The 72,089-nt window shown below is 41.4% G+C and overlaps 2 long non-coding RNA genes across 4 annotated transcripts; both read right to left on the bottom strand.

The window, feature by feature from the left end:
- Positions 1-2,076: 2,076 nt before the first annotated feature.
- Positions 2,077-10,279, bottom strand: LOC112206531 (uncharacterized). 2 transcript variants are annotated; one of them, XR_010154967.1, is made up of 3 exons: positions 9,885-10,279; positions 9,459-9,556; positions 2,077-2,336 (listed from the first exon to the last, which is right to left on the bottom strand). It is a non-coding gene; the product is annotated as an uncharacterized LOC112206531 (long non-coding RNA). The 2 variants fall into 2 exon arrangements; XR_002940935.3 differs by lacking the exon at positions 2,077-2,336 and adding an exon at positions 3,870-4,154.
- A 6,746-nt stretch (positions 10,280-17,025) lies between these two features.
- On the bottom strand, positions 17,026-41,775 carry LOC107971311 (uncharacterized). 2 transcript variants are annotated; one of them, XR_001714267.1, is made up of 3 exons: positions 41,504-41,775; positions 26,898-27,058; positions 17,026-17,375 (listed from the first exon to the last, which is right to left on the bottom strand). It is a non-coding gene; the product is annotated as an uncharacterized LOC107971311 (long non-coding RNA). The 2 variants fall into 2 exon arrangements; XR_001714266.2 differs by lacking the exon at positions 41,504-41,775 and adding an exon at positions 27,192-28,272.
- Positions 41,776-72,089: the final 30,314 nt, after the last annotated feature.

Below are 72,089 nucleotides of genomic sequence, written 5' to 3'. Positions count from 1 at the left end.
TTAATTAATTAATTAATTAATTTTGCTGGTGAAGTTGTGAGACCCCATTCACACTTCACCAGATTGTATCTTCACAACTATCTGACCTTATTGCTGCTCAAACTCTAGGTCCTAGGATATAATCCAAAGACAATGGGGGAGTGCCCCCTCATGATGTAAAGTGCCTGCTCAGCTGTAAACTGAATTCGAGGTAAATTCAAGGGACCCTGCATATTGGACAGCTAGTGTCTCTCCCTGGGTTTGCCGCAGGACAATGAAACACTGGGCGATGTTTGTTTTTCTTTTTTTATTTTTTATTTTTGGTATGGTGTCCTCCTCTTCTGCCTAGAAGAGTGGCTTTTCTTTGCCATGGGAGGTGATTTGGACACCAGTGGGTCTCAGACTGCCTCCAAATTCACTGCAGATTCATGATCCTCAACAAAATAAAGATCACGGAGCCCCAGAGCCCAAGCAGAGCCACAGAGAGTGGCCAGCAAAGGGTGGTAGGCTCAAACAAAAGTAAGCACTGTATTGCATTAGCCACATTTCTTTAAGCAGACTCCACTTACTAGTACACAGTCACAAACTCACACACACACACACACACACACAAATCCACAGTGCTACAAACTTATGCAGACATTCAACATTCACAACACTCCCACAGAAACAAACAGCATGGCAGGTCCTGAGGCTGCATGGCTCTACAGGAAGTTCCACCTGAGAGAGAGTAATCACGAGGAATACAGTTGGGCTATACGTACAAATCATAGTGTCACAAATTTCAAAAAGACTTACCCGTACAATGTCTAGCAGACCTGAGGAATTCTGTAGATTATTTTGGATCATTGTGATTTCACAGTTTATTCCTGGGTCTATACTTGATCTTTCTTCAGGCTGGCTCATGTCTGCCTTCTCCTAGGATCATGGGACTCTCCCAGGGATCCCACAGAGAAGACAGGTGAGAATCCAAAGCTGACGGACCTCCACGGAGTTCTTCTTTGCCAAGCCTCAAGGACTTGTCAGTTGGCAATGGTGACATTTATTGTGATGCTAGCCAAAGCTCACAATCAGGCCTGCTGCCCTGAGACTAGTGCATGGACATTCATGAAGCAGGCTCAAGCACCATGTTGCCAGAGCTTTCAGCTAGCCTAAGCAGAAAAAAAAAAAAAAAAAATACAGGTACAGCCGCCCTGGTATTGGGAAAAATGCTCCTTGTGAAAATCCACCTCAAAACACTAAACATCCCGATCTAAGGCCCCATTGGGCCATTTCCATGGTCGACTCCTGCTGGAGGAAAAGGCTTTTTGACATAGGGAGGTGGTTGCTGGAAACCGCTCTTCTGACTTTATTCTCAAAAGAGGCAGTGTGCCAGAATCTGGTCCCATGGGGATTGAAATATAGTCTGGTGTGTTGCTGAGGGTTCTTTGGGTGATAGAATTATACCTGAAAGTCCAGAGGGAGGTGTCAGTGAAGGATGACTGGTCTCTTGTCCTCAATACCTCCCTTCATTTTGGGCCTCACAGAGGCTCTCTGAAAATGGCAGGAGCAAAGACAAAGGCAAGTCCAAGGTGGAGCAGTGTTCTCACACTTTGGACTGGGCACGAAAGCAAAGAAAAACAAAGTCTCACCTGAGAGAATGAGCTCCCTTATTATGGAGTCCAAGCTATGTCCAATGATTGCTGTCAGGATCCAAAAGCTTCCTGCAAAGTGCAAACAACCCCAGACCCCACAACGAGACAATGACCCACAGTGTATATCGCGGCCAGGTTATCCAAAGTTCCTTTTGCCCTTTGTAATCCCTGCCAGCTAAATAATCTGTGGCAAGAGATAATCCCATCCTGCAACAGCACAATTAAAGAACCCATCCCCAATGAAAAGGCTGTGCAACTAAAATGAAGCAGAGGCTAAATTACCAGGCAAAAGTGAGACATGGCTGCCTACTTCTCATCCTACAGAAATCGTGCAGTCCTCTGATAGAAGTGGGAAAACAATAATATCCTTGTTGGCTGCTGTAAAGGGAATTCATACTTTTAAAAGTATTAAAGCTTCTCAGTCTTTAAAATCTGACAGGGTTTAGAAGGAAACACTCAAACGAAGGATTCTCATGAGTTTTAATCTCTTTGCACTGGGAAATGTTTAGAGTGGAAGTCGTTGAGCCAGACCCAGGAAACCTTAGGAGGACAAGGAACATGGAAATCTAGTAAGGAAGAGGCAAGTGTGGAAGCCATATCCCATCCAGCATCAATCCATTCCACTCCCACTTGGCTCACGGTATGAAAGCTCCCCAATCAGGAGTTTCCAGGATGGCCCCAGTTGGCACCCCAAGTGTTTCTTCCACGTTGGAATACTCCTCCCTGAAAAAAAAGCCATGATGGGAAATGCTTGTGCAATAAAGGGAATGCGGGGATGGAGTTGGGAAACTTTCTGTGTCATCTGACTTCATTTTATTTGAAAGTGAAGTTTTGAAAACCCATCCACTCCTCACCAAATTGCATCCTCACAGCTATCTGGCCTAACTGCTGCAAAAACTCTATGTCTCAGAATGAAATTCCATGACAATAGTGGAGTGTCTCCTCATAACATGAAGCCCCTGCTCACTTTGGAACCAAATTTCAGGCAAATTCAAGAGGTCCTGCAGACAGAACTGCTAGTGTCTCTCCCTAGGTTTGCCTTAGGACAATAAAACACTGGGAGATGTCTGTCTTTTTGTGCTGTGGTGTGCTTCTCTTCTTTCTGGAAGGGTGGCTTTTTTTTCAGGGAAGGTGATTTGGATGCTGGCGGGTCTCTGCCTACCTTCCAATTAACTGCAGATTTAAGATCCACAGAAAATTAAATTACATAAAGCCCAGCAGCCCAAGCAGAGCCACACAGACAAAGGCCATCAAAAGGTTGGGAGACTCAAAAAATGAAGCAGTGAAGGGTGTTATTCACATTGTTTAACCAGACTTAATTTACAGTCACGAACACAAACTTACACAAACAAAATGCCACACAGTCACACAAAGACATCCAACATTCACAACAGTCCTACAGAAACACACAGCCCAGAAGCTCCTCAGGCTCTTCGTTTCTGCAGGAAGCCCCACCTGGGAGAGAGCAACCCTGGGGAACAGAGGTAGGCTGTACCTAGAAATTACAGTGGGGCAAGTTTCAAAAAGACTCATGCCTACAATGTCTAGGCAGGCCTGAGGAATCCTGCAGATTCTTTCAAACCTTAGGGATTTTGCGGTTTATTGCTTTGCTGTGCTTGATATATTTTCAGGCTGTCTCAGGTTTGCCCTCTTCTTCAATCATGGGACTATATCATGGATCCCACAGAAGACAGGTGAGAGTCTGCTACTAACTCACTTCCACGGAAATCTCCTTCTTGGCCAAGCCGCCAGGACTTTTCCCCAGGAAATGGTGACATTCATTGTGATGCTAGCCAAAGCTCACACTGTGGCCTGGTGCCCTAAGACTACTACATGTGCACACAGGAGGCAGCCTGGCAGCCCCAATGTCAGAGCTCTCAGCATGCCTCACTAGAGGAAAATGATACAGGTAGAACCTACCTGGTTTCAGGAAAAAGGATACCTGTGAAAAGGCACTGCAGGACCCTAAAAGTCTAGATGTCAGAGCAACTTCAGGCCATCTCCGTGATCAGGGCACACTGAAGGAAGGTGCATTTTGAATCTGCGAGTTGGCTGTTGCAAACTTCTTTTCTGACTCCATTCCCAAAAGAGGCTATGTGCAATAATCAGGTCTCATGGGAATTGAAATATAGTCTGGTGTGTTGTGGAGGGTTCCAAGGTGACAGAATCCTAAATGAGACCCCAGAGGCACCTGTCAGCCACCTATTAATGGGCTCTTCACCTCATTGCCTCCCTTCATCCTGGACATCTCAGGGGCTATCTGGGAAAGGCAGGAACCACGACAAAGACAAGTCCAAGGTGGAGCAGTGTTCTCACACATCAGACTGGCCTCTCACTGGTGCAGATGAAGTTGAGTCATTGTCACAGAAACCATCTGTGTTGATGTCATGCCTAAAAATTGTGTCCAGTAGTGCTGTTGAGAGACACTTTGGATTCCACATCAGAGCAAAAGAAAATCAAGGCTCTCCTGAGATAACAAGCTGTCTTGTGCTGGAGTCCAAGCAATGTTCAATGATTCCTTTCAGAGGACCAAAAAGCCTCCTGCAAAGTATAAACAATTTCAGCCCTTAAAACAAGACAACAATCCACAACCTGGAGCACAGCCAGCCTACCTAAAATCTTTTTGGCTCTCTGAAATTGCTGGCAGCTAAACAATCTATGGCAAGAGGGAGTCTCATCCAGCAAGAGCCCAATGAAAGATTCCCTCCACAATGAAAATGCAGTGCAGATGAAACGGAAGAGATGCTAGAGTACAAGGAAACAGCCACACATGACAGCCTGCTTCTCATTCCAGAGGAATCATGCAGCCCTCTGATAGAAGTGGAAGAACAAGAGTTTCCTTGTTGGCAGTTGTAGTGGGAATTTATGGTTTTAAAAGTATCAAAGGTGCCCAGTCATTAAAACATGAAAATGTTTAGAAGGAAACTCTCACACAGTGGATTTTCATGAGTGTCATTCTCTGTGAACTGGGAAAAGTTTAGTATGGAAGTGGTTGAGCCAGGGTAGGTAAACCTAGGCTGATGAGGAACATGGAAGTCAAAAAAAGAAAAGGAACACTGGAGGCCACATCCAACCCAGAATCAATCCATTCCACTCCCATTTGGCTCTGGGTATAAAAGCCCCCAAATTGGGAGTTTGCCAGGATAGCCCTAATTTGCACACCAAATGTCCCTTGCACGTTGGAGTACTCCTACCTAAACACTGGGCCATAGTCTGGACTGTTTGTGCAATTAAAGGAATTGAAGGATCGAGTTGGAATAATCTTTGTCATTTGTCTTTATTTTTTTTGCTGGTGAAGTTTCAGAACTGAATTCAGCCCTCACCAAATTCTATCCTCACCCTATCTGAACTTAATGCTGCTCACACTCTATACACAAGGATGAAATCCTTAGACAATGGAGGAGTGCCCCCTCATGACATAAAGACCCTGCTCTCCTGGGAACCAAATTCAAGGTAAATACAATGGGACCTGGGGACAGGGCTGCTAGTGTCTCTCCCTAGTTTGGCCACAGGACAATGAAACACTGGGGGATATCTGTTCTTTGGTGTGATGTATTCCTCTTCTTTCTAGAAGAGTGGAATTGACTTGGAAGCCAGTGGGTCTTGGCCCACTTCCCAATTCACTGCAGATTCATGATCCTAAGAAAAATAAAGAACACAGAGCCCCACAACCCAAGCAGAGCCATACAGACAGCCACTGAAAGATTGTGGATCTCAAAAAAAAAAAAAAAAAGCACTGAAGTGCATTAACCACATTCCTTTAAGCAGCCTCCACTTACAGGAACACACACACAAAAAAAACGGAACACACAATGCCGCACCCACACTCTCACATCAAACATTCTCAACATTCTCAGGGAAACACTCAGCCCAGCAGCTCCTGAGACTGATTGATTCTGCAAGAAGTTTCTCCTGGGAGAGAGGAACCCTGGGGTTCCTCTGTAGGTAAGTCATGCTGTACCTAGGAATCACCATTGGGCAAGTTTCAAAAAAAGTCATCCCTACAATGTCTAGGCAGGGCTAGGAAATCCTGCAGATCTTTTTGGATCCTTAGAAATTTCACGGTTTATACCTGGGACTCTGCTTGATGTTTCTTCAGGCTGTCTCAGGTCTTCCCTGTCCTAGGAGCATGGGACTATTTCTTGGATCCCACAGAGAAGAAAAGTGGGAGTACATGGCCCACATACCTTCACGGAGGTCTCCTTTACTGCCAATCCACAGGAACTTGTCGCTAGGCAATGGTGACATTCATTGTGATGTTAGCCAGAGCTCCCAATCAGACCTTTTGCCCTGAGACTAGTGCATGAGCATTCGTGATGCAAGTTTCGGTGCCTGGCTGTCAAAGCTGTCAGTCTGCCTAAACAGAGAATAATGGTACAGGGAGAGCCCACCTGGGATCATGAAAAAGTCAGCCTTCAAAATCCCACTGTGGTACCTGAAAAGTGTCGACCTCAGGGCCCCTTCAGGCCCTCTCCATGGTCGGGTATCCCTGGAGGAGGTGGCATTTTGAGACTGTGAGGTTGCCTCAGGAAACTGCTCTTCTGACTCAATTCCCAAAAGAGGCTGTATGCAAGAATCGGGACCCATGTGCATTGGAATATAGTCTGGCGTGTTTCTGAGGTTTCTTTGGTTGGCAGCATCATACCTGACACCCCAGAGGCCAGTGTCATTGAATAATGACTAGGCTCTTGACCTCACTGCCTCTCTTCATTCTTGGCCTCAAAACGGCTCTCAGGGATTGACATGAACCACAACAATGGCAAATCCAAGATGGAGCAGTGTTCTCACACTTTGTATTGACCTCTCTTGGGTGCAGATGAGGTTAAGACCGTGTCTCAGAGGCCCTCTGTGGTGATGGCAAGCCTGATCAGGGTGTCCAGCAGTGTGGTTGAGGGGCTCTGTGGATTTTTCATGAAAGCAAAGAAAAATCAAGGCTCACCTGAGAGAACAAGGTACCTTGTGCTCAAGTCCAAGCAATGTCCAGTGATTCCTGTCAGTGAACCCAAAAGCCTCCTGCAAAGTCCCCAAAGTGAGACAACGACCCACAACCTGGAGCACAGCCAGCCTACCCAAGTCCCTTTTGCACTCTGAAATCTCTGGCAGATAAAAAATTTTGGTGAGAGGCATTACCTTCCAGTAATAGCCCAACGAAAGAGCCGCTCCACAATGAGAAGGATGTGCAGATGAAATAAAACTGAGGCTAGATTACCAGGCAAAATCTAGACTGAGCTACCTGCTTCTCATCCTACAGGAATCATGCAGGTCCTCCAATAGTAGTAGGAGAACAATAGTTTTAATATTAGTGACTGTAAAGGGAATTTAGTTTTAAATACATCAAAGCTGCCCAGTCATTAAAACGTGACAGTGTTTACCAGGAAACACTCATGCAAATGAAGGTCATTCCCGTGAACTGAGAAACATTTAATGTGTAAGTCATTGAGCCAGACCCAGGGATCCCTAGGCCAATGTGGAGCATGGAAGTCAGAAAAAGAAGAAGCAGGTCTGGAGGCCCACATCCTACCCAGCATCAATCTATTCCACTCCCATGTGACTTTGGGTATAAAAGGACTTGAATCAGGATTTTGCCAAAATGGCTTCAATATACATTCTGAATGTTCTTTGCATGTTGAAGTACTCCTACCTGAACACCAGGCCATGGTGTGGACTGCTTTTGCTATTAAAAGAATGAGGGGATGGAGTTGGAAGCACCTTCTGTGTCATCTGTCTCAATTTTTTACTGCAAGTGAAGTTCTGGAACCCCATCCATCCCTCACCAGATTGTATCCTCACCCCTATCTGAGCTTATTTCTGCTCACACTGTGTGTTCCAGAATGAAATCCCAAGATGATGTAGGTGTCCCTTCTCATGACATGAAGCAACTGCTCGGATGGAAACCAAATTCCAGGTAAATTTATAGGGACGTATGGACAGTACTGCTAGAGTCTCTCCCTGGGTTGGCCACATTATAATAAAACGCTGGGAGATGTCTGTTTGTGTGTGCGTGTGTTGTGTGCTCCTCTTCTTTCTAGATGATTGGCTTTTTTTCTGCAGGGAGAGGTGATCTGGAGGCCAGTGGGTCTGGGCCCACCTCCCAATTCACTGGGCGTTCATGATCCACCAAAAAAAAAAAAAAAAAAAAAGAAAGAAAGAAAGAAAGAAAGAATACAGGCCCCATAGTGAAATGACAGCCACACAGACCACCAAAAGATTGGAAGACAAAAAAAAAAAAAAACAGAAAAAACACTGAAGTTCGTTAGCCACGTTCTTTTAGGCAAGCTCCACTTACAGACACACACACACACACACACACACACGATGCTACACATACACCCAGACATCCAACACTGGCAACACTCCCACAGAAGTGCACAGCCTGGCAGATCCTGAGGCTGTATGGTTCTGTAGGAAGCCCAACCTGAAAGAGAGAAAACCCGGGGAACACAGGCAGGATGTTCCTACAATGTTTTGGAAGGCCTGAGGAATCCTCCAAATACTTTTGAATTCTTAGGGATTATGAGATTTATTACTGAGGCTGTGCTTGATGTTTCTTCAGTCTGGCTCAAATCTGCAGTATCCTAGGTTCATGGGACTATCCAGTGGATTTCACAGAGAAGACATGAGAAAGTCCAGCACTGATTCAACTCCGCGGAGTTCTCCTAGGCCAAGCCACAAGGATTATTCGCTAGGCAACAGGGACAATTATTTGGACTCTGGCTGGAGTTCACAATCAGGCCTGGTGGCCTGTGGCAAGCCCATGTGCATTTGTGAGGCAGACCTGGCTGTCAGAGCTGTCAGCCTGCCTAAGCAGAGAAAAATGGTAGAGGCAGATCCAGCTTGATATCAGGAAAAAGCTGTCTACAAAAATGCACTCTGAAATTTTAGAATTCTGGACCTCAAGGCCCCTTCAGGCTGTCTCTGTTGTCACATCATGATGGGAAAAAAAAGTGTTTCAAGACTGTGAAGTGATCGCTGAAAGTGGTCTTCTGACTCCATTCCTGAAAAAGTCTATATCCAATAATCTGGTCACATGGACATTGAAATATAGTCTGGTGTGTTATTGAGTGTTCTTTGGGTGATAGAATCATATGCGAGGCCCAAGAGGCAAGTGTCACTGAAAGATGGCTGGGCTCTTGACCTCACTGCCTCCCTTCATCCTGGGCCTTGCAGGGGCACTCTGGAAAAGGCAGGAACAATGACAAAAGCAAATCCAAAGTGGATCAGTCTTCTCAACCTCATACTGGCCACTCAGTTGTACAGATGAGATTGAGAGAGTTTCTCAGAGGCCATCTATTGCAATGGTAAGCCTGAAAATTGTGTCCAGTATTGCTGTTGAGGGGCACTGTGAATTCCCCATAAAAGCAAAGAAAAATCAAGGCTCATCTGAGAGAACGAGCTTCCTTGTGCTAGAGTCCAAGCAATGTTCAATGGTGCCTGTCAGAGGACCCAAATGCCTCCTGCAAAGTGCAAACAACCTCAGCCCTCACAATGAGACAACAACCCACAAGCTGGAGCCCAGCCAGTATACCCAAAGTCCCTTTTGCTCTCTGAAATCACTGGCACATAAATTATTTGTGGTAAGAAGCTGTCCCATCCAGCAACAGCCCAATGAAAGAGCCCCTCCACAATGAGAACGCCATGTAGATTAAATGAAACAGAGACTAGATTAACAGGCAAAAGCCAGACACAGCTACCTGCTTCTCATCCTAGAGAAATAATGCAGCCCTCTGATAGAAGCCAGAGAACAAAGATTTCCTTGTTGGTGACTGTAATGTGAATTTATGGTTTTCAATGCATGAAAGCTGTCCAGTCATTACAAAGTAACAGTGTTTAGAAAGAAATACTCACACAAGGGATTCCCATGAGGGTCTTTCACCATGACCTGGGAAACGTTTAGTGTGGAAGTCATTGAGCCAGACATAGGACACTCTAGGCTGATAAGGAACCTGGAAATCAAAAAAAGAAGAGGCAAGTGTGGAGGTCCACATCCCACACAGCATCAATCCATTCCACTCCCACTGGGCTCCTGGTATGAAACCCCTCCAATCGAGAGTTTTCCATAATTCCCCAATTTGCACTCCAGAACTTTTTGGACATTGGAGTACCCCCAAATGAACACTGGTTCATGCTGTGGACTGTTTATGCAAGTAAGGGAATTGGAAATGGAGTTGGAAGTACCTTCTGTCTTCACTTTTTTTTTTTTTTTTTTTTGGCAAGTGAAGTTGCGGGACCACATCCTCCCTTTACCAGATTGTATCCTCACCCCTATCTAACCTTATTGCTGTTCACACTCTATGTCCAAGAATAAAATCCAAAGATGATGGAGGAGTGGCCGCTCATGAGCTGAATTAGAGGTAAATTCAAGGGGCCTTGCTGAGAGAATTGCTAGTGTCTCCCCCTATTTTTCTGGAGGACAATGAAATATTAGGAGATACGTTTCGTGGTGTGGAGTACTCTTTCTTTCTAGAAGAGTTGATTTGGGCATCAGTGGGTCTCAGTCAGCCTCCAATTCAGTGCAGATTTATGATCCATGGAAAAATAAAGAACACGGGGACCTGCAGCCCAAGCAAAGCCACACAGACAGACCATCAAAAGGTTAGGAGACTCAAAAACAGAAGGACCAATGTGCATTAGCCACATTCCTTTAAGCAGATTCCATTTACAGACACAAACACCCAAAAACACACACAATACCATACAAACACTCAGACATCCAACATTTGCAACACTCCAACAGAAATACACAGGCCAGCAGATCTGAGGCTGCATGGTTCTGCAGGAAGCCACACCTGGAAGAGAGCATCCCTTGGGGAAAACAAGCGGGCTGTATCTAAAAATCATAGTGGGGCAAGTTTTAAAATTACTCACCGCTACAATGTCTAGGCAGGCCTAAGGAATTCTGCAGATCCTTTTGTATCCTTAAGGATTTCGTGGTTTATTTCTGGGGCTGTGCTTGATGTTTCTTCAGGCTGGCTCACATCTGCCTTCTCCTAGGATTATGGGACTATCCCATGAATCCTACTGAGAAGACAGGCGAGAGTCCACCGTTGATGCACATCCATGGAGGACTCCTTCTCCACCAAGCTGCAGAGACTTGTTGCTAGGCAATGGTGACATTCAGAGTGATTCTATCCAGAGCTCACAATCAGATTTGGTGCCCTGAGACTAGTGCATGCACATTCATGGGGCAGGCTGGGGCGCCTGGCTGTCAGAGATGTTAGCCTGCCTAAGCAGAGGAAAATGGCAAAGGCAGAGCCAACCTGGTATCTGGAAAAAGCCTTCCTGTGAAAACCCACCATGGCACTCTAGAAGTGTCAACCTCAGGGCCCTGTGGGGCTGTCTCTGTGGTCAGGTTCTGCTAGAGGAGGAGGTTTTTTGAAACTGTGAGGTAGTCACTGGAAACTGCTCTTCTGACTCTATTCCCGAAAGAAAATTTGTGTGTGTGAGCATTGGGTCCCACGGGTATTGGGATATAGCCTGGTGGGTTTTTGAGGGTTCTTTGGGTGATAGAATCATACCTGAGACCCCCAGAGGTGGGTGTCACTGAAAGATGGATGAGTTCTTGACCTCACTGCCTCCCTTCATTGAAGGCCTTTTGGTGACTCTGTGTAAAAGGCTGAAACCAAGACAAAGACAAGTCCAAGGTGGAGCAGTGTTTTCAAACCATGGACTTGCATCTCATGGGTCAGATGAGGTTGAGACAGTTTCCCAGATGCTGTCATTGACAATAGCAAGCCTGAAAAGAGCATCCAGTAGTGCTCTTGTGGGGCACTGTGGATTCCCCTTGAAAGCAAAAAACAAACAAACAAAACAAACAAACAAACAAAAACAAAATAAAACAAACAAAAAAATCCTCGAGGCACATCTGAGAGAACAAGCTGCCTTGTGCTGGAGGCCAAGCAATGTTCAATAACTTGTGTCAAAAGACCCAAAGGCCTCCTGCAAATTGCAATCAACCTCAACCTCCACAACGAGACAATGACCCACAACCTGGAACAATGCAGCAACATCCCAGTGAAGGAGCCCCTCGACAATGAGATGACCTTGCAGATTAAATGAAACAGGGGCTAGATTACCAGACAAAAGCAAGACATGGCAGCCTGCTTCTCAACTGACAGGAATCATGCAGCTCTCTAATAGGAGTTAAAGAACAAGAGTTTTATTGTTGGTGACTGTAATAGGAATTTATGATTTTAAAAGTATCAAAGCTGCCCAGTCATTAAAACGTGACAGTGTTTAGAAGGAAACACTTATGCAGTGGATTCCCATGATGGTCGTTCACTGTGAACTGGGAAAGTCTTAGAGTGGAAGTCATTGAGCCAGACCCAGGAAACCCTAGGCCAACGAGAAACATGGAAGTCAGGAAAAGAAGAGGAAAGTGTGGAGGCCACATGCCACCCACCATCAATGCTTTCCACTTTTATTTGGCTCCAGGTGTGAAAGCCCTCAAATTGGCAGCTTGCTAGGATGGCCTCAATTTTCACTCCAAATATTCCTTGCACCTTGTAGTACTTCCACCTTAACACCAGACCACGGTGTGGATTGCTTATGCAATTAAGGGAATGTGGGATGGGGTTCAATGCACGTTCTGTTTAATCTATCTTCATTACTTTTTAACAGGTGAAGTTGCAGGGCCCCAACCAACCCTCAACAAATTGTATCATCACCCCATCTGACCTTATTGCTGTTCACATTCCACATCCCAGGATGAAATCCCAAGATGATCAAGGACTGATCCCTCATGATGTGAAGCACCTGCTCAGCTGTGAATTGAATTTGAGGTAAATTCAAGTGGTCCTGTGGACAGGACTGATAGTGTCTCTTTCTGGGATGGCTGAAGGACAATAAAACACTGGAAGATATCTGTTTTTTGGTGTGGTGTTCTCGTCTTTCTATAAGAGTAGCTTTTTTTTGCAGGAGACAGTCATTTGGATGTTGGTGCATTTCAGCCCATCTCCCAATTCACTGAGGATTCATGATCCACAGAAAAATAAAGAGCATGGAGCCCCACAGCCAAAGCAGAGCCACACAGACAAGCCACCATAAGGTTGGGATACTCAAAAAAAGAAATGACAAGTTGCCTTAGCCATATTCCTTTAAGCAGACTCCACTTACTGGCACAGAAATACACACAGGCACAAACATAATGACACACACACACACGCAGACATCCAACACAAACAACACTCCCACAGAAACACATAGCCTGGCAGGTCCTGAGGCTGTGTGGTTCTGCATGAAGCTTCACCTGGGAGAGAGCAACCCTGGGGAACACAGGTGGGCAATATCAAGAAATCATAGTGGGGCAAGTTTCATAACGACACCCGTACAACGTCTAAGCAAGCCTCACAAATCTTGCAGATCTTTTTGGAACCTTAGGAATTTTCCAGCTTATTCCTGGGGCTCTACTTGAGGTTTTTTCAGGCTGGCTCACATCTGCCCTCTCATAGGGTCATGGGACATTCCCCTGGATCCCACAGAGAAAATAGATTACAGTCCACCAGTGACACACCTCCATGACAGTCTTGTTTATTCTCAAGCCCCAGGGACTTGTCATTAGGCAATGGTGACATTCATTGTGATGCTAGCCAGAGTTCAGACATGGTACTGTGAGACTAGAGCTTGCACATTTGCATGCAGGCTTCGGCGCCCAGCTGTCAGAGGTGTCAGCCTGCCTAAGCAGAGGCAAATGGTACAGGCAGAGCTGGCCCAGTATCGGGAGAAAGGCTACCTACACTACCCCACTGTGGGACCCTAAAAGTCTCCACATTATGGCCCCTCGGGCTGTCTTTGTGGTCGGTCACAACCCACTGGAGGAAGAGGGGTTTCAAGACTATGAGGTGGTCCCTGGAAACTGCTCTTCTGACTCCATTCCCAAAAGAGGCTGTGTGCACAAATTTGGTCCCATGTCGATTGGAATATAGTATGGGGAGTTGTGGAGGGTCTTTGGATGATAGAATCATACCTCAGACCCCAGAGGTTGGTGCCAATAAAAGATGTCTGGGCCATTAACCTCACTGATTCCCTTCATCCTGGGCCTTGCAGTGGTTCTCTAGGATATGCAGCAACCATGAGAAAGGTAAGCCAAAGGTGAAGATGTGTTCTAACACTCCAACTGGCCTCTCACGGGTGCAGATGATGTTGAGACAGTGTCTCAGAGGCTGTCTGTGGAGATTTCAACCCTGGAAAGGGTGTCCAGTAGTGTTAGTGATGGGCATTGTGGATCTATCATGAAAGCTAAGGAAAATCAAGGCTGGCATGAGAAAAAGAAAAGACTTATGCTGGAGTACAAGCAACATTCAAAGATTCTTGTTAGAGGACCAAAAAGCCTCCCGCAAAGTGCAAACAATCTCAGCCTCCATAATGAGACTGAGATCCACAACTTGAGATGTGGTCAGCCTACCCACAGTTTCTTGTGCTCCCTGAAATACCTGGTGGCAAATAAATTTGTAGGGAGAGGAAGCCCCATCCACAAAACAGCCCAATGAAAGACCCTCTTCACAATGAGAAAAGACATGTATATGCAATGAAACAGAGCCTTGGTTACCCAAAAGCCAGACATGGTTGCATATTTCTCACCATACAGGAGTCATGCCGCCCTCCAATAAAAGCTGAAGAGCAAGATTTTCCTTGTTGGTGGATGTAAGGAATTTATGGTTTTAAAATTATCATAGCTGCCCAGTCATTAAAATGTGACAGTGTTTGGAAGGAAACATTCATGGAATAGATTCCCTTGAGGGTCTTCTTCCATGAACTGGGAAATGTTAGCATGCAATTCGTTTAGCCATATCCAGGAAATCCTAGGCTGATAAGTTACAGGTAACTCAGGATACTAAGAGGCAAGTGTGGAGGCCACATCTCAACTTGTATCAATCTATATCACTCTCGTTTGGCTCCAGGTATGAAAGCGCTCAAATAGGGAGTTTGCCAGGATGGACCAAATTTACATCCCAAATGTTACTGGCACATTGATGAACTCGCATTGTAGCAGGAGGAGCTGTGGGCAAAGCCATTCAGACACTGCGTTTCAAAAGGAAGTGGCTGACTTCGTCAGGGAATGTCATCAGACTTGCATCTCAAAAATCAAGCTCTCTGAGAGAGAGAGAGACAGAGAGAGAGAGAGAGAGAGAGAGAGAGAGAGATCCCCGCCCCTTTTAAAGGCTTACATGTGGTACATGGCTGGGGTTGCATTCATTGATAATCAGGACAGAACAGAACAGAATAGAACAGAAAGTGTCACAGTAATTCCTCATACAATGTCTGGAATCTATAGATAATACAAGCGGTTAGTTCAGGGTTTGATTTTAAACTTGCAGGCCTGGGGTGTGGTGCCAGGCTGTCTGACTGTTGATCTCTTTTCTGCCTTTCTTTAGCTTTTGATTCCTCTTTATTTTTCTGAGGTACCAGACAGTAAGTGAGGTGATCCCCTTCCTTATTCCCCCCTTTGAAAATCTCACTTATTAGTAGGAGTTCTCACTCTTATCCTCACTACCTAGGTCTTCCTGGAAGACAGATCGATTGTGATTCATATAACATACTTGTTTTGAAGCATTTTTGTGGAGGAAGGCAGTAACAAACCATCTAGTTACTTGAAGGAACATGGGTAGCAATCAGGGGAGCAACAAGCAGGTTCCTATTACTATTGTTCCTATTATGGTAGTTTTAAATCTTCCTAGTGCTGGAAACCACTTTCAAAATACTGATCCAGGATCAAATCCATGCCAAACCTGTAAAGGTACATGTGCCAGTTTTGTCATATCCCTGACTATATTTTTTACCGCTTGCCCTTGATGATCTATATGCAGACAGCAATTGGTTAGGTTAAACGTTCCACAGATTCCTGCTTCAGCTGCTAGCAAGTAGTCTAGGGCTAATCTATTTCGATAGATAGCATTTTTTACCTGGATTTTCTGCCAGGCTAAAACAGTCAGAGCTCTGCCAGTTTTACTTGTGATTATTTCTGACAGCTTGTAAACAAATGATCTGGTTGAGCATGTAAATGGGGGTTTGTTCTCCCCACAAGCCATCTTGTGCTCAAGTGGCAGGCCCATAGTACTGTCTAATTATTTCAGGGGGCCACTTGTCATCTTTCCAATTACCTATAGGTATGCTTATCTTTTCCCAGGAAGCATAGATTGGGAAGCCCAGGAGTTCAGCTATTTTCATGGGCAGTAGGAAAAAGGATGGTGTAATGGTGCTGACAATACAACTACTCTCCCATTGTTCAGGTAACTTGGCACAGATTCCATTCCCAAAAATGATATATAGTCCAGTGGAGGCTTTCCAGTCCCGAAGAGAATGTGAGTGGGTCCACACTGCTTGCAAATTTGTAAATTTACTAAATGGATCTTTCTGTGTGGTTTGAACCCCACCCCGTGTCTGTTTTTGCTCTGCTTGGCTTTTGCTCAAGGCAATGGAGCCTTCCCACAAGAAGAGTGAAGTTCTGTCCTCCTCTAGCTATGCAGTATGGCTTAATAATTAAGGTTCTTAAAACCCAGAAGTTGCCAGTATGGGCCTTCTGTACTGGAATCTTATCAGGGACTGGATCAGTGGTCACTAATTATTGGGCTCCCCAAGGCCATTGATCTCCCTTAGTGGTACCCTCACATACATAACAGGAAGTAGCATTGAGGGAATGGGCTAAATTTTGTGCTAACTGCAGGAACAAATTATATGTCTTCCCTGGGTGCTCTGATACTGGCACATTTAATTCATCATAGAAGGTCTGAAACACTGGTTCAGGAGAGTGCCTTTTGAATTCTCCTCAGACCAAAATATTTACTTAAGGATCCAGACCAGATCTGCTGATCCCTAGAGTTACATTTTCTCCCTCTTTTCAATGGGGATTTGTTATTATTAGTTCTAAGGGGTTACAGTGGCCACTAAGTGTAAGAGGAATCATCCTTTCCTTCTGAAGCCAAACTAGAACTTTTTCATTCTTTTTCCAGGTAGCCCAAATGAAACAAGACCAAAAAGTACATGCTTTATCACATAGGCCTAACTCATAGCAAATATGCTTATTCTCCGCTGTATAACTTTTTTCTCAATATAGAGAGCCACATACTAATCCTTGCTGGTTACTCTTAATGGTGGCACAAGCATCAAAATTTAAGGTTATGTGTTTGGGGGTTCCCTTTTCTTCTGTTTTATTATTTCACTTGTATCACTTAGGAAAAGATCAGTTCTTAATCTTATTTCAAAGATTGTGATCATAGGAGTCTCAGATGTGTTATATCACATATCAGTTCTGTCATTTACTGAGCTGCACATTTTATACTGAGTGAAGTTATACAGGCAAGTTCCTTTTGAGCTCCCTAGGCATTCATAATAACTATAAAACAGAAAGATAGTTTTAACTTGTTGCCCTACCTCAGTAACCTGATGAATACACTGGGAACAGTCCTCCATGCAGGGAAAATCAGTCTTTATTATACAAGCCCAAATTTTAAGGAGAATAACTCCCACAACGAGTTTTCTAATGCTTCAGAAGTGTGTAGAACAGTCAGCTTCCTGTTGTCACTGGAGCAGGGATTGTCGTCTTTCTCAGTGTCATTTTGCAGGGGTTTTCAAGGCTTGCTCTCACCTCCCAGGTCTCAGCCACTGCAGTTTTTACACTATGGTGATGGATCCAGGCTGGGATTCCTTCTACATTCATGGCAGTCAGAGTGGTCAAAATGATGGTCAGGGGTCCTTTCCATTGTGGCCATAGTGGGGTTATGTTCCAGTCTTTGATGCAGTCTTGATCACCGGGGGCAAAGGGGTGAACTGGGGAGAATAATAGGGCATGGCTCATTTACCCAAGCAGAAATTGTTTGTGTAATTTTTCCTAGAGCCTGTAGCTTTTGCTGTAACTCAACTTCACCTCACTCTCAAGGAGTCCTGGGGGTCCCCATAATATGGGAGGGGTTCTACTATATAATATTTCCTAAGGGGAATATCCTGCTTTTTTAGAAGGGGTGCATCTTATTTAAACAATGCCTTAGAGAGGGGCTGTAACCATTTTCATCCTGTTTCCTGGCACACTTTCCCGAAACTACTTTTGATAGTCAGATTCATTTGCTCCACATTTCCATAATCTGAGGTCGGTAGGCTGCATGCAGTTTTCATGTGATCTCCAAAACCTTTGCTGTCTCCTGCACTAAGTCAGCCACAAATGCTGGCCCATTATCTGAGCTGATTCATGAGGGCAGTACAAATCTGGGAATAAGATCACAAAGAAGCACATGAGTTACTTCATGAGTTTGATCAGTTCATGCTGGATAAGCCTCTATCCACACAAAGTGGGTATGCAAAAAATCTGATAAATACATATTACCTCCACACTTTGGCATTTCTGTGAAGTCCACCTAGAGATCTTCAAAAGGGGTCTTCTCCATAAACTTGTATGCTGGACTGAACAGCTGGACCCTGCCTCGCCTTGTGCTGTCAGCAGGTAATACATCACTGTGCCACCGTTTTGGCAAGAGCTGGAAAATGCTACATTTAGGCGTACTGGTCTAACAACTTTTCAAGTGATTCCTGACCTAGATGGGCAGTTTCAGGCATAGCCAGTACAACTGTGGCTCCTAGCAGCTGTAGCAAGAGTATTTTTCCATCTGGTAGCTGAACTATCACTCTCTTGCTGTTTGCCCTCCTTCTGCCTGGTAGGGGGTGGAGGCTGCTTTTTTAGTCTCTGAGTCAGCTCTGGAGTTTCCTAAAGCCACCGTGGTAGAACCTCGCTGCAATGCATGACTGCCACTTTTTTGGGGTTCCATACTTCTTCTAATCATTGCAAGATTTCTTGCTGATATTTTTTTGTCCTTTCCTCCAGGGTTTATCAGGCCCTTTTCTTTATATAATGTTCCATGAACGTGGGTGGATAAGATGACATACAGAGAGTCAGTTTAAATTTTTACATTCTTACATCCACTGAGTTCTAAGGCCCGAATTAAAGCAATGACCTTGGTTTCTGGGCTGAAGTACCCTGGTAAAATGGTTTGGCCTCAATGACAGCATACAGGATTACCAATGCGTATCCTGCATACCTCTGTCCTTGTGGGTTTACAAAGCTGTTCCCATCCATGTACAACTCCCAGTCCACTGGTGCCCAAGGCTGGTCCCAGAGATCAGGTATGCTAGAGTAAACTGAGTCCAACACCTCTACACAGTTATGCTTAACAGGGCTTCCTGATACTGGGAGCAAGGTGGCAGAGTTCAGGTTGTTACAAACTTCAGTGGTTATGTGGGGATTTTCACAGAGCAAGCTTTGGTACTTCGTTAGTATAGCACTGGTTAGCCAATGATGTCCTTTGGTATTCATTAAAGTCATCGCATCATGGTGGGGGTCTTTATGTTCAGGTTTTGCCCAAGAGTTAGTTTATCTGCTTATCGTGCTGGCAGGGCAGTTGCTGCTAAGGCTCTCAAACATGGGGTCCAAGCTTTAGATACCCCATCTAGTTGCTTAAAGAGGTAGGCCAACAGCCTCAGCCAGAGCCCCATAGTCTGGGTCAAAAGCCCAAATGCCATTTTTTCTCTCTGACACATATAGTGTAAATGGCTTTGTCAGGTTAGGCAGACCCAAGACTGGGGCTGACATGAGTTTCTCTTTTAAGTCACAAAAGGCTTGCTGTTATTGGGATCCCCATTCAAAAGGTTCCTTTTCACCCCTCTTTTTAACCCCATACAGGGGCTTGGCAATATAGCTCCTAAGAAATGTCTCACCTTCCTTCTGATCTTAGGCTCTGATAGGCTGCAGAAGACCTGCTTTTTTTATGACCCCGAGCTGTGTTCCCTCTGTCAGATAGTGAATCCCAGGTAGCGTATCAGCTGTCTGCATATCTGAAATTTCTTCTTGGACAACTTACACCAAGAATCCTCTAGGTCTGAAGCAGGGCATCTGTCCCACTGGAGCACCCTACTGCCATGGGGTATCCCAGAAGAAGGTCATCAACATACTGGAGCAAAACACATCCTAGGTCTTTGGTGGGGAACTTTTTGAGGTCTTGAGGCAGTGCCTCCCTGAAGATGGTGGGGGAGTTCTTGAACCTTTGGGGAAAGCGGATCCAAGTGTGGTGAATGGTGACACATGACCCCAGATCTTCCCATTGAAACACAAACAGTTTCTGGCTCTCAGGAGATAGTCTGATGCTAACAAAAATGTCATTCTTGTCTGGGCAGGTGAACCAGTTTTCCTAAGCTGGCAGTAACCCCAACAATGTGTACAGGTTATCTACTATTGGGTTTAAAGTGACTGTAGCTTGATTGACTAAGTGCAAGTCCTATAGTGGCCTGTAGTCCTTGGTCCCTGGCTTGGGAACAGGCAAGAGGGGAGTATTCCATGAAGACTGACAAGGGAATATAATTTCAAAGGCTCTCAGACATTTAAGATGAACCTGGATATCTTCAAGAGCTTCTCTGGGGAATGAGCACAGCCTTTGCCTGACCAGCTGGGCCCCAGGCTTAACTTCTACGAGTGCAGGGGCTTGGTTGACTGCCAGCCCTGGAGGAATATCTTCTGCCCACACCCTTGGCCACTGCTTAGCCAGAGCTGGTTCTATCTCTTGGACTAGCTCAGTTATGAAAAGTCTCCATTTCTCCCCTCTGGGGAGCATAAGGGCTGTGAAGACTCACTTCACATCCCCCTATGGCACAAGTCTGGGGCAAGCAGAAAAATTGTTTTGCTGAGACTCCTGTGGCTCTGATTATATCAATAGTCTTTTTGGATAAGTGGGAGACCAGGATGGTCAATACTGAATGTTCAGCACCAGTATTGACAAGAAATACAATCTCTTTGCCCCCAACTGTCTTCCTGACCATGGACTCATTCAGTTCATCTGAACCCTGTCCCCCTCAGTCCAGGAACCCTTCTGCCAGATTAAACAAGGCCCTTTCATCCTTGCTTGAGACCTCTGGCTTGGAGCCATTTTGTTTCTCTTTTAACTGGAGACACTTGTCTTATCAATGCCCTATTTCTTCACAGCATGCACACTAGTTACACTGCAGGCATGGTCAGTCATACTGGATGTTTTTCCCAGGGCCACTCATTCTTTCACTCTTTGGAGGTACCCCTCTAATAGCTGCAGCTAGCAGGTTGGCCTATTGCCAGACTTGGCACTCATTTTCTTGCTGCATCCCTATTCACAAACAACTGATTGGCTATTTCCAACAACTGTGAAGTGTTCATACTCGCAAATCCAGCCTGTTTCTGAAGTTTTCTTCTAATGTCTTCTGTGCTTTGACTAACTAAAACCATGTTAATCATGTACTGATGTTCAGAACTTTCAGGATCACAGGGAGTATACATATGGTAGACCTCACATAGTCTTCCATAAAATTGTGCCAAACTCTCTTCTTTTTCTTCAATGACTTCAGAGACTTTGTTAACATTTGTGGCCTTCTGAGATCCCTTATTTAACCCTTCTAAGTGGGCTTCCCTATATTGCTTCAGACTTTCTATAACTTCTCCTTCATTTAGGTTCCACTGGGGATCCATTACGGGTAATTGGATCCTCACATACTCCTGGAGGTTTTGGTAATCAGAAGGAGCACGTTCCTCCAGCCACTTGGTTGGCTTCTGGAGCAACCTTCCCCTTCTATCTGTGTTAAAGAGATACATAAGCAGCTGGTGGCAGTGGCAATTGGCCCAAGTAGGGTTGTGGGTCTGGATAATAGTTTGAAGCAAGTCAATTAAAGTCTGAGGTTTTTAATATAAGATGGTGTATTTTTTTCCAAATTAGGAGATCAGAAGAAGTAAAGGGTTGATACACAAAGGCATGCATTTCCACCATATGCCTGTCATCGCCTACCCCAGTATACCACTGCTTCCTCAGGGGCATTTGTATCCCAGTCTTAGGTGGTAAGTGAGCCACCAAGGTTGGGGTTTCTCCCACAGCTTCACATCCTTACTTGCCTACTGTGGTTGGCCTAGGGGTGTGTGTGTCTTGCAGAGGCACAGGTACTGTGGGGACAGAATTGGAGAGTCTCTCTTCTTGGTAAGGGACAGGGGCATCACTGGTGTCATTTCCTGCCATGAGTCTTCTGATATTGGGTCAGACAGAAAATTAGGACATAGCTTCCCTCGATGGTTGGAGTGGAACTATTCCTTGGCTATTTGTCCCTTTGCCACTAATAATGTTGCTGCTGCCTGTCCTCTTAACTATTGTGGGAGTTCTAAAACCAGTTGTAACCAAGTGTCTATGTATAAGAACTGGTCTGGGTGCCCTGGATTACAGGATATCTTGTGCCATACCTTTGAAACAAGAGACCTATCTAGACTTCCTTCTGATGGCCTACCCACTTCTAATGTTGGCCAGTCTATCTCACACAAAGTTTTAAGTTTCCCTGGTGTCATAGTAACTCCACAGTCTCTTTTAAATCCCTTCTTGAAATTATTCTTCATAGTTCCTAGGGGGCTGGGTTACTTTGTGTCTGAACCATTTTTCCCCCAGAGAAGACAACACTGGCACTGCAAGAGGGAAAGGGTAAATGTCCCTCACTCATCTAATTCACACTAAATCAATTAATTCAAGCCAAGTAAAAATCAAAACCAAAGCCAAAGTGCTGATAAAGGCACACTGTGAGTGATCAGGCCACACTTCTGCTCAAACAGAGTTGGTAAGTTTCTAAGACTGGTCTTACTGTGTTCGAGATTTCCAGATTCCAAGTGCCAGTTCCTTCCTGGTGTTCAGCCACTCTGTCAATCCTCTGTGGTGGCCTGCTTTGCAATGCTCTGGTGAGGTGTTCCAACCAGGCAGTTGCCTACTCAGAAGCACTATCAGTATTTGCGTCACTCAAGCTGCATGGATTATCCTGCAGGGATGCTCTACAGGGCAAGCCTAAGCTACCTAAGGGGCTACCTAGGCCATCTACTAATCACCTCTCTTCCCAGTCAGGGAACCAAGAAATGTAGAAGGATGAGCCACAGACAAAACCATTCAGACACCAACCTAAAGAAGGAAGTGGCTTTATTTGGCAGGGAGTTTTGGCAGACTTGTGTCTCAAAAACCAAGCTCCCCAAGAGAGATTCCTGCACCTTTTAAAGGCTTATAACTCTAAATGGTTCATGTGAAAGGGTTGTGATCAATGAAGCAATCATGGGGTATGTGGCTGGGGCTTCAGGCATTGGTAATCAGGAAAGAAGAGAACAGAACAGAAGGTTTCACAATACTTCCTCATACAATGTCTGGAATCTATAGGTAATAGAAGCGGTTAAGTCAGGGGTTGATTTTTAACTACCATGCCTGGGGTGTGGCACCAGGCTGTCTGACTATTGATCTCATTTCTGCCTTTCTTTAGCTTTGGCTTCCTCTTTCTTTTTCTGAGTATTAGACAATAAGAGTGGTGGTCTCCTTCCTTACCACCTGAAAACTGGACCATAGTGTGGACTGTGTGTGCAATTTAGGGAATGTGGGGATGGAGTTGGAAGCACCTTCTGTGTCATCTGTCTTTATTTCTTTTGCAGGTGAAGTAGCAAGACCCCAGCCTTTCCTGACCTTATTGCTGCTCACAGCCTATGTCCCAGGATGAAATCTCAAGATGATGAAGAAGTGCCCCTTCACAACATGAAGCACATGCTCACCTGGGAACCAAATTCGAGGTAAATTAAAGGGAAACTGCAGACAGGATTTCTCATTTCTCCACCTTGTTTGACCACAATGCAATGAAATACTTGGAGATGTTTGTTTTTTGGTATGGTGTGCTACTCTTCTTGCTAGAAAACCAGCTTTTTTTTTGCAGAGGGAGGTGATTTGGATGATGTAGGGTCTCAGCCCCACTCCCAATTCACTGCAGATTCATGATTCACGGAAAAATAAAAGCACAGAGCCCTGCAGCCCAAGCACGGCCACACAGACAGGCGGTGTAGGAGACTCAAAAAAAAAAAAAAAAAGAAAGAAACAAAGAAAGAAAAAAAAGGAGAGCAGAATTGCGTTAGCCACATTCCTTTAAGCAGACTCCACTTCAAGGCACACACACACACAAACACACGATGCAACACACACATGTAGACATCCAACACTCACAACACTCCCACAGAGAAACAGCCTGGCAGCTCCCGAGGCTGCAGCGTTCTGCACAAACCTCACCTGGGAGAGGAGAGAGCAACCCCAGGGAATACAGGTGGACTGTACATAGAAATCACAGGCGGGTAACTTTCAAAAAGACTCACCCTTACAACGTATAGACAGCAATGAGGAATCATGCAGATTTTTTTGGATCCTTAAGAATTTTGCAGTTTGTTCCTGGGGCCCTGCTTGATGTTTTCTCGGGCTAGCTCATGTCTGCCCTCTCCTAGGTTCATGGGACTATCCTGTAGGTCCTACAAAAAAATAGGTGAGAGCCCACCTCTGAGGAACCTCCAATGAGGTCTCCTTCTCCACCAAGCTGCAGGGACTTGTGGCAAGGCAACGGTGACATTCATTGTGATGCTAGCCACAGCTCATAATCAGGCCATGTTCCTGAGCCTAGACCATGGGCATTCATGAGGCAGGCCCAGATGCCCAGCTCTCAGAGCTGTCAGCTTGCCTAAGCAGAGGAAAACAGTACAGGCAGAGCCAGCCTGGTATCAGGAAAAAGGCTGTCTGTGGAAACCCACTACAGGACCCTAAAAGTCTTGACCTCAGGGCCCCTTCAGGCCATCTCCATTTTCAGGTCCCCCTGGAGGAGGAGGGGCTTCAAGACTGTGAGGTGGTCCCTGGAAACTGCTCTTCTGACTTTATTTCCGAAAGAGGCTCTGTTCCAGAATCAGGTCCTATGAGGATTGGAATATAGTCTGGTGTGTGGTTGAAGGTTTCCTGTGTGATAGAATCATACAACTCAGAGGTGGGTGTCAGTGAAAGATGACTGGGCTCTTGATCTCACTGCCTCCCTTCATCCTGGCCCTCAGAGGAGCACTCTGGGAGAGGCGGGAACCCCAATAAAGGTAGGCAAGTCAAAAGTGGAGCAGTGCTCTCACATCTCAGACTGGCCTCTCACTGCTGCAGATGAGGTTGAGACAGTGTCCCAGAGGATATCTTTGGCTATGGCAAGCCTGAAAAGCATATCCAGTAGTTTTATTAAGGGGCACTGTGGATTCCTGAAGATGGCAAAAAGAAATCAAGGCTTGCCTGAAAGAATGAGCTGCCTTGTGCTTGAGTCCAAGCAATGTTCAGTGATACCTGTCAGAGGACCCAGAATCCTTCTGCAAGGTGCAAAGAACCTCAGACACCAGAATGAGACAGCGACCTGAAGCCTGGAGCACAGCCAGCCTACCTGAAGTCCTTTTTGCTATTTGAAATCCCTGCCAGCAAAATAATCTGTGGCAAGAGGCAGTCTATCCAGCAACAGCCCAATGAAAGAGCCCCTCCACGATGAGAAAGCTGCGTAGATGAAGTGAAAACAGAGTCTAGATTACCAGGCAAAGGCCAGACACAGCTGGCTGCTTTTCATCCTACAGGAATCATGCAGCCCTCCTATGTAAGTGGGAGAAGAATGGTTTCTTGTTGGTAGCTGTAACTGGAATTTATGGTTTTAAAAGTAACAAAGCTGCCCAGTCATTAAAACATGAAAGTGTTTACAAGGGAACATTCACGCAATAGATTCCAATGAGGGCCATTCACTATGAACTGGGAAATGTTTAGTAAAAAAGTCATTGAGCTAGACCCAGAGAAACCCTTGGCTGATGAGGAACATGGAAGTCAAGAAAACAAGAATCCTACAGATCCTTATGGATCTGGAGGCCACATCCCATTCAGCACCAATCCATACCACTCCCATTTGGCTCCAGGTATGAAAGCCCTCAAATTGGGGGTTTGCCAAAGTGGCCCCAACTTGCACTCCAAGTATTCCTTGAACTTTGGAGCACTTCCACCTGAACACCGAGCAATAGTTAGGACGGCTTGTGCAATTAAGGTAATGCAAGTATAATGTTGGAAGCACCCTAGGTCATCTGTAGTTACTTTTTTTTTTTGCAAGTGAATTTGCAGAACCCCATCCACCCCTCACCAGATGGTATACTTTCCCCTATCTGACATTATTTCTGCCCAAATTCTATGTACCAGGATGAAATCTCAAGATGATAGAAGAATGTCACCTCATGACTTGAAGTACCTACTCAGTTGGCAACCGAATTTGAGGTAAATTCAACGGGCCTGTGGACGGGACTGTTACTGTCTGTCCCTGGGTTGGCCATGTGACAATAAAGTACTGGCAGATGTCTGTTTTTTGGTGTGGTTTACTCCTTCTTTGCCTAGAATAGTGGCTTTTTCTGCAGGGGGAGGTGATTTGGACATCGGTGGGTCTCGGCCTGCCTCCCGATTCACTGCAGATTCATGATTCCCAGAAAAATAAAGAACAGGGAGCCCTGCAGCCCAAGAAGAACCACACAGACAGACCATGAAAAGTGTGGGAGACTCAAAAAAATGTTGAAGTGCATTAGCCACATTCCTTTAAGAAGACTTTACTTACAGATACACACAAAACACACACATGCACACACACACACAAACATACAATGCCACATGCACATGCAGATATCCAACACTTCCAATACTTCCACAGAAACACACAGCCTGGAAGCTCATGAGACTGTGTGGTTCTGCAGGAAGCCCCACCTGGGAGTGGGCAACCCTAAGGAACACAGGCAGGCTGTACCTAGTAATTACCATAGGACAAGTTTCAAAAAGACTCACCCCTACACCATCTAGGCAAGCCTGAGGAATCCTACAGATCCTTATGGATCCTTAGGGATTTTGCCACTCATTCCAGGGGCTCTGCTTGACATTTCTTCAGGCTGGCTCACTTCTGTCCTCTTCTAGGATCATGGGACAATCCCGTGGATCCCACATGGAAGACAGGTGAGAGTCCATGGCCGGAGCACATCCACGGAGGTCCCCTTCACCAAGCCACAGAGACTTGTCGCTAGGCAATGGTGACATTCATTGTGATGCTAGCCAGAGTTCACAATCAGGCTAGGTGCCCTAAGTCTAGTGCATGAGCATTTGTGAGGCAGGCCTAGATGCCTGGCTGTCAGAGCTGTCAACCAGCCTAAGCAGAGGCAAATGAAACAGGCAAAGCCCGCCTGGTATCAGGAAAAAGGCTATCTGTGAAAACCCACTGTAGGACCCTAAAAGTCTCAACCTCAGGACCCCTTTGGACTGCCTCCATTGTCGGGTCCCTATGGAGGAGGAGGCATTTCAAGACTCTAAAGGGGTTGCTGGAAACTACCCCTCTGACTCCATTCCCAAAAGAGGCTGTCTGCAAAAATTAGGTCCTGTGGGGACTGGAATATAGGCTGGTGTGTTGTTGAGCATTCTTTAGGTGTCAGAATTTTACCTGAGACCCCAGAGGTGGGTGTCAATGAAAGATGGCTGGGCTCTTGACGTCACTTCCTCCCTTCATTCTGGGCCTTGTAAGCCCTCTCTGGAAAAGGCAGCAACCATGACAAAGCCAAGTGCAGGGTGGAGCAGTGTTCTCAAACCTCGGACTGGCCTCTCCTGGGTGAAGATGAAGTTGACACAGTGTCTCAGAGGTCGTTTGTGGAAATGGCAAGCCTCAAAAAGGTGACCAGTGGTGCTGTTGAGAGCCCCTGAGGATTCCCCATGAAAGCAAAGATAAATCAAGGCTCACCTGAGAGAATCAGCTGCCTTGTGCTTGAGTCATGCAAGATTCAATGATTCCTGTCAGAGGACTGAAAATCCTCCTGCAACGTGCAAACAACCTCAGCTCCCACAAGAAGACAATGAACCACAACCTGGAGGGCAGCCAGCCTACACAAAGTTCCTTTTGCTCTCTGAATTTTCTGACAGCTAAATAATCTGAAGGAATAGGCAGTCCCATCCAGCAACAGCCCAATGAAACAGCTCTTCCATGATGAGAAGGCCATGCAGATGAAATGAAACAGAGGCTAGATTATCAGCCAAAAACCAGACATGGCTGTGTGCTTCTCATCCTACAGGAATCATGCAGCCAGAAGAGGTAAAACAAGAGTTTCCTTTTTAGTGCCTGTAACATGAATTTATGGTTTTAAAGGTATCAAAGCTGCCCACTCATTTAAACATAACAGTGTTTAGAAAGAAACATTCATGCAATGGATTCCCATGAGGGTCGTTCCCCATGAACTGGGAAACGTTGAGTGTGGAAGTGGTAGAATCAGACCCAGGAAACCCTAGCCTGAAAAGGAACATGCAATTCAGGAAAAGAAGAGGCTATTCTGGAGGCCACATCCCACCCAGCATCAATCCACTCCATTCACATTTGGTTCCAGACATAAAATCCCTCAAATCAAGAGTTTGCCAGTATGACTCCAATTTGCACTCCAAATGTTCTCTGCACCTTAGAGTACTCCCATCTAAACCCCAGGCCATCGTGTGGACTGCTTGTGAAATTAAGGGAATGCAGACATGGAGTTAGAAGCATCTTCAGTGTCACCAGTCTTGATATTTTTTTTTCAGGTGAAGTTGCTGGAACCTATCCAAATCTCACTAGATTATAACCTCACCCCTATCTGACCTTACTGCTGCTCACACTCTGTCCCAGGATGAAATCCCAAGATGATGAAGGGTTGCACCCTCATGACGTGAAGGACCTGCTCATCTGGGAACCAAAGTCAAGGTGAATTCAAGTGGCCCTGAGGACAGGACTGCTAGTGTCTCTCTCTGGTTTGGCCACAGGACAATGAAACACTGGAAGATTTGTGTTTTTTGGTGTGGTGTGCTTCTCTTCTTTCAAAAGAGTAACTTTTTTTTTTTTTTTTCAGCAAGAGGTGATTTGGACACTTGCATGTCATAATACACCTCTTAATTCACTGCGGATTCATGATCCACAGAAAAATAAAGAATACAGAGAACTGCAGCCTAAGCAGAGCCACCCTAAGCTGAGCCACACAGACAGGCCACCACAAGGTTGGGAGACTCAAAAAAAAAAAAAAAAAAAAGGAATCACTGACGTGCATTAGCCACATTCCTTTAAGCAGATTCCACTTAAAGGCACAAACACACACACAATGTCACACGCATACAGAGATATCCAACACTCACAACCATCCCACAGAAACACACAATCTGTCAGCCCCTGAGGCTGCATGGTTCTGCAGGAAGCCCCATTTAATAGAGAGCAAACCCAAGGAACACAATCAGGCTGTACCTAGAAATCACTGGGGCAATTTCATAAAGACTCACCCCTGCAAATTCTAGGCAGGCCTGAGGAATCCAGCAGATTTTTTGGAAACTTAGGGATTTCATGGTTTATTCCTGAGGCTCTGCTTGATATTTCTTCAGGCTGGCTCATGTCTTCCTTGCCCTAGAATCATGGGACTATCACATGGATTCCACAGAAAAAAACAGGTAAGAATCCACCACTGACGAACCTACATGGAGGTTTCCTACACTGCCAAGCTGTAGTACTTGTCGTTAGGCAACATTGACATTTATTGTGACACTAGCCAGAGCTCAAAATCAGACCAGGTGCACTGAGACCAGGGCATGTGCATTTGTGAGGCAGGCTGGGCATTCACCTGTTAGAAATGCCTGCCTAATTAGAGAAAACTGGTACAGGTAGAGCTGGCCTTGTATCAGGAAAAAGGTTACCTGCAAAACCCACGGCGAGACTCTGAAAGTCTCAAACTTTGAGCCCTTTCAGGCCATCTCCATGTTAAAGTCCTGCTAGAGGATGAGTCATTTCATGACTGTGAGGTGATCACTGGAAACTGCTCTTCTGACTCCATTCCTGAAAGAAGCTATGTGGCAGAATCTGGTCACATTGGGATTGGAATATAGTCTGGTGTGTTATTGAGGGTCCTTTGGGTGACAGAATCATACCTGAGACCCCAGAGGCATGTATCAGTGAAAGATGTCCTGGCTCTTGATCTCACTGCCTCTCTTCATTCTGGACCTCACAGGAGCTTTCTAGGAAAGGCAGAAACCATGACAAAAGCATGTCCAAAGTGAAGTAGTTTTCTCATACCTCAGACTGGCCTCTCACAGCTGCAGAGGAGTTTGAGACAGTGTCTCAATGGCCTCCATAGCAACGGCAAGCCTAAAAAGGATCCCCAGTAATGCTGTTGGGGGACACTTGGATTCCCTATGAAAACAAAGAAAAATCAAGGCTCGCATGAGAGAATGAGCCGCTTTGTGTTGGAGTCCAAGCAATTCTCCATGATTTCCATCACAGGACCCAAATGCCTCCTGCAAAGTCCAAACAACCTCAGCCCCCAAAAGAAGACAATGACCCACAAGCTGAAGTGCAGCTAGCCTACCTGAAGTTCCTTTCGCTCTCTGAAATCCCTGGCAGCTAAATAATCTGTGGTGGGAAGCAGTTCCAACAAGCGACAGCCCAGTGAAAGAGGTCCTCCAGAATGAAGCCCTGTAGACGAAATGAAATTGAGGCTAGATTTACAGGAAAAAGCTAGACACAGCTGCCTCCTTCTCATCCTATAGGAATCATGCAACCCACCCAAAGAAGTGGGAGAACAAGAGCTTCCTTATTGGTGACTGTAACAGGAATTTATGGTTTTAAAAGTATCAAAGCTGCACAGTCATTAAAATGTGACCGTGTTTAGAAGGAAACACTCACACAATGGATTCTCATGAGGTTCGTTCTCAGAGAACTGAGAAACGTTTAGTGTGGAAGATGGTGATCCAGACCCAGGATACCCTAGGCTGAGAAGGATCATGGAAGTCAGGAAAAGAAGAAGCAAGTCTGGAGGTCACATCCCACCCAGCATCAATCCATTCCACTACCATTTGGCTCCGGGTATGAAAGCCCTCAAATCAGGAGTTTGCCAGGATGGCCCCAATTTGTACTCTAAATATTCCTTGCACGTTGGAATACTCCCACCTGAACACCAGGCCATGGCGTGGACTGCTTGTGCAACTAAGGGAATGTGGGGATGCAGTTGGAAAAAATTTCTGTGTCATCACTCTTCACCTTTTTGCAGGTGAAAGTGTGGGACCCCATCCAATCCTGACCAGATTCCATCCTCACCCCTCTGACCTTATTTTTGCTCACACTTTCTGTCCCAGAATGAAATTCCAAGATGATGGCAGAGTGCTCCCTCACAACATGAAGCACCTGCTCAACTGCCAGGCAAATTTGAGGTAATTTCAAGGGGCCCTGAAGACAGAATTTTAGTGTATCTCTTGGGCTTGGTTACAGGACAATGAAACACTGGGAGATGTCTATTCTCCGGTGAGGTGTGCTCCTCTTCTTTGAAGAAGAGTGGCTTTAATTGCAGGGGTAGGTGATTTGAACTCAGACGGGTCACAGCCAGACTCCCAATTCACTGTGGATTCTTTATCCATAGGAAATAACACGGAGCCCCACAGCCTAGGAAGAGCCACATAGACCACCCACCAAAAGGTTGGGAGACTCAAATGAAAGAAGTGCTGCTTCAAGACTGCGTTAGTCACATTCATGTAAGCAGGCTCCACTTACAGGCACACACACAGACACACACACACATACACACACAAAGGCAGACATCCAACACTTGCAACACTCCAAAAGAAACACACAGCTAGGCAGGTTCTGAGGCTGCATGGTTCTGCAGAAACTCCCACCATGGAGAAAACAACCCTGGGGAATACAGGCGGGTTGTATCTGTAAATCACTGTGGAGCAAGTTTCTAAAGGACTAACCCCTACAACGTGTAGGCAGGCCTGAGACATCCTGCAGATTTATTTTGGACCCATGGGAATCTGTTTTTTATTTCTGGAGCTCTCCTTGACATTTCTTCAGGCTGGCTCACGCCTGTCTTCTCCTAGAATCACGGTACTATCCTGGGCATCCCACAAAGAAAACAGATGAGAGTCCACCGCTGACGCACCTCCAGGGAAGTTTCCTTCTCCGCCAAGCCACGGTGACTTGTTGCTAGGCAATTGTGTCATTCATTGCGAGCTAGACAGAACTGACAGTTAAGGCATTGTGCCCTGAGAACAGCACATACGCATTCACGGGCAGGTGCGGGCGCTCAATTCTCAGGTCTGTGAACCTTCCTAAGCAGAAAAAAAAAATGGAACAGGTGCGATTTTAGGGCTCCATTGGGCTGTGTTTGTGTTCTGGTCCAGATGGAGAAGAAGAAGTTTTGAGACTGTGAGGTGGTCCCTAGAAACTGCTCTTCTGACTCCATTCTCGAAAGAGGCTGTGTGCAGGAATTGGGTCCCATGGGGTTTGGAATATAGTCTGGTGAGTTTTTTAGGGGTCTTTGATTGATGAAATAATACCTGAGACCCAAGAGGGGGGTATCAGCCAAAGATGGCCAGGCCCTTTACCTCACTTCCTCCCTTCACCCTGGACCCTGCAAGGGCTCTCTGGGAAAGGCAGGGACCACGATAAAGGCAAGGCGAAGGTGGATCAGTGTTCTCACCCCTCGACCTAGGTGCTCACAGGTGCAGATGAGGTAGAGACAATGTCTCTGAGGTAGTCTGTTGTGATTGCAACCCTGAATAGGGTGTTCAGTAGCATTGTTGACAGCCACTGTGGACTCACCATGACAGCAAAGATAAATCAAAACTCATCCAAGAGAAAAGCTGACTTGTGCTGGAGTCCAAGCAATGTTCAAAGATTCCTGTCAGAGGACACAAAAGCCTCCTGCAAAGTACAAACAACCACAGCCTCCAAAAAGATACCATGACCCAAACCCTGGAGTGCAGCTAGCTTACCCAACTTTCCTTTTCTCACTGAAATCCCTAGCAGCCAAGAGATCTTTGGCAAGAGGCAGTTGCATCCTGCAACAACTCAATGAAATACTCCCTCCACAATGAGACAGGACATGCAGATATAATGAAATACGGCCTACATTACCAGGCAAAAGCCAGACAGGCCTGCCTACTTCTCATCCTACACAAATCATGCAGCTCTCCAATAGAAGTGGGAGAACAAAAGTTTTCCTTCTGGCTGGCATCTGTAATGGAATTTATGGTTTTAAATGTATCAAAGCAGCCCAGTCATTAAAACGTGACAGTGTTTGGAAGGCAACACTCACGCAACATATTCCCATGAGGGCCATCCTCCATGAACTGGGAAATACTTAGAGTGTAAGACATTTAGCCAGATCCAGGAAACTGTATGTCAATGAGGAGCATGGAAGTCAGGAAAAGAAGAGGCAAGTGTGGAGGCCACATCCCACCCAGCATCAATCCATCCCAGTCCCATTTGGTTATGACAATGAAAGCCCTCAAATTGGGAGTTTGCCAGGAAGGCACAGTTTGCAATCCTAATGTTCCCTGCATGTTGGAGTACTCCCAGATGAAGATGGGGCCATGGTGTGAACTGCTTGTTCAATTACGGGGATGCAGTTGGAAGCACCTTCTCTGTCATCTCTCTTCAGCTCTTTTGAAGGTGAAGGTGCAAGACCCCATCCAACCCTCATCAGATTGTATCCTCACCCCTATCTGACCTCATTTCTGCTCACACTCTCTGTACCAGAATGAGATCCCAACACAATGGAGGAGTGTCCCCTGATGACTTTAAACACCTGCTTGGCTGGGAACTGAATTTGATGAGACAGCTTATCAAGGCATCCCAGAAATCACTAGGTCCTATTTTTTTCTCTACCCTGCAGTTTCCTCCTGGAGTAGAAGGTAGTCCACAAAACATACTTAGCTCTAACACAAGCTCTGCCACTTTGGTCATCCATAGATTCTCAGTACAAACATGGACAAGAAGATTAAGCACTTCCCCAGTGAAGAGAAAGCACTGGAGTCCTCATTCAATGCTTTTTTATTCAAATGATAGAGGCTTTCTATGCCAATAGGCTATTACACTTTCAAAGTGGTCACCTCTCCTCAGCTAGCAAATTTCCAATGGTATGACCATGGATTTCTTCTGTTGCCAAACTATGAGATCATCCCAATACAGCTGAATGCTGGAGTATCACAGAAATGAACACTTCTCAATGTTTTTTCTGGACCCCAGAACCCCCAAACAGATATTATACCTATACCCTGGAATCTTCCTCAGAGAAATACAATGAATTATAAATATCAAACTCTGACTGATTCAGCAAGATCTTGGATTTATACATTAGCTGGTATAATTAGGCTTCATACTCTACCATTAGTTAATGCTGGTGGATCTTGTTTTCTCTTTTCCAGTGGCACAGGTGGATCTAAATTCCTTACAAGATGGATACTGGTCAGTTTCAAGTTCAATCTATTAATGTCCTATCTCATGTACAACTTGTAGCTAGACCTTGGCTTGAAATTACTACTTAAGTTGAAACAATTTGTGTCATATAAAACAGGAAGAGTGATGCAGATTAAATCTAATGAAGAGTATCAGAAACCAGAAGTATCAGGTAGCTCATAGAGTTAACCCTGGTGCCAAACCAGTAACTTACAGCTAGATTCCACCATTTCTTTTGTAGTTAATAAAATTGAACTATGGGCTCATTCATCCCTCAATGAAGATATATCTCAGTATGCTACAGTAACCCATACATTTTAACCATGGTGTCAGCCAGTATAGAATGTATTTGGATGCCAAGAAGCTATAGAAAGGACAGATGGATACTGGACTCTCATGGAACCTGAGTCAACTTAGTTCTGGATTGCTTCTATATGGCATACTCCATATTAATTTGCTAAGTCTGAAGGTGACAATATTAAGTCTTAGATGCAACATAAAACTAGTATGATCAGGCCCTGTAATCAAATGGATAGACTTAGTACATTGAATAAGCATGAGGCTATTATACTCAAACCCCTGATGCATACATGGATCTTAATACATCCTATTATGAACATAACTGAGCCCTTAATTCACTCTAAAGTTGACATGATCAGACCCTGGAGTCAGCCTAAAACAGCCGTAGTACAAACCTGGACCCAGCCAGAAACTCAACCACGAACACTCTTGACTCACCTGAAAGCTGATACAATTAAACCATGGTTACAAGCTGAAAATGATCTAATTAAACTGAAGAGCTTCTGCACAGCAAAAGAAACTACCATCAGAGCGAACAGGCAACCTACAAAATGCGAGAAAAATTTCACAACCTACTCATCTGACAAAGGGCTAATATCCAGAATCTACAATGAACTCAAACAAATTTACAAGAAAAAAAACAAACAACCCCATCCACAAGTGGGCGAAGGACATGAACAGACACTTCTCAAAACAAGACATTTATGCAGCCAAAAAACACATGAAAAAATGCTCACCATCACTGGCCATCAGAGAAATGCAAATCAAAACCACAATGAGATACCATCTCACACCAGTTAGAGTGGCAATCATTAAAAAGTTAGGAAACAACAGGTGCGGGGGAGGATGTGGAGAAATAGGAACATTTTTACACTGTTGGTGGGACTGTAAGCTAGTTCAGCCATTGTGAAAGTCAGTGTGGCGGTTCCTCAGGGATCTAGAACTAGAAATACCATTTGATCCAGCCATCCCATTACTGGGTATATACCCAGAGGACTATAAATCATGCAGCTATAAAGACACATGCACACGTATGTTTATTGCATCACTATTCACAATAGCAAATACTTGGAAACAACCCAAATGTCCAACAATGATAGATGGGATTAAGAAAATGTGGCACATATACACCATGGAATACTATGCAGCCATAAAAATGATGAATTCATGTTCTTTGTATGGACATGGATGAAATTGGAAATCAGCATTCTCAGTAAACTATCGTAAAGACAAAAAACCAAACACCACATGTTCTCACTCATAGATGGGAATTGAATAATGAGAACACATGGACACAGGAAGGGGAACATCACACTCTGGGGACTGTTGTGGGGTAGGGGGAGGGGGGAGGGATAGCATTAGGAGATATACCTAATGCTAAATGATGAGTTAATGGGTGCAGCACACCAGCATGGCACATGTATACACATGTAACTAACCTGCACATTGTGCACATGTACCCTAAAACTTAAAGTATAATAATAATAAAATAAAAAAAAAAGAAAATGAAAGAGTGAGACACTGGATTTGGCATAAATTTAAAATGTTGTGGCCCAGAACCTAGACTGAAGAATGGAAATAAAAACTTTAGACCCAAACAGAAACAGATCCAGTTAGGTACTGGGCCCAAACTGGAATGGAAACAGTAATACCTAGGCCCCAATCTGAAGGTGATAGATCCTGACCCTGGAATCACACAGAAGCTGATATCATCAAACCTTTGTTTCAGTCTCAAGCAGACACAGTCACAGAGCAGAGAGAACCAATAACTCTGACAGATCACCATTGGATACAGTCTGAAACTGAAACAGTGAGGTTTTGGAACCAACCTGTGCCTGATAAGCTAAGAGACTGAACACATCATGAAACTTACCCATTTAGACACTGGGGCAAGGTTGAAAGTGATAAAGTTAGATCCTGTATCCAAGCTGGAGATGACACATTGAGACCATGGATTCAGAAAGACATTGGTGTAATTAACTGCTGGGTACAAAAAGAAGCTACTATATTATCACCATGGATGCAAGGAGAGTCTCAAGAATTAAATTCCTGGACACAATCTGAAACAGACAGAGTCCCACTGTGGACCCAGATTGAAACTGCAAGAATAAACTATTGGACAAAGATGTTAGCAGGTATAGTCTCAACATGGACAAAGGCTGAATTTCAAGGATTAACATCCTGGAGGCAGTCTGAAACTGATCCAGTCATACTGTGGACTATTGCCAAATCTCCAGCGGTGAATCTCTGGACACATTCTGTATCTGATAAAGTCACATATGGGAACCAAGGTGAATTTCCAGCCTTATTTCCCTTAACAGAGCCTATAGCTAAGATAGTTACACTATGGATCCAATTTAGATTTCCAACAATGAATCCCTGGGCAAAAACTATAGCTGAAACTGTCATACCATTGATCCTGGATGAAATGCCAACAAATCCTTGGACAATATTACAGTCTGAATATCTAGAAAGACATACCTGGCTTCCATCTGAATTTAATCCTACCTCATTGTGGACCATGGTTTATTTGCCAGCAGTAAACTACTGGATACATTTTGTTACTGAAACAATAACACTGTGAACCCAGGTTGAGTCTCCAGCAATACATTCCTGGAAACACTTGGAAACTGATATAACCACACTAGGGACCCATGCTGAATCACTAGTGATGAATTCTTGGATACGTTGTGCTATATCTGACATGGTCACAATGTGTATCCAGGCTAAATCACTATAATTAAATCCTTAGACACAGTCTGAAACTGATATACTCACAATATGGATTCTGGCTGAAACTCTGGGAGTAAGTCCCTGGCACATGATATATTCTTACCATGGACCCACGCTGAATATCCACCTGTATCTTGGACTCAAGCGTGGATTCCAGGTAAAACTCCAGCAATGAATCCCTGGAGAGAGGCTACAGCTGATATGGTCCTACCATGGAATCAGGCTGTATTTATAGAAGGAAATGCCAGGACACAATCTGAAACTTATACAGTCACACAGGAGATCCTGAAAGATTCTCCAGCAGTAAATTCTTGGACACAGACAACAGCTGATGCAGACAAGCTGTGGGCCAAGCCTGAATTTCCAGCAATAAATCCCTGAAAAAAGTCTGTAGGTGACAGTACTATACCTGGATTCAGGATGAGTCTCCAGCAATAAATCCATGGACACAGTACGTATCTTATACAATCAAACCATGAGCCGAAGGCGAATCTTCAGCAGTAAATCTCTTTACACTGCCTGAATCTGATAACATTATCCTTTGGACACAAGCTGAGTCTTCAACAGTAAATCTGTGCACAGACGCTGTAACTTCCACAGTCACACCATGGGCCCAGGCTGTATCTCCAGTAGTAATTCCATGGACACATCCTTTACCTTCCATACTCGTACCTTGGACCCAGGTTGAATGTCCATTAGTAAATAGCTGGACAATGTCCACAGCTGATAGCATCACATTATAGAAAGAGGCTGAATTAAGAGCAGGATATCCATGGATACTGCCTTGGGCTGCTACTATCACACTATGGGCACCATCTGAATCTCCAGCATGAAATCTTTGGACACAGTCTATGTATGACACAGATACACCATGGCATCAGGCTGACTCCCCAGCAGTAACTTACAGGACAGAACCTGTAGCCAATACACAGACACTGTGCACTCAGTCAGAATTTTTAACAGTAAAGCCTTGGATCCAATCTGTATCTGTTACACTCATACCATGGACCCAGGCTGAGTCTTCAGCAGTAAAGCATTTGACACAGGCAAAAGCTCATACAATCAAACTATGGAACCAAGTCAAATCACCTGTCATAAATCTCTGGAAACCAAATGAAACCAGTATATTCACACAGTAGACCGAGGCTGAGTCTCCAAAGGTAAATGACTGGGCACAGCCTGTACCTGCTAGTTATACTACTGAACGAAGCTGAATCTGTAGGAGTAAATCCCTCCACAAAGCTTGAAACAGAAATTGTCTTACTGTGGACCCAGGTTCATTCTAAAATCAACAACGTCTGCACATACACTCTACTTGACAAAATGAAATCATTGGCTAAGAATGTTTATGTAGCAGTAAATCCATGGAGAATGTCTAAAACTGAAATAGTCTCATCATGGAACCAGGATCTGTTGCCAGCAATAAATCCCTTAACAGTGGCTGTAACTGGTATAGTCATGCTGTAGTACATGGCTGTATCTCTAGTAATAATTCCCAGGAGAGAGGCTCTAGCTGACACAGTCATAACATGGACACAGACAAAATCTCCAGCAGTCAATTTCTGGTTACAACCTCTACCTGATGTAGTCACACTGTGAACCCAAATGAAATATCCATAAGTAAACACGTGGGACCAGGCTGAATTTCCAGCTGTAAATCCCATGATGCAGTCTAAGTCTCAAATTATAAATATCTGGACAAAGTCTGAATCTCTAGCCCCATGTCCTCTGTTAGAGGCTGAGATTGATATAGTCATATCATGTACCCAGACTGAATATTTGGCAGTACATCCCTCAAGAAACCCTGTTGTTGATACACTTACATTGTGTACACAGGCTGTAACTCTATCATTAATCTGTTCACAAAGTTTACATGGCACACCGAAAGCATGGACTCAACCTAAATGTCTACCACTAAATAACTGGACAGAGGCTGTATCTCTGAAAGTTATACCCTGGACCCAGGCTGAATTTCCAGCACTAAATCCCTGGACACAGCCTGTTTTTTATACAGCTACAATTTGGGCACAGGCTGTAGCTGCAACAGTAAAGGCCTGAGCACAGCCTTCATCTAATACAACAAGATTATGGTCCCAATCTGAATCTGCAGTATTAATTATGTGAATACTGCCTGTATATGACATACACATAAAATTAATCCAATTTGAATCTTCAGCAGTAAATCCCTGGATACTGCCTATGTCTAATACATTATCATTGTGGGCCCAGCCTGTATCTCTAGGAGTCAATCCATGGATAGAGGCAATAGCTTCCACAGTCACCCCATGGACCAAAGCTTTACTTCTAGCAACAAATCCCTGGACACAGACTGTATCTGATATACTTGCACTGTGGACCCAGGCTGAATCTTCTCCAGTCATTATCTCCGCACAGCCAGTATCTGACAAAATTATACTGTGGCTTCAGGCCCAGTCTCCAGTAGGAATTACCTGGACACAGACTGTATCTGATATACTTATATCATGGACCTATGATGAATCTTCAGCAGAAAATCCAGGGGCATGGGCTGTTATTTCCTCAATGTTACCATGGACTCAGGGTATCCCTACAGCAGAAAACCCTGAACACTACCTGTGTCTGAATGAATCACCCAATGATCCCAGTCTGAGTCTCCAGTGGTAAACACATGGACAGAGGCTACAGCTTCAACAGACACAAAGTGGACTCATGATAATTTTCCAGATGGAAATTCTTATACACAGAGTGATATGGGCTCATTTTGGACAATGCTTAAGATTGAAGCTTAGAAACTCTGGGCACCATCTGAAGCTAAAATATTTATAGAATTTCATTACTGCCTGAACCTGATACTTCACAACCTTTGATCCAAGATGAAAATCAAGTGTCTATTTTATGGACACACCATGAAATTGAAAATATCAATGAATAGACCTCACCTGAATTTGAAACACTTATATCCTGGATAGTGCCTGCACCACAAGCAGCAAAACCATGGTCCCAACCTGAAGCTCTAGTTAGTAGAATTTAGTTTAAAACTGGAACAGAAAAAATAAACAAAAACCTTGGGCTCAGTCAGAATTTCAAACTCTGAGCACATTCACTCCCTTTGGACATGGTAAAATAGAACTGGGCCAAATATAGAGCTATAGCATTTATAACACGGATTCAATCTGAAACTGATGTCTTCTTCCCATGTACCCAATCTGATCAGGTACAGTGAGATCTCAGACCAGATCCCAGAAGGTGATACAGTAAAACTATGGATCTGGACTGAAGCAGGCACAATGCACCCCTGGACGTGAGCTAAAACTAATACAATCAGGCCTTTGACTCACGCTGAATTTCAAGCAGTCAGGACCTGGACCCTGTCCTTCTCTGATACACCACACTTTTGTATCAGGCTGAAATGCAGGCAGCAAAATGCATGACTAATACTCTGATTGCTTTGTTTCAGACCCAAAACAATACAAGAAGAAATGGTACTCAACCTTATTCTCAAACAGTTACTACTTGGATGAAGCCAGAATGGCAAATAATCCACCCATTGAACCAATCTGAAAAGCATGAAGCCAGACCCTGGACCCAGCCTGAAGGTGATGTTATCCAACCTTGGACCTATGTGGAAACCAATTCAGTCAGACACTGGGCCCATTCTGATACGGGTAAAATGAAACAATGAACTGATCCTGAATCTCAAGCAATTAGGACCTGGCCTGAGGTGGGTGTGTTGACACATTGGTCCCCAACTCAAAATGATGCAGTCTGGCAGTGGACCCAACTTGAATCTCAAATGATGCACTCCTAGACCCAGAATCAAGTCAGTATAAATTACCCTTGGACTCAGCATGTACCTGTAACAATCAGACAATGGACTTACTCTAAAATGAATCCCTGGACCCACATTGAAGCCAATACAGTGATACGATACTGGTTTCACACTAAAATGAATTCAATAAGATCCTGGAACCAACCTGAGAGTGACACAGTCAGATTCACCCTGAGAGTCAGTCAATCTGTCCCTGGCCCCAGACAGAAGTTGGTATATTTTGGCCCTGGACTCAGCAAAGAGCTGCTATATATCAAACCTGGACCCACCCTGAAACCCAAGCAGTGAGACCCTGGATCAAGCAGGAAACTGATAAAGCCAGATCTTCATTTTACATTCAAATGAATAAAGACAGATCCTGGGCTTATTCAAAATCTCAAATAGTCAGTCCCTGGATCCAGCCTGAAGTTGACATAATTCACACTTTCATCTAGTCTGAAACCTTTCTATTAAGATTCTGCCCCAAGGTTCTATCTCCAGTAGTCAAACCATGGACCTTGCTTAAAGGAAGAGCACTCATATCTTGGATACTGTCTGTAACCTAAGCAGACAGACCCTGAATTCAGTCTGAGGCTGATAATATTGAATACTTTGCTGTTTTTAAAGCTGGGAAAGTGAGAACCTGGATCCAGCCTGAAACAAAAATACGAAGACCCAGAATCCATTATAAGGCTAATATAATTGCATCATTTTCTCCTCCTGAAATTAAGTCAAATGAAGAAACGCTATTAATGAGTGATTTTGGCTCCTTGTCTCAACGCGCACCCTTTTCACCAGTAAAAACTGTTTCTTTCCCAGATCAGTATTTTATTGCTTTGTTAACTGAGATAACTGCCACAGAAAGCCAGGATAAAATCAATTCTCTCCAACCAAGCAAGATTACAAGCATTTGGCTTCCTGGAAGAGTTGTTTACCAGTACTACGGCAGGAAATTAAAAAGTATCAAGATAAAAGAAAGCCCTGATGTCCCATGTACCTCTCTTATCTCTCTTTCTTCCTCCTTTTTCCTTCTTCCTTGTCCTCTTCCATCTCCATGTTCACTGTGCCCTTCTTTTTCAGTCTTGCATGCTGCTCCAGCCATAGTTTTAACAAAACAACCTCTCCTGATGCCTGGATCTCAATCAGGAACCAAGCCTGGACAACAACCTCTTAGGCATTCAGAACTCAATGTTTGCCAGTTGAGTGTCAACTAGCTGGGGTCTGGAAAGAAAGTTTCCAGTCTTTCTGGCTCTTCAAAACAGCTGTTATTTCTCATGAAACCACAGGCATCTTTAGTCTAGTCCTATGTTTGAGTTAATATACTTGGTACGAAGACTCTTGTTGAACCCTGAAACCACAGTTTGTAAGATCAGAGGTTATGTTCTCAGACCTTTGCAAAACCAAAATTTCAGTTATTGTATGAATCAGCAGAGATGGTAAAATATTGAGAGAATATCTTATTTTTGCCTAACAGAGTTTATGAGCTATGTTTTATGAATACAGTTCTATTTAGAAAACAGTATTTTAAAGATAGTCTTACTTCTTAGAAATGGTTTATTATTCCACCTGAGGTATATGAATATATACACATGCTATTGGACAATAATATAATATCTTGGATGTAAATAATAAGTTACTTTATATATATACTTTATTATTTGAAGGGAAAGTATGCAGAAAACCTCTGTACTATATCTCAAATTGTAGGATGAATATTGTATATTTCCAAATATTTTCTCAGAATTGAAGATACTCAATTTTCAAGCATATTCCTAAAAACCAAAAATTAGATTTTAGAAATGGGAGAGTGGTAACACTAATCTCACTCTTTTCCACAGATGTATTCATTCTGTAGGGTGTGAATTATGTCCTGGTCATGTCCTCCTCTGTTGGGACAACTACTGGGAGGCAGAAATTGATGAATTTGCTTGGATTGTTTCTGAGCAACTGTCTCTCCTCTTTCTGTGCTTGCTCCATACTAAATGAACAGTGGATCCTTACCACAGCTAGATGTGCCAATTTTATGTAAGTGTGAGTAATTCATTTCAAGATTAAGATATATTATAAAGTAATTACAACACTGAGATTGTTAATGAATATTTTTCTCTTTATTTTTATTGTGTGTGTGTGTGTGTCTGTGTCTGTGTGTGAGAGACAGACAGAAAGAGAGAGACAGGGTCTTGCTCTGTTGCTCAGGCTGGAGTGCAGTGGCATGATTCTTAGTAGGCTCAAACTCTCAAGATTAAGGGATTCTCCTACCTCAGCCTCCTGAGTACATGAGGCCAAAGACACGCACCACTGCATCTGGCTAATTTTTTTTTTCTTTTGGCTGAAATAAAGTCTTATCATGTTGCCCACCTGGTCTCAAATGATCCTCAAAAATATTTTCTAAAGCAGTATTTGTACTTTAGTGCTTACTTGGACTTCATCTGATTCACGTGACCTCCAGGGCTTTATTCAAATTGAAATGTGGAAATAATAAAACATTTCCTTGATTTTTTTTCCCCAGAAAATCTCTGGAGCACTGGCTCTGGTTGAAGTGGGGCTTAGTCATCTTTTGGATTCTACCTAAGCTCAGACTGTCAGCATTGATGGTGCCGTACCCTACCTAGGTACCCAGGGACCTCTAGTACCTGAGTTTATCTCCCTGAAGCAGCAGCTACATTTTTAGCACCTGGTCCTTTCTATATGCCTGGAGGAAAGTCTGGAACAGGAGAAATTTATACAATGATATAACCGTTGGCTACATAGTTGTTTCCTTATGAAGGGTGAGTAATGAAGAAGACACTGAGATGGAAGAGAAGCGTGTTTGGAAAGAGAATCATATCCTCTCTTGAATAATAAAATTTTGTCTTTCTCCTCACCATACTTCTTTATCTAATCTAGGCTAAATTTGAAAACAAACCAACACAAACACCTCTTCTCTGTTTTCCATCAGAAAGTCCTGGAATTCTGGGAAAAAAAAAAAAAAAAAAAACACCTGAGCATGCTACACATCAACACTTGTGCCCAATTTTGCCCCAAGCTGAATGAATCCACTTTTTGTGTCGAGGCAAAGCAAGCTATGTGAGAGGATGGCTGTAATGTGCAAACTCATGGGGTGTGAATGCCAGGGACAAAAGGAATATCTTGAACGACAAAAGTTACTTCTGGCCCTCCTTCAAAATACTGATTGCTATCTTGTCTCTTGTTTCTTGCAGGGTGACCTGGGAGCACCTTTGGTGTGCCACATACAGCAAAAGGACACTCAGGTGCAAGTGGGAATCTTGAGTCACTTTAAGGAGTGTTACATAAAGCCCTATGTCTTCAGCCAAGTGCACCCTTTCCTTTCTGGCTCAAGGGAGTGACACAGCCTAGCCATACACCATGGCACCAGCAAGGACCCATTACTACCTCTGCTTCCGTGTCCCTTTTAGTCTTTGCTTCTCCAAATGCCTCGGCTTTTCCCTCCATTTCCTGTTGCATTCGGCCACACTTCATATCTCTGCTACAGCCTCAGAGTAAGGCTCAAAAACTTGGTAGGAGAAGTAAAAGAAGAAACGGAAATAGAAAGGAAAAGAGGGAAGGACAGGGGAAAGAAAACTCTTCCTGTAAAATGCTGGAGTTATCTACCAAATCATAAAAATTGTTTTCCTTATGGATTACAAAAACATTTCATACTTGATATTTGATTCAATTTCCATAGTATCCCTGTAGACTACTCTATGATGTAGATCATATGACATGATTATTATAGTCATCTTAAATGTGAATTCTGATACTAGATAAGTAGAACAGATTGATCAAGTTCTCATGGCAAAAGATGAATACGGCTAGCATTAAGACCCACTCTCCTAACACAAAGATATTTCTTTACTACCACACAGTACCTTACATTTGTAATAGAGTTCTTTTAAATTAAGTATATTTTAAGTTAAAGATATTATGATGTTTGGAAACAGCATAGAAGTGAGTAAGTAATGTGTTTTAGGTGCTGGTGTACTAGACTGTATTATATTGTGATTATCAGTTTCCTCCTTCCCTTGGCTATCAGAAAACCTATCACAATATTTGTAATGTCTATTTCACATTACACTACTTTCACTTATTTCCTTCAAAACTGAGGGATCTCTTTTGGTCTCATGTATTAAATGTGCACTTAACAACAGCTATTTTATAGCTACCACCTATTTCCATACCTACAGTAAATAATATATTTAAAACATAAAGGAGACCATAATTATTTGCTCATATCTCCAAAGTCTAATTCAAAGACAACTACACTTAAGATCTTAGTTATGCTTCTAATTTCATCTATACTTCCTTATCTCTTCTATAGACTGGTTATCTTCACCATTTTTATCTCTGTTTATATATTAACGAGCACTGCTTCAACTCAGTTTTCTGAGGAACTCTAAAATAATTTTAAAAATATCAACTCTTCCTGAACTTCAAACTTGAATTTTGTATTTAAACTATTGGTTTGATATCTCACTAAGATTATAAGTTTAGGAAGATAAGTCCCCTCCAATTTAGAGACAGGTGCCTTATCTCCAAATTTTTCATTATTTCTCTAATATCTTCAAATCATTGCAATTTTTGTTGCCTATCTACTTCAATGACTTCTAAGTAGCTAAAATCATAGCTATATAAATGTTGCAATGGGGAAAAAGCTGGAATGACTGCCAATATTTTGATTAAATAAACTTAAGCTAGGACACAAAGAAACTATGACCTTGGAAAGATAATAAGAGGAACACTTATTTTCCAAGAAAAATGCATAAACACAAAGGAGGTAGAAGTTTGTCTTTGCTAATCATATTTAACAATGATGACTCGGTTAGCAGAAATACGAGGGATTTAAAACTTTAAGAAATGGTCTACAGTTGGCAATTCAATTCAAATTAGCCCAATTAGCTTAATTTTCTCTTCAGCTTTGGCAGATCAGATTTCTCTGTGATATGCCATGCCTTGGAAGACTGTGATCATCAGCTGTGGCAGTCAGATCTACAGTGGTTCCATAGTTAGCAACTCTTGGGTTCTCACAGCTGTCCATTGTGTCAGGAACATATAAGTTTGTGCCTGCCTCTTCCCATACCCTACAATTTATTATCTTGTAATTACATTGCTGAAGGTTTCTCTGTCCAAATTCACTTCTATAATGCATGACCATCTCACTTATACAGATAACACTTTTGGTTTTGGTTAAAAAAAAATTGTCTCACTGTGTTTGGCATATTAGTACCCCTGTTAATTCCTCTGCAATCCCACTGTCTGTGGACTCTTTATTCATAGATTTCTGATTTCTCTGAAGATGAGCTGGGGACCTTGTATATTATGACTGAGTAAAGAAATATGCTGGAAAGCCTGATGTAGTTTTAAGATTCAGGTTTTCCAATGAACGTACTATAATAAATCTTTGCCTATGCACACAAGAATACTGAAGACACTGCTGTGATTCTGGGCCTGAGGCACCCTGGGGCACCACTGAGGGTTGTGAAAGTGTCTACCATTCTACTGCATGAGAGATTCCAGTTGGTGAGTGGGGCAACAAGAAATGAGCTGACATTGCTACCTCTCCAAGATGTCCAGACTCCCATTCGGCTGTTAGCACCCTTGGACTATCTGAAGAACCCGAATATTTCAGAATGCTGTCTCTCTGGGCCACAAATTATTATACTAGGTCAGTGGTTACTTTTCTTATTAGGGTAGGAGTTCTAAAAAAATGAGGTTCATTTTTTTAATATTGTGGTTCAAGGAATACCTATAATCACAATTGTGTACATTACTAATTATAAGATATTTAATCCTCATCAGAGACCCACTAGGAGATTTGTTTTTGTTTTATAAGATGATTGTTCTGATAATAACTTCACCAGATTTTAGATCTGAAAAAAAAATATGACAATCTTTCTCTGTACAGTCAGTTTTGTAAACAAAAATAGAGATGATTTGCTTTACAATTCTTTGCTAGCTTCAAAAAAAAGGAAAAAGAGGAATTTTTGTTTTCTTGTGTTTTTGCCTCTTTATGAAAGTGAATCTGAACTTGACTTGGAATTTGGAATTTCATAAGTAAAAATTTACTTGTTAATTTTGAAGAGTGGCGTTTAAAACGTGATTAAAGTGGGATGAGGCTGCCCCCAGTGGCTCACTCCTGTAATTCGAGCACTTTGGGAGCCTAAACTAGGAGAACGTTTTGGGTCTAGGAATTTGATACCTACTTGGGCAATATAGCAAGATTTCATCACTAAACAACAACAAACACAAATAGCCTGGTTTGGTGTTGCGCACATGTAGTCTCAGCTATGTGGAAAGCTGAGACAAGAAGATAGCTTGAGCCCAGGAGGTTGAGGCTAAATTGTGTGAAGATTGTGCCAATCCACTCCAGCCTGGGTGACTGAGCAAGAACTTGTCTCAAAAAAAAGAGAGACAAGGCGTGGTGGCTCACACCTATAATCCCAGCACTTTAGGGTGACTGAGGCCATTAAATCACCTGAAGTCAGAAGTTTGAGATCAGTCTGACCAATATGGGGGAAATCCCTCTCTACTAAAATACAAGATTAGCCAGGAGTGGTGGTGTGTGCCTGTAATCCCTGTTACTGAGGAGGCTGAGGAAGGAGAATTGCTTGGATCCAAGAGGCAGAGGCTGCAGTAAGCTGAGATCTGGCCACTGAAATCCAGACTGAGTGACAGAACGAAACTCAATCTCAAAAAAAAAAAGAAATTATCTAGAAAGAGAATGAAATAGATAAATGTGCAATGTAAAATGTTAATGGTGAAAAAATAAACTGAATTTCTTTGTATAAATTATGCATACAAGTTTAAAGTGATGAGGAGACATTGATAAGACAGAGCATGGTCTTACCTCAATAGTTAGTGTTTAAATGTAACATATCTTCTTTAGGATAGTTATAGTCCATTTGTCTTTCTAGGAAAGATGAAAGAGAATCCAGAAATGTTAAACATTCAAGTGATGTAAGTTTCAGCTGTGTCCACTTGTACTCTGAAATAAGCAGTTCCATTGTTTGTTTCATTACTCAGTCCAAGGACTCTAATGCAAATGTATTACACAGTCATTTCTTTCTACATGATAGAAACTATAATTTTGTCCCTATACAAAAGGGTATACAGAGTATGCCTAAATGATACATATAAGTGAATCACTGATCAGTAGAAAACCATCTTAAAAGTCTTTAATTACAGAACAAAAACTCTGAAAAAAGTTTTATTATTAATCTCTGAGTTTTCTTACATGGGTTATTAATCTCTAGCCATACTAAATAGCTAGTATGCTGCTCTTCAAACAAATTAGACACTATATAATTACCGTATTCTAATAATTGTAACTTCACACCTCACAGTTTAAGACAATTCCAAACTTTTTCTATTTCCCCAATTAAAATAACTTTTTAAGGTTTAATCTTCAGTGATTTTTTTGTAGTAATATTTTTGAAGGTATTTGATCAGGTTGATTTACTTATGTACTTATCTGATGTCTCCCTTTCTTGTGAATACATATTTTATTATCCATTTATTAGATCTAAGTTTAAGAAGTTGGAATAGGGATTTAAATCCAAATGCTACATTTGAATTTACAGGAGTCAGTGAGTCCAGGAAGTGCTATTATGTGCAGACCAGTATCTGGCAATGGGAGTTGAAGACAAATGGGCTTCACAAGTCTCAAACCCCTAGCTACTGCAGTGAGTCCACACTTCTCCTGGATTTTATCTACTTCTGCAAAAGAAGGCCAGCCACTAAACCATGCCCTTATACCTTGGGTGGAAACTCCTAAGTCCTCTAATCTCCTTTAACAGCCAACCACACTGCCATTTTCTTCAATAGTAATTACTGCAGCCCTGAGATTTTGGTAGCCTAGTGACTATAACTAGTGATGCTACTGTCTGGTCACAGTATGCTAAAACAGAAGAGCAACAAAAACAAAACATTGACTTCAGCCTTCTAAAATGTCTCCAAATATACCTTCAATAAATATGGTTTTCCTACATAACAACTACATTCTACTTCCTTCCTGAACTAATGCTTGACCTTGGATTGATTTCATTCTTGAAAATAATTCAAAAGTGCATATTTCACATGAACATGAATACAGAATTTCATCTGTCAGCAAACAAAATTTTCAAAATGATGCAAAATACAAATGGGAAATTGTATTTGTAAATTTATTAGTCTTTCAAATTATATTTTCATACCTACTCACACAATTTTTTATAACTATCTGCATGTTTTCCTCAGGTGGGGGAAAACAGTATCAGAGTTCTTGAAGGATTTATGAAAGACAGAATGATAATACTATACAAGGTTTAACCTATTCACAATACTGTATTTACTGAATGAAAACATTACTTTTAAAATCTTACCAAAGCATTGAGTTAATAAATAAAATGTATTATTTCAATCACTATAAAATATGTGCACATGAAGAAAATACAACAAAGATTAAAATACATTAACAAACAAATGAGGCCAGGCATGGTAGCTCACAGCTGTAATCCTAGCATTTTGGGAGGCCAATGAGCGTGGATGACTTGAGGTCAGGAATACAAGAACAGTCTGGCAAATATGATGAAACCAAGTCTCGACTGAAGATACAAAAATTAGTTGGACATGGTGGCATACCTGTAATCCCAGCTCCTCAAAATGCTGAGACGGGGAATCGCTTGAAGGTTGGAGGCAGAGGTTAGAGTAAGCCAAGATCATGCCATTTCACTTCAGCCTGGGTGACAGAGTGAGACTCCAACTCAAAACAAACAACCAAACACACACACAAAACAAACAACAACAACAAAAATTCTTTACTAGAAAAAGTGCTCACAGGAAAATGCGCATATCTAATAGAAAAAAAAAATCCCTTTAAGACAAAATTTCCAGAACGGGCAAGTAAGAAAAGAAATTTATTTTTGTGTTTTTTTTGTTGTTGTTGTTGTTGTTTTTAAATTATACTTTAAGTTTTAGGGTACATGTGCACATTGTGCAGGTCAGTTACAAAGAAATTTAACACCTCACATGTAAAGTACAAATGTTAAACTGAAAAGAACCACAGGGAAAAAAAAATTCAAAATTTACCATTAAGAACACTAAAAGAAGCTGAAAGTCCCTCAAAAACTTTCAAGAATCTATGTCCCTGTGTTGCAAAAATGATCATAAAATTTGCCAGGAGTAGAACAATAGGAATGTATCTTAAAACTTGATAAACACTTCAAGTCTTACATAAGAATTGTAATGGAAAATGGATCCGTCTGCAGTTTTTCCACACAATTATGAACAAATTGTAATTCTTCATACTTAATTTATTTTCCAATATTCTAAGAAATTAACTTTTAATATTAATAGTAGGTGATGTAACAAACCAGATCTTTATCAAGATAACTGACACTGGGAGTCCACACCATTACTCAGGTAGGCCTTATTCCCAGCCAGGTTCCCTCCCTGTACACACACTGAATGTCCACAGCCATTTTGCAGTCTCTTCACATTCTCTTCCCTGGAGGAAACTCTAAAATACATGTACATGAAGATAATAGAACACTTCTTCACACTGGAGCCCAGTGTGGTCCTCCATATTCCCTGTGCAGTGTCCTTTCTTATCTGGGAAGGCAGAGCAGTGGGAGTGAGGATGGCAGAGAGGAGAACACATGTAAAGGGAGCCTGGGTTCATTGAAAAAGAGCATGACAGGCCTGGGACAACCATTGTGAAAGGATGTAGACCTAGACAGGCCACAGTTGGACATCTGCATAGAGAGACAGAGGGCCCTGGTTTACCTCAAAGTGAGCCCTAGTTGGTAGCAGGCCTCAGGGCAGAGGAGGGAGCTAGCAAGTGATGTTGAGACAGCTGTCCCTTAAGACTTGCTTCTCACCCACTTACCTTAGCCACTTATGGATCATATGTGGCTTAGGGTTCCCCAATCCTGAAATGTGAGTGTTACGGTTTCCTGATGGGCCTTTCTCCCCCAACTCATGGATGGCCTGGGTTTGCTCACTGCAGTCTCCTCCATGATTCTTGGGTTCTCCATGTGGGGCACAGATCCAGGACTCAAAGGCCTCTCAGTTCCCATACCTAGGTTGCTCACCTAGCCTTCTCTCTGTTTCCTTTCTAATGCTGCCCCTACCTCCCTGGGGTATTATTGCAAAGGATTGAGCCATAAGCCCCAGCTGATGACCTGGGGGAGTGCAGAAGGGGAATCCAGGACAGGTAAGTTCATGGTTCAAAGCCAGTTTCCCAGAAGCCAAGGAATGACAAGCAAGGTCCTTTCCCATGATGCCTCACAACGGCCACCACCTCAGCAATCCCGCCAAAATCTGGGCAATCATGTTCAACCAACCAGCTGAACAAGTTCAGGTAGATGATGTACTGCCTGCAGCTGGAGGCGTGACCATGATGATCCCAGAACCACTGGACCGCATTGGAATGAGACACCCTGTACCCTGGAGGGAGGAGTCAGAAAGGTGCAAGCCAGACCTACCCTCCCACACACCAGCTCCCCTACTATACTGGGAGGCACTCCTTACTGAGGATGCCAATGCAGGACTCCTTAATGATCACTTCATTTTGGAAGTAAAGGTTGTGACAGAAGGAAATCTTCATCCTGCCACTGGAAACCGAGATGGCTGAGTTCCTCTACCTGCCTGACCAAGAAGGATAGAGGATGGAGTCAATGGGACCATTTCATCTAGCTGGGCTGAGGTGGCCTGCTAACTGGAGTGAAACATGTGTTTCCCCTTTCCAGTTCTCCCACTGAACACCCCCTGACCCCAAGGGATCTCAAACTGACTCAGACAGTGGACCGCTCCCACAGACCCAGGCTCCCCATCCTGACCAGCAAATCCATCATGTAGCAAAGCAGGACTTCATCATGGTTTCTGACCTAGGCCAACATCTGGGTGTGTCAAATAATCTACCTCTGGTCAAGGAGCCTCCAGATAATTGGGTGTACATGCCTCATAACACCCTGCAACTTTGCAAGAGTATACAGAAGGTGGACCAGGGTTATATCTCAGACATTTGGCCTTTCAGCCTCCCTTGTTTGTCCTCTGTCTCTGTCTGGAGAGGAGGCAATGCCACAACTGTGGTGGTCTTTGGGGTGGGTGGAGCCAGGCCAAGACGGCCTGCTCTGACCAGGGGAAGGAGGAAAAAGAAGTGGGCACCTGGTTGCAACTCAGGGGCTGGGGGTGGGTTGGTATGAGGTGGCTGCTTCCTCAGGGTCTATGAGCTGCAGGAGGCCCCTGTGAACTGGGCGCTGGACTCACTCTGCTATTATCCAGGTGTTCAGTGTCCTCTTATTCTGGTCTCCCTGAGGGGTGGGCCTGTCCACTTGAGGGAAGCCCTGTAGGTAGAAAGGGCTGCAGGGTTGTGCCTGGAGCTCCCCATGGTGCTCACTTGGGTGCAAAGGAGGCTATATACGCTCAGGGCCTACACCCTACAGCAGGAGCAGTGCCACCAGGAGGAAGAAAGAGTATCTGGGGATATGGTGCCTGCCTTGTGGAGGTCACCAGCCCTGTGCACTGCACACCAGAATCTTGAGCACGTTGTGTTTCTCCAGTGAGACTGTTGGAAACAGGCACTGAGAGCAGGGGTGTTTCAATGGCTGGCATCCCTTCAACTTTGTGCTGCCCTTCAACTTTGTGCTGCCCTTCAACTTTGTGCTGTCAATGAAGGGTCCTTGGCACTGTGATTCTCCCTTGTGAGTACTGTTCTTGGCTCCCCATCCCTACCATGTGCTCCCAGGTCTCCCATAAGCAAGCTGCCATCCTAGCTGTGGGAACCTGGCCTCAACTCCCATGCTGTGCCCCATTCCCTGCCTCCTGGCTGACCTCATGTGCCTCCCTTTTGGCTTCATCCCCCAGCCAGCCCCCATGGCCCCTCAAAGCCTGATGCCCAACCCCTGCTTCCAGCCATCCAGAATGTGCAGCTGCAAGGACATGGGTCTGGCCCAGAAGCCAGAGTTGCCCTGTGGCCTGAGGCATTCACGGAGCCCAGCTCCAAGTGAAGGACGTCCAGTGAGCTCATTGATGGCCTGGGTGTGCTGGGTCCAGGGCCAGGCTGTGCCTGTTCGTCCTGCTTCTGCCACTCCCTGCCTGTCTCATCCTCAACCACCACCTCCACATTAATATCCAGCCAGATTACCTTCCTGGACACACACAGAAGGTCCCCTTCCATTTTGCCATCTCTACACATTTCCTCCCCATGAGCCCTGTGTGTGATGATCAGGCAGCTACCCCTTGAGCCTGACTTCTCTCCCATTGACCTTAGCCAATTATGCCTCTTAAGCAGCTTGGGGTTCCCCAATGCTGAAATTTGTGTGCTAGTTCCCTGATGGGCCTTTCTCTCCCAGCCCGTGGATGGCCTGAGTTTGCTTACTGCAGTCTCCTCCTTGAGCCTTGGGTTCTCTATGTGTGTCCTAGCTCCAAGACCCTCGGGCCTCTCAGCCCCCAGCCCTGGGCTGCTCCCCAGCCTCCTCTCTGTTCCCTCTCTGAGGGCCTAACTCCCTTGGGTAGTGCTGCATGAGATTGAGCCAAAGGCCCTGGCTGATGATCTGGGGGACTGGGCAAAGTGGTCATGACAGGTCGGGTTCTGGTTCAAAACAAATTCCTCTTATGCCAAGGAATGACCAGCAAGGTCCTTTCCCACGATGCCCCACAGACACCCCACCTCGGCAATCCCTCCACACCCTGGGCAGTCACCATTAGCCAACCAGCTGAAGAAGCTCAGTTAGGTGGCGCCCTGCCTGAAACTGGAGACTTCACCTGCATGACCCTAGAACCACTGGATGTGGTGGAGTCACTCGCCCTGTATTCTAGAGAGAGAGGAGTTGGGAAGGCTCATGCCAGGCCTAGCTTCTCACATGCCACCTCCTCTACCATGCTGGGAGGCACTCTTTATTGAGGATGCCAACCCAGTACTCCTTAATGATCACTTCATCGCGGAAGTAAATGTTGAGATGAAAGGCAAACCATCCTGCCTCTGGTACTCAGGATGGCTGAGTTCCTCCTCCGGTCTCTCCAAGAAAGAGGAAGAGGATGGTCAAGGGACAATTTCATCTAGGTGGGCTGAAGTGGCCTGCTAGCTGGGGTGAAGCATGCATTTCCCCTTCCAAGTTTTCCCACTGAAACACCCCCGAGCCCCAGGAGGACCTCAATCTGACCAGGACCTTGGAACACTCCCCCAGACCCAGGCTTCCCATCTTGACCTGCACATCCATTATGTAGCTTTTCAGGACTTCCTCCTGGTTTCCTAGCTACTTGTTCTCAACAGAAATAATCATAACTTTTAAATTGTTCTTAATAACAAATAAAATTTTTCATTTTTACTACCTCATGTTGTGGATGAGGCATGTATTTTTACATTTGTTTTTACCCTATTGTACCTCTGTGATAAATTGCTTACTTATATTCATACGATAATACTCTTTCAGTTTTGTCTGTTCCTAATGATTCACTGAAACTAAAAATTCTATTTACGCTTGTATCTTTCAGCAACAAATATGTCAGATAACGAGGCACATTACTGCAAAAATCACATATACAGGTCCAAAGGGAGATGAGGAAGAAGAAGATAGCAAGCTTTAAAGTCTGTATATTCCTAACACTGTATCAGAAACTCAGTAATCATAGTGAAATCAAAGAATGATCACAGTAAGTTCCATCTTATACCTAGATTGAAATATGAAACTTCAAAAGAAAAGAAAGTTAAGAACTTTGGGCTTGTAAAATTTTTCCTATATAGGTAAAATTACGGTAACTTTATCTCACTAGAAAACAGAAACAGAAATCCAAGTTTTGTATATGTGTAAATATGAATATTTTTGTTTCCATCAATTATGACTTGCAAGCAAGTAATAAAGTGAAAGTACAATACATTGATATGTGGAACTTTCTCAGTCTTAAAATATTTCATTGAGACTATTAATTTTATGAAAACCATAAAGAATTCTTCATGAAACTACATTATACAGTACAGTTTAGTATTTTACTTACATTTTAAATAATCATCAAATTAAAAAGAAGTTTTCAACATTATTTATTACCAATACCGTTATTCTACTTGAGTAATCCTTTTGAAATTAAGTATTTCAAATAAAATATTAAAAGCAAATTATACTGACGGATTTCAGCTTTTGATGAAGTCATACTTCCGTATTTGTAGTAATGTGAAGTATAGCATTTTCCTCACAATGAGTCTTTTATAACACCGGTGTTATTGTTTCCTCTGATACAAACACTGTGATATCTCTTGGTTTTACTGTACGTTACATGCCTCCAGAGAGTAGGCTTCAAACAGATGGAAAAATTATAATTGTGACAAAATTTTAGGAAAGGGAATGGTTAAATGGGAGAATAATTTCTAACTTTCTAACTGTTGGTCAATGGATTTGTACATATTTAGATATAGACACATATTTGCACACTGTGAGTTTGTACATGTATATATAAATTTATATGAGATACCCATAATATATGGGTTGTGTAATGTTTTAATTAATTCACAATATTATATGTGTGAAATTTGATAAACAGTTACATTATCTTATACTCAATTTGATAGAAAGACAACAAAATGTCTGTTAACATTCATTTCAATTAATCCAATAACCTTCACTGTTGATAGAGTCATTTCCCTTCTCACCTATTGGCAACCTGAAAGTTGATTCTCACTCTAATTAGCTCTCAGGGTGTGATCCACAAGAGACTGTCACCTTGCAGTGGATTGTGACCTCTGACTCCTCCTCTTTATTCCTATAGCAGTCCTACATTTTCATATTTAATAAACTTTGTATATGGTTAAAAGGATAAAAGTGCAGTGAAATGTCAGGCCATGCTGTGAAACGTTCCATTGTTTCTATATCTCTAATGACCTTTCATGTTACAGAGGACAAGGAAAACAATTCAGTATGTTTCTTAGTATCCAGTCTAATGCAATATTTTTTATTCATATGCCAAATCCATCCCTTCACAGCACTTACATCTAAACACGGCTGGATTTCTCAAAATCTCTTTTTATTAATAACCATTATGTTAATCATTGTTGCCCGTAACTGGAATCTGACTGTGAATTACCCAGGTGGAAATTGCTATAATGGCTCAAACTCTGGGAATGACTATTTTTCAACATAATTACTGCTGTCATCTTATTGACAAATATCACATTAGATGGCAACTTTTATTTACATAAATCCTGTTATTAATTTTTAATGTCCTGCATTTATATGATATTGCACAAGTAAAGATCTTTGATAACTTAAATGGCTAACTGAACAATTACTAAAATAACTCACAGCAGTTCACACATTCATTTACTTACCAGGAGTGCCATACATCATAAACTCCTGATTAAAAGAAAGTTTGAAAATTGGTAAATAAAGTATGGATTTCAGGGTATTTTAAAAAATGACTCATGCCATATATGATGCCTAACCTGCAAGGATAAAGCTTTAACATAAATATTTCAAAGCAAAGAAATCTAAACAATACTGGTAACATGGCACTTCAGTTGTGTGCTCAAGTGCATATTTGTGCCTCTAAGGAGGCAACTTAACTGGTGTAAAATATTACCATTTTCATCCACCCCAGTACCTTTTTTATTTAAAACAAATAAATGTTTCACTATTTGCAAGCAAAAAAAAAATGAGTTCTTACTCTTTTGTATAAGTGATATTTCTACTGACTTGTTATAATCTTCCTATGAACTATGAATGCTTAGATAACTTTCAGTTTATCTGTAAAGTGAGAATGTAACTGTACTTAGCTCATAATAGTGTACTTTGGGATAATATGATTCAAGAAATATAGATTTGCCTAAATAACACCTGGGATGTACTTAGCAATACATAATCCTTCTCATATCAAATGTGTATCATAATTTTTCAAATATATGGCCATAATAAAAAGATAAGTGTTTTATATGTAAAATAAATGTCTTTTGTCCTTAATATCTCTCTACATTTGTCTTCATAACCTCAACACAAAAACATCCATGTACTCATTTTCAGCTGAGCTATCAGTTATTATGATTTAAGTAAATAAAATAAAGATTTCAAAAGTAGATGACTAGATACAAGAAATCATACTTTCACCATAAGAAATAGTTATTCTCAAGGGCCAATGCAACTGCAAACTTGAAAAAAAAATTAAGTCTAATATATTCCAATATTCCAAAATCTACTATTTCCTCTTTGAAGTCCAGTGGTTCATGCCTGGAATCCCAGCTTTTCGGGAGACTGAGAAGGGAGGATTTCTTCAAGCCCAGAGTTGGAGACCAGCACAGGAAACCTAGCAAGACCTAACTCTACAAAAGTAATTAATTAAATAAATAGGGCATAGTTGCATGCATCTGTTGTTCTAGTTACTCAGGACTTCAAGGTTGCAGTGAGCAGTGATGGCACACTGCACTTCAGCCTGGGCCACAGGGCAATAATTTGTCTCTAAAAAATAATACAATAAAACAAAATAAAAACACTTTCAGGTATTTTTTGGAAGTTTGTATAATTGCTCCAAAAGCATAGACATTGTTTACAGTTGAGCAGTTTGTGGGGAATGGGAAGAGAAAATTGTTTATATTGTTTTCCAAAATCAGGATAAACATGTTAGAATATTGTGTATAAATATCTAATAATCTTTTGTAAAACAAATACTGACAAATGTCAAACCATTGTCTTTATAGCCTCCTCCTTCTAAACATTCATAGCTTAATTGGAGAATGAAGAGAAGAAGAATAATCGCAATGTACTGTGACAAGTGTTACAATATATAAAATTTAACAACTTAGTTGGAGAGGAAGGAAGTTCTTAACTGGGTTTACACGGGTTTGGGGAACCTTCTTAGGGCAGGAACAGTCGACTGGATCTGTAAGAATACAAATTTGCAAGAAGAATATTTGGGATAAAAACATTGTGTGAGAAATGAAACATTCTTTCCACCAATGACAGAAGTACTAACAGTGCATATGATGACATCTGCCCAATTCTTAGACCATATTAGCACAATAAATATTTTTTGAATTAATCAATGAATGAAAGATATTGGGAAAATGGCTCTGGAAGGGATTTTAAAAATCCTGAAAGGAAAGGTAAATACCTCTGACTTTAAAATTTTGCCTGTTTTTCTCTATGTTCTTGTTATGTTTACTACCTCATAAGCTCTGTTTTACTTTTTTGGTCTTCACAAATATTAAGCATGAATCGTTCCTGAGACTACACCTCTCTTGATCCTTTGATATTATATTTTTCTCTCATATGCCTTTGTGTGGTCCTGTGTTTATATGCCCATAGATATATCAATCACTTCTCCTGGCACTGTTCTGTAATAGAGAGGCTGGCCCCTCCGAGGCATGGTTCCTAGGCTCCCATGAAAATTAATTCTTATTTAGGTTCAGTCAAGAGATGACACTCCAGAGATTAGAGAACAAGAAAATGAGAGAAATCAGTGTGTGTCTTTCTCCTCAGCAAGGGATATTTTTCTGCAGTGATTCCATGGTCTGTAGTACACACTGTATTTTCATTTTCTATTTAGTGACCCTAATCCTATCTTGTCTGAAGAATTTGGGTATTATTTTTGGAGATTTGAAAAATATATATTGATATGGAAGGGGGGCAGGGAAGTGCTGGGTAGTGGAGGGCATGGTCCTTGGCTAGGGCCCCACCCTCAGGCCCATGTTCACTGACCTACATGAGGACATGAACTTCTGTTTTCTTGCCCAAATGTTGCATTTCCCAAGACCACCCGGGCCTGCCACACCTCCGTCCTGTGATATAAGAAACCCTGAGACCTTAGCAGGCAGTAACAGCAGCTGGACATCAAGAGGAGCCATCAGCAGAAACAGACACAGCAACTGGGCCTCAAGAAGACACTGGAGGAAGGAAAGCACAAGGAATGAGGCCGCAGGCCATCCACCGCAGAAGAACACGGAGTTCCAGGGGACTGTGGGAGGAGATGGTGATCTGTCCCATTCCAGGGGAAAAATACCATCCCGCTTCATCTCCCTTCTGGGTCCCCATCTATCTGCTGAGAACTTCCAGTCAATGAAACCTTGCACTTATTCTCCAAGCCCACGTGTGAGCCAATTCTTCAGGTGCACCGAGGCAATAAACCCCGGGATTCTGATAGCCTTCTGTCTTTGCAGTAAGGCAGGTGTCTGATGGAGCTGACTAACACAAGCCACCTGCGGATGTACCATGTAACACATGCCTGCTGGGGATTCAGGAGCTGTAAACATTCACCACTAGAGGCTGCCTGGGAACAGAGCCTCACAACCTGTCCTCATCGCATGCCCCGCAAGGGAGAGGATGAAGGACATTTTCTGGTTTCAATATAAGTCTGTTTCCAATGCAGTGTGCTTTCTATAATACTGCAGTTTTATCTTAAGGCATATATTTGACAAAATAAGTTACAAACTATAAGTAATGTGAGAAGAAAATAAATGGTGGAGAATAAGAAAGAAAATGAAACATTGTGCCAGTAAGCAATGTTTTTTTATTTCATGTAACAGAAAAAGTAAGCATAAATTAAACAGAGATTTCTATTTTTCACATGGGAACCAGCCATAGTTAGGCAGTTGCTACCTTTTATCTGCATGGTAGTAGCAGAGCTGCACAGTAGCAGCAGTGAGTTTTTTGCTATTTTCTCCAAGGTGAAACCTAACTGATACTCAACACCATGTTGGGTCCAGTTGTTCCTAGCCAGCTTTGCCCACACCCTGGTTTTCTGAAGTCTCATCAACTCCTAGTTTATGCAGCTATTTTAATAGTATATTATTGCTTGTCATGTGAAACAGCTGCCTGAGATTTTCTATGTTCCTGCAGTCACCTAGTATTTTTCCTCTCTCAAATTACGTATCTTGCTCACTTTTCTCCTCAGGATACTATAGGATGTTCTTCAGCTGATTTGTTTTAAAGAGTATTGGTAAAACAGTTTCATTTCCCTCAAATACTTCTGAGAATTTCTGAGAAACTTTATACAAGTCTCAGCTAAATACCTGGCACTGGACCACTGCCCATTCAGCTGCCGGTGATTGACCTCTTCCGTTAGATAAGATCCCCCAGGCAGGAGCTGTCTGTGTCCCTCCACCTCCACTTGGTATCCTAAAGACCAACATCTAATGCTTAAAACATTTTAAGTCTTAGATATAGCATAAAGGGTTTACAGGATACAAAACAACAAATCAGAGACAAGAGATTGAGTCATTCTTTTTAAAACTCTTATTTGTAAGTATTTTGTACTTTGTCTTACGAGAAATTAGAGATCCAGAGTAGGAACAATGCTTTCTCTTCATCCATCCTAATGCATCTAAAACATCTGTCTCATCACTTGCTTTCTATGAGATGTCCATGTATGAGCTCCCTTAAAATGTTGCGTAATTTATACATTCAAATGGTCCTATGAAACAATATTATTAATTTAAAGATAAATGCACATTCAAAAGTAAAAATTTTCAAAACCAAAAATTATTTATAGAAATGCTACATAATGTGGCATAATTTTCATAATGTGGAAATGGAAACTCAGAGAAGCTTTCACGTTGTTACTCAGAGTACTTTACCTTGAAGACCTATAGTTCTGGTTATCTGCGTTCCAGGAATATTTTTATTATTTTTTACCATCTTATAAACAAATGGCCCACTAGGTTAGATTTTCCATGATAGAGTATTTGGCTAAAGGGTCAACAACTCTTGCAACAGAGAACATCCTTAGAAATTAGCTTGGAAATTATTTGACCAAAGTCTCACAATTCCCAAGGCCAATCCTTAGGGCCGAATCTCATACTGTAATAATGTTTTCTCCAGAGGACTGGCTTTCAGTAGGCAGATATTTTCACATTTGTAATCTGTTTGTGGAAAGTCTTGTCCTAAAGAAAAAGCAGTGGATGCATAACTCCTTTCATGACAAGTTTGACACTCAAGAAATGATAAAATTATAGGAAAAAAATGTTTTTCTCCGTTTTTCTTTGGTCACTTATTCCTAGATGAAATTAGAGTAAAAAAATACATATATAAATATATATTATATATTTATAAATATAATTATTTTTTATAAATAAAATTTATAAATTAAATTTATAAATATATTTATAAATATATATAATATATAAATATATATTATATATATATTTCAAAACATTCTGGAAAAAATTCAAGAAGAATAAATTAAGAAACAAAACTTTAGCCAGTATCAGTCTTTGACAACAAAGTTAGCCATTTTAACTATACAGTATAAACATATTTACAACTAAAGTATATGCATACGGAAATATTTCTTGCATTGTATACACTTTCTCCAGTGATCTCCTAGGCACTCAAATAAAATAGGTCATTGATTGAATTACGACTATAACCTTAATGCAAATAGCATAGTAGAAAGTTTTTCAAAACAGAGCACAAGTACACATTGGTTGGTCTTCCTGTTGTACTGTTTCTTTTGTATGCATGTGTGTATGTCTATGTAAATTTAGATAGTTTTAGAGAATAGACATTGTGCAAGTAATTAGAAAGTAACCAGACTTTCTTTGTAGTAAAAAGAAACATGATTAACTTTAATTGAAATTTTAGTTGCAGAGTAAAACTGTATAATAATTTATCCTGCTCAGGGAAAAGATGTATTGTGCTTTGCATACTGAAAGAGTTCTTTCCTGAGTAAGCCAGTGTTGGTATTTACTGCAGAAGTAGATTTGGTTTGGTAGACCTCTGTAGCCAGCTACCTGCAGAGAAGGAAATCCTACTAGAGAGAATTCTAAATAGAATAGTTAAATTTCCTTTCATTTGGGTGATGCATTCACATATGATATTCTTTTACATTCAGCATAACTATAAAAGTTTAGTTTTAATACACTTTCCAAAAAACTAAAGTAATTATAAAAATTAACAAGAGAATTGTATATTCCTCATTTAATATTTTTAGCCTATTCAAATCTAAGAATTCACTCTGTAATACCTGAAAATGAGATATGAAATGAATACCAAAAGAAAATAGAGCAGAATATGCCAGGTGTTTTTTATGTGTTGGATATACATATATCTGTTAGTTTTTAGTGGCAGACAGAGTGCAGTCTACATAATTTTATTCATAATAGATGCCTATGCATCATATATTCACACATAAATATTATTTCTCTGAAGAGTGAAATAGAAAGCTAGGAATACACAATATGGCACATAGGCTGGATTACATTTAAGCAAGTATGAATTATGTAGTTAAATGATCTCTTCAAGGAGCTTCTTATCACTCTCTCACTGGGTGGCTGAAGTATCAATTAGCTAAAGTTCCTAGACTCTTTCAAGCTAAGAAACACTATGCAGGTGCTATGAGTTATCATGGCAACACAAGGGTGAGGCATAAGTGATGTGCAAACTGATAAGATCTTTGAAATGTGATCTTTGAAATGTGTGTCTAGCCTGATTGATAGTTTTTTCTAATAGTGTTTTATGGATTGGAAAGTTCTTATCAGATTTGAAGATGAAGTTTTCTCTATTAAAATCATGCTGATCTGCAAAATCAATCTTTGTTCTATATATATGTAGAGTGATGTTTCTCAAAATAGAAGAGAACTTGGGATATGATTTTAAAGATAATATAATAAGGTAGAATCTCAAAATCAATTATAACTTGTCTATTATTATTTGATTGACTCAGCTGTTGCTCTATTAGTGTAATTGAAGTCTAGTTTATTTGCATAAAGGTAGCTATCCCACTTTTATACTTTTAAAGATAGGAGGCTTTTCACTGCTTCCATAAAGCTTATATAGATTTTGTTAGCATGCTTCAATTATGCATCACTGCAATCATGCCAATTCTATAATATAATAATTTCCATTAATAATATTTTTTATTTTATTTTTATTTCTATTTTTATTATAGATTCAGAGAGTACATGTTCAGGCTTGTTACAAAGGCATATTGCATGATGTTTATCCTTCTACTGATCCCATCATCCAGATAGGGAAAGTTGTACCCAACAGGAAGATTTTTCAGCCCCTGCCCCTCTCCCTCTGTCCCCTTTTTGGAAACCCCAGTGTCTAATATTCCTATCTTTATTTCTGTGTGCACCCAAGTTTTAGCTCCTATTTATAAGTGAGTATATTCTATATTTGATTTTCTCTTTCCTCATTAATTTGCTTAGGTTAATGACCTCCAGCTACACCCATGTTTCTGCAAAGGACATGATTTTGTTCTTTATATGGCTGCCTACTATTCCAGGTTCATACATAAGACATTTTCTGTATCCCATCCACAATGGATGTGCTCCTAGGTTGACTCCATGTGTTTGCTATGCTGACGAATATGAGAAATTGTGTTTCTTTTTGGTAGCTTTAATGATTTATTTTCCTTTGAGCATATACACTGAGTAATAGCATTGCTGGGTAGAATGGTACTTCTATTGTTAGTTCTTTTAGAAATCCCCATACTGCCTTCCACAGTGACTGAACATTCTCACCACCCATGTATAAGAGTTCCTTTTTCCCTGTAACCTTGCCCACATACATTATTATTATTATTATTATTATTATTATTATTATTATTATTATTATTATTTTGGCTTTTTAATAATAATAGTCATTCTCACTGGGTGTAAGATAGTATCTTGCTGTGATTTTGATTTGGATTTCTCTGATGATCAGTGATGCTGAGCACTTTTCTTATGTTTCTTTGCCACTAATATGTCTTAAGAAGTTATTTTAAATAAACATACAATTATTTCCTCTACTTATATGTGAAATTTTGCCTGTCCTTCTGTCTTCCACTACAAAATGATTTTACATGGATAATGAGTCAAAAAATGTGATGTGCTAGTAACATATTTTATTTCCTACTTGTAAAGTGTTTTTTTTTTTTTTTGAAAAATATCATGTTCTAATTTTTAATTTTTTTTAATTCCTTGGAAGCGGCAATGGATACAGGGAAATTTTAAAGCAATTAATTCACAAGGTGATTCCAATGTAAATGGTATATTGTTCATTATATAATTATTTTGTTTTTGAGTAAAGTTTAAAAAATATATACAAATAGAAAATAATATAACAAATACCAATTTAACCCCACTTAATAATAACAGCTATAAATACATTCATTTTTCTATTTACATTACCACTGGTTGTAATTGAAATATATGACCTCAGGTTAGTTTTCTTTCTTCCATTTCCAGAGGTGCCATTATCATGAACTTGGCATTACCTACATATTTTTAAGTTTATTAAAATATTGGTTTCTTTCCATCTTGCCTGGTGGTGGGAGAAATATCTGACACAGTTTTTTTTTTTTTTTTTTTTTTTTTCTGTTTGGTCCACTTAACATGACACTCCCAGATCATCATATGGTAGGTTTGGGGAAAATGAAGGTAAAATAGGCTAGATATACATAACTTATGTGCTGGAAATAGAAGCTTAGCACACAGAAAGTAGTTAATTGGTCTGAACACATTGGTTTTGTCATCTCTCATATACCTACAAATATTTATGGGCTGTTTGCTAATGAGTATTTTAAAAAAATCTTTTTCAGCAGCAATGACCTAAAAATGCAAGTAGATATTGAATTACTAACTACTTGATTTCCCTTGCAATCAAATTATGCATTGAAAAGTGCTAATAAACACATGATGTAATCATAAAGATTTGTAGTCCATGTTGGGACCACAAGGCTAAAAGTGATAACCTGAAATCCAGAATATAGGGATCTGAGGGGAAAAACCAGCAAAACAGCTACTATTTCAAAAGGTAATACTTAGTTACATTAAGAAAACTATGCCTGAAGATGGTATTTTCACAGATTTAATACATAAATTTGGAAAAATTAAGCATATAATTCTATATGCTTGACTTTTTATTTACATCAAATTACTATTTTTTTAAATCAATTGTGTACATTTTTAATTCTAATTTTTCTGCACTTAAGAAATATACATCAGTAATTGTTAGCATGTGAGCTCCATTAGCTACAGAAGAAAGTCCAAAAGAGTTGAATAATGCCATTTAGATTTTTCAAACAGAAAATCGGATTAAAAAGCGGTTTGAATTTTTAATCAATCATTAGGAGCAAAATATAGTTGTGGAAATATTATTGTGCCAGAAAAAAAAAAATTAACAATATGACAAAAGTGTTTTTAAAGTTCACTTAAAAAGCTAAACATTGTTGATAACTTTTGTTACTGACAAGAAGAAGGAACTTTGGAAATCTTTCAAGTAACTTTATTTAAAGATCAATATAATATTAAAACAAATGCATTTTCCAGAAAATAGCTACAGATTATTGTTAAGAAAAAGATTAATTCTTATAAATATGTTCTAAATAATTATTCTGCCTACTCTTTTTAATATTTAAATAATAAATATAAAGAAGTTGTTTTCCCATTTTGCCTCAAGGTATGTAATTGTGGTTTTAAATTTTTGAAAGGGGCCGGGAGCGGTGGCTCAGGCCTGTAGTCCCAGCACTTCGGGAGGCCGCCGTGGGCGGATCACGAGGTCAGGAGATCAAGACTTTATTTTGGTCCCAATGATTGATTAAAAATTCAAACCACTTTTTAATCCGATTTTCTGTTTGAAAATCAAGACTATCCTGGCTAACACAGTGAAACCCTCTCTACTAAAAATGCAAAAACTTAGATGGGCGTGGTGGCGGGTGCCTGTAGTCACAGCTACTTGGGAGGCTGAGGCAGGAGAATGGTGTGAACCTGGGAATTGGAGCTTGCAGCGAGCTGAGATCCTGCCACTGCACTCCAGCCTGGGTGACAGAGTGAGACTTTGTCTCAAAAATAAGTAAATAAAAATAAATGAATAATAATTTAAAGGGATTTTATTTTCAAAAATAGTTGGAAGATAACTATTTCATAAATCCATCGATACAATAAAAAATTGCCTGTAATGAAATCATATAATAAATATTAAATAATTTTGTATGTTAGTACTCTTTATTCTAAAAAAAAGTTTCCATTGGAACAATAAAAGTTTTAGTCACCCTAATTTTACTAAATATAATTAGATAGTCCTGTGATTGATGGCACCAAGTTACATTCCTTACACCCTTGACTACATTCGGTATTATTCATTTAATAGTTGTCGAGGTAATGAGCAAAACGTGGAACATAATGTGGTTTTGATTTATATCGCCGGGTTACTAATGAGTTCAAGTATCTAGCCACTTTTCATTGGTCATTTGACTTTCCTCTTTCCTAAAATGGATCTATTTACCTGTCCTGCTTTCTTCTACTGGGCTAGTTTATCTATATATTTTCTTATCTATTTGTAAGAGTTATTTTGATAATTTTGGATACTGGGATTTTTATGTGTATTTTTCTTAGTGATTTTCTGGAGTTTTAAAAACCCCAAAGATAATTTTTAAAAGTTACGATCTGAAGATTTTCAAAAAGCTATCTCAGATGTCATTTGTGGCCATAATGCTAACTTCTAATGAAAAAAAAATTTTGCCACTTTATTAAAACATACTTTAAAGATACTAATTAGAAGGCACTAACTGAAGTGCTGAATTCTATCTTCATGATAAAACTTGCTTTAAATAGTCATTTCAATATAATCCTTTACCCTTACAGTTAGAATCAATTATTCAATATTGATTACCTAGCTCTTGCATGGTTTTCTAAATATTTCACAATTGTTATTTTGGTAAAAATCACTTAGCATACTTGTTAAAATTACTGGTTGTCCAGGACTCATTTCACTCTTATCTGAACCAGGATTTTGAAAGAAAATAACGAGAAGTATCTGGATGTATTTATTTATGACCCATGTAATTATTTGGGGATGTTTGTGACACTCTGGTCTGACACACAAGATAAAGTAAAACAACACAAATAACAACAAAAAGAAAACAATGAAACAAAGAACATCAAGTCAGGAGTCAGGAATAAATACCTTATCTTTTCCTCACTCCCACCTTCTCAAATCTTATGACTTTATCTTCTTTCTCTTTCTTGGTAAATACTACTCCAACTATCCAGCAATTCACAACAGTAATTAACCTGTTAGTGTGCAATTAAGCAAAAATTAAGAAACTTATTTCTGAACATTTTCTTTAGGAACACGTTTATGGCTATACACTATGCGTCAGTTAATGCTATGTATGGCTACAAAATAGCAGGTTTTAGCAAGAATATTTGACCACTGTGGCAAAATTACCTTCTGTAAATGATCCACTGCTACTAAGAATACATTGACATTTTGGAGACCATACCAAATTTTTGAATTTCACATATTCATGGAAGATTGAAATGCATCTTCAGATGTCAGCGTCTATAATGATTAGAGTTAATACTTGTATTAACTTACAAATTTCTCTGTGTTAAAGCAGGTGTGCAGGAATTGGATAAACATGTAGGCCACTGAAGTATAACTATGGTTAAATTTGTAAAAGTTTTGGTGAAATTGCACATGACAATATATCCACAGAAAATTTAGATTTTTGGCTCACCTTAGAGATATTCAAGAAAATGACATTTTCAATTTTTTTTATCATACTTTAAGGTTTAGGGTACATGTACACAACATGCAGGTTAGTTACATATGTATACATGTGCCATGTTGGTGTGCTACACCCATTAACTCATCATTTAATATTGGGAATATCTCCTAATGCTATCCCTCCACCCTCCCCACACCCCACAATAGGCCCAGGTGTGTGATGTTCCCCTTCCTGTGTCCATGTGTTCTCATTGTTCAATTCCCACCTATGAGTGAGAACTTGCAGTGTTTGGTTTTTGGTCCTTCCGATAGTTTGCTGAGAATGATGGTTTCCAGCTTCATCCATGTCCCTACAAAGGACATGAACTCATCAATTTCTATGGTTGAATATTATTCCATCCTGCATATGTGCCACATTTTCTTAATCCAATCTATCATTGTTGGACATTTGGCTTGGTTCCAAGTCTTTGCTATTGTCAATAGTGCCACAATAAACATATGTGTTCATGTGTCTTTATAGCAGCATGTTTTGTAATCCTTTGGGTATATACCTAGTAACAGGATGGCTGAGTCAAATAGTATTTCTAGTTCTAGATCCCTGAGGAATCGCCACACTGACTTCCACAATGGGTAAACTAGTTAACAGTCCCACCAACAGTGTAAAAGTGTTCCTATTTCTCCAAATCCTCTCAAGCACCTGTTGTTTCCTGACTTTTTAATGATCACCATTCTAACTGGTGTGAGAAGGTATCTCATTGTGGTTTTAATTTGCATTTCTCTGATGGTCAGTGATGATGAGCATTTTTTATGTGTCTGTTGCCTGCATAAATGTCTTCTTTTGAGAAGTGTCTGTTCATATCCTTCCCCCAATTTTGATAGGGTTGTTTGTTTTTTTCTTGGACGTTTGTTTGAGTCCTTTGTGGATTCTGGATATCAGTCCTTTGTCAGATGAGTAGATTGCAACAATTTTCTCCCATTCTGTAGGTTGCCCGTTAAACTCTGATAGTAGTTTCTTTTGCTGTGTAGAAACTCTTTAATGTAATTAGATCCCATTTGTCAACTTTGGCTTTTGTTGCCATTGTTTTTGGTGTGTTAGACATGAAGTCCTTACCCATGCCTATGTCCTGAATGGCATTGCCTATGATTTCTTCTAGGGTTTTTATGGTTTTAGGTCTAACATTTAAGTCTTTAATCCATCTTGAATTAATTTTTGTATAAGGTGTAAGGAAGGAATTCAGTTTCAGCTTTCTACATATGGCTAGCCAATTTTCCCAGCACCATTTATTAAATAGGGGATCATTTCCCCATTTCTTGTTTTTGTCAGGTTTGTCAAAGATCAGATGGTTGTAGATATGCAGCATTACTTCTGAGGCTCTGTTCTGTTCCGTTGGTCTATATCTCTGCTTTTGTACAATTACCATGCTGTTTTGGTAACTACAGCCTTGTAGTACAGTTTGAAGTCAGGTAGCTTGATGCCTCCAGCTTTGTTCTTTGGCTTAGGATTGACTTGGCAATTTGGGCTTTTTTTTTTGGTACTATATGAACTTTAAAATAATTTTTTCCAATTCTGTGAAGAAAGTCATTGGTAGCTTGATGGGGATGACATTGAATCTATAAATTACCTTGGGCAGTATGGCCATTTTCATGATATTGATTCTTCCTACACATGAGCATGGAATATTCTTCCATTTGTTTGTAACCTGTTTTATTTCATTGAGCAGTGGTTTGTAGTTCTCCTTGAAGAGGTCCTTCACATCCCTTGTAAGTTGGATTTCTAGCTATTTTATTGTCTTTGAAGCAATTGTGGATGGGAATTCACTCATGATTTGGCTCTCTGTTTGTCTGTTATTGGTGTCTAAGAATGCTTGTGGTTTTTGCACCTTGTTTTTGTAATCTGAGATTTTGCTGAAGCTGCTTATCAGCTTAAGGAGATATTGGGCTGAAACAATGGGGTTTTCTAGATATACGATCATGTCATCTGCAAACAGGGACAATTTGATTTCCTCTTTCCCTAAAAGAATACCCTTTATTTCCTTCTCCTGCCTAATTGCCCTGGCCAGAAATTCCAACACTATGTTGAATAGGAGTGGTGAGAGATGGCATCCCTGTCTTGTGCCAGTTTTCAAAGGGAATGCTTCCAGTTTTTGACCATTCAGTATGATATTGGCTGTGTGTTTTTCATAGATAGCTCTTATTATTTTGACATATGTCCCATCAGGCAGGGCATGGTGGCTCACTCCTGTAATCCCAGCAATTTGGGTGGCCGAGGCGGGTGGATCACAAGGTCAGGAGATCGGGACTAGCCTGGCCAACATGGTGAAATCCCGTCTCTACTAAAAATATAAAAATTAGCCAGGCATGGTGGCAAGTGCCTGTAGTCCCAGCTACTTGGGAGGCTAAGACAGGAGAATTGCTTGAACCTGGGAGGTGGAGGTTGCCGTGAGCAAAGATCGTGCCACTGCACTTCCAGCCTAGGTGACAGAGTGAGACTCCATCAAAAAAAAAAAAAAAAAAAGATATGTCCCATCAATACCTAATTTATTGAGAGTTTTTAGCATGAAGAGTTGTTGAATTTTGTCAAAGGCCTTTTATGCATCTATTGAGATAATCATGTGGTTTTTGTCATTGGTTCTGTTTATATGCTGGATTATGTTTATTGATTTGTGTATGTTGAGCCAGCCTTGCATCCCAGGGATGAAACCCACCTGGTCATGGTGGATAAGCTTTTTGATGTGCTGCTGGATTCAGTTTGCCAGTATTTTATTGAGGATTTCTGCATCGATGTTCATCAGGGATATTGGTCTAAAATTCTCTTTTTTTTGTTCTGTCTCTGCCCGACTTTGGTATCAGGATGATGCTGGCCTCATAAAATGAGTTAGGGAGGATTCCCTCTTTCTGACATTTTCAATTCTTAATGATTCCCCAGCTGGTTCTTAAAGGGAGATAGCACAATATTGTAGAAAGAGGAAGTTCTGTAATCTGATATTAGACTTTAAGATAAGCTACCTATTTTGAGACTCTAATCTCACATGTGTGAAGTGGGGTATAAGATATCTAATACTTGTGTATGCCATTTTTAAAGATCATATAATAACAATTCATTCTGTTTTCCTTGTAATTTTCTGTAAAACAAAGGCATCATTTAACTTTCTTACTTAATATAGCTTCATGTGGGCAGTTTTAAGGAACATTTATCTCCTGACAAAGAAATAAGTAATACTGGCAGAGAATGGTACTTACTCAAACATTGACTTTGCAAAACTCCAGCTGTTCTGTGAAGAAACTGATGTGAATTGCAAAAAAAAAAAAATCACTTTTCCAAAATAAACAGTGTCTGAAGGTGATGAATACAATAAAATTAAAATTATACTGCTTTTATGAAAATTATTTTTATGTAAATTTAATGCATTTAAATTTGAGGCCTGTGTTAACCATTGCTTTCATCAGAGTTCTCTATTCACTTTCCCCAGAATCTCAATCATTTTTCCCTTCAGACCAGGTATTACAGTGAAGAATACTGCCAAGATTGACACTCTTATCTGAAGAAACAGGGATTGCAGGAAATCTTTCAAGAGTTTTAAGGTCATTTGGTGAAGTCTCCATCTGAAATTTTGTTGTCAGAACAAAATTGTCACCTAGGAGGTATGAGTGTCTTTAGCTCACCTTCTTCTTTCCAGGTGTCTCCTTTCCTTTCCCTGGCACCCAGTGTCTTTAGTTCAGAGAATTATGGTTTGAAAATACAATTCTCCTTTTCAGATTAATTTACTGATGACACCAAATGGTATACTTTCATGAGGATGGATTCTATTGGAGAGTATTCCAATGCATATTCCTGTGCTGAAACCAAAGGAAAAAGGTCACTTGTGGAAGGATCTGAAAGCCATTTGACAACATTTCAGAAGACATATTTTAGGCTGGGGTTCTTTGATTCATTGTATGTTTTAACTAGTATTTTAAGTTGTAAATACATAGACGATACGAAAGAAAAAAAATCTTAGACAATACCACAGAGTATGTGAGCCCAGATGTATAATTGTCCATTCTGAAGTTGTCCCTAATAGAAGTTTGTTGAATTTCTCAGAAATATATATTAAAACATACCATTTTTAAGATAAAATGAGTGTATACTCTGTGTGCTGTTCTGTAGCTACCTTATTTATCCTAATACTACTTTATCAAGAAAGAGCAACTTTGTTCTCTTTAGTAATGCTAACGGTATCACATACCATTTATGGAGGCAAAATACTGTACTAAAGAAATTCCTTATTTCATGATGAACAACTAGGTCATTTCAAGGCTTTTGCTATAACAAAAAGTAATGTGGTAAGATCTTACAGATATCATTCTATACATATGTGAGCACATTTGAATACTTTTATTTTTGTTTGATGTATAGATCCAAAAGATTCATGAGAACTGCTTTCTTGTGTTTTTTTTTTTCATTTTTCCAGTAAACAGTGCCTGAAACAGTTATTTGTAATTGACTTCAAACTAATTGCATGAGGTCAAAGAATTTGTGGTGTTTATGGTGCTGATTATTTGACATTTGTTAAGACTTGCCTCCTTACTATCAAGTGACCAAAGATAAAGTGGTAATAGTGAAGTTTCATTTGTGTTTGAGAATATTTTTTTTTCTAATTATAGGACTTAGCAGTTGATATGTATCTATTATAATATTTATTTAATTTTTCAAAACTTGTTTTTAATGTTTTTTAAACCTGACCTATCAATCTCCAAGAAATTTTTATTGAAATAATCCATTTTGGGGGTTGTATTATTCTGGATTCTCTGCAGTAGCAGAAATAAATACGATGCATATATGTGTGTGTGCATACACACAGATGCCCACAAATATGTATATATATATATTTATACACACACATATGGATACATGCATGCATGTGTATATTTGCACATATATACACAATGTATATATACAACTAGAGTTGGTTCCTGCAATTACAAAGGCTGGCAAGTTCTAGTAAACACAGTTGGCAATTTGGAGACCCAGGAGGATTGATAGTATAGTTGTAGTCTGAGTGCAAAGGCCAGAGAATCTGGATGGCCAATGGTGTGTTTCCAGTTTGAAGGCTGACAACCTTTAGATCTGGGAAGAGCCAAAGCTTTAGTTTGAAACTAAGGGCAGAAAAATTCAAAACCCTAGCTCAAATACAGTCAGGCAGGAATAATTCT

This window comes from Pan troglodytes, chromosome Y (assembly GCF_028858775.2).
Source record: "Pan troglodytes isolate AG18354 chromosome Y, NHGRI_mPanTro3-v2.0_pri, whole genome shotgun sequence".
Classification (NCBI taxonomy): domain Eukaryota; kingdom Metazoa; phylum Chordata; class Mammalia; order Primates; family Hominidae; genus Pan; species Pan troglodytes.
The sequence above is the reverse complement of the archived record's forward strand: the minus strand, read 5'-3'. Positions and strand labels throughout refer to the sequence as shown.